This window comes from Rissa tridactyla, chromosome 2, assembly GCF_028500815.1.
Source record: "Rissa tridactyla isolate bRisTri1 chromosome 2, bRisTri1.patW.cur.20221130, whole genome shotgun sequence".
Classification (NCBI taxonomy): domain Eukaryota; kingdom Metazoa; phylum Chordata; class Aves; order Charadriiformes; family Laridae; genus Rissa; species Rissa tridactyla.
The window spans coordinates 28,314,115-28,375,766 of NC_071467.1; the positions used below are offsets into that span (position 1 = coordinate 28,314,115).

Here is a 61,652-nt window from a genome sequence, read left to right on the forward strand (position 1 = left end):
GCCTTCTTCTCCTCTTTGCTGTAAAAGCCATTCATTTCTGCATGGAAGAGGGGAACAAACACTTTCTCTGGCTAGTGGTTGAGGATGCTCAGCCGAGTGCTACTGACTATATGGTTTATATCAAGTAATTTTCAATGAAAGACTACGACAGATAATGTGAGGAGTACATTTTTATAACTGTCTAGGAATGAAAATGGGTTCCCAAAAGGGTTTCACATTTAGTAGCTACTGCAAATGAAACCATTTTGTCTCCGCAGGGCCACGTCAGTGCTCCACACTGGTTGAAGCAGTTTGTCTGGCTTCTGTGGTCCCAGCCGGAGCAGCAGAAACAGTTCAGGGTTCTCCATACGGCACTGAACTGTGTGGCACTGACATGTCCATTACTTCTGTATAAAGGAGACTTGCTCTGAAGAGTTTTGTTTCCCACCTGAGCCATCTCACTGACACTAATAAAGTCCTGCCAGCTGACATCCTGTGCCCTTACAATTAAAAGCAGGTGTGCTTCAGCAGGAATGGGACCTACATGCAGTCTTTTTCTTCTGAGCAAATATTACAAGAATAGTCAGGAGTCTTTTGACTCTGCAGCCTGCAGTCGGACAAGTAACTCCATTACCTTAAATACATAAAATAATTTCCAGAAGAATATAGCACAGTTTTCCAGTGGTCTCAAGAATGATTAGGGACTGCACAGTTTTGAAAACAGCCCAACGAGCTTTCAAATCAGGTTTCTTGTAGCCTTCCATATTACAACCAGACCTAGCTTAGCACGTCATGGAAAAACAAGATGGACTTTAACAAAAAAAGCCTTGTCAGTCCTTCCAGCTTTCCCACTACATTTCTTTATTCCACTTAAAAGAGATTGACCTTTTTTCTTTTGTATTGGTCTTCTATTCTTACCATATTGCACAACTGAAAGATCTGACATCCTTAGCTCCTAAGGTATTCATTTTCACCAAACTGCTCTAAGAAATAAAAATTCATGAGCGGGAAACTGAAGCACCAGAGGTCCGAAGAGCTCCCAGAGCCATTCAGGCAGTCAGTTCAGGGAGCACTGAGCCCAGACCTCCTATGTCTAACAGCAGGACCTCAGCTATTCAATCATCCTTTCTTTCAATAGCACCATTTTACCTGTCTGGAGATCACTTTCGCATGATAAATCTTTTTAATGGTAAAAACACTTATATTCAGTGTATGTTAATTCGTAACAAGAAAATCAGAGTTTTTTTACTGAATTATGTTCATTCTGTATCGCGTATTTATGAATACCAAGGCTGTAAGTCCTTATTCAATGAAACAGGTATGTATTCATTTGAATGAATGCAAATAAGGACCATTGATTCCTTTGACCCCTTTAATTCATTAGCCAGGCAGATTAGTTTTTTAGATAAAGTTGAAAGGAAAAAATATACCCAAGGTGAATTTTGAAACAACTGTGTCAAACTGAAACTGATCCTGGAGCGATCCTTATCTGCCAGCTACAGGATATTTGTTCCATTGAACGTCAGAAGGATAAAATCAGTCTAAAGTCTCATGTTAGCGATTGGCAGCCACTTAAGAGCACTGCACCTGAGAACAGGCTTTACTTTATTGACCATAAAAGTAAAGCATACGTCCTATCATTCTACTACTTAGGCAGCAAAATACTTTGGGATGGTAAATATCTAAGTTTTCCAGTCTATAAGTATGCAATTTTTAATGGGCTAATTAGAAGTCCTCACGACAAACCTTGTAAAACCCAGCCATTGCATCAGTAAATATTCTGGCCATGTATCCTGACCTTTGCTTCTAGAGTTAGGAGCTGGCTGATAGGTAGGGACAGGAGTTTCTTACAACCCAAGTGGAAATTTTCAAGGTGCTCGGTCTGATGGGGACCACGCTGGTCCCAAGGGCTTCACAACACAGCCCCTACAGGCTGGCTGTACAGTACGATGGCAGGGCGCTTTAAAGCATTTCTCCTCGGAATATGTATGGCTCCTTTTACAAGATAAAGAAGAATTAAGAATGGGTCAGCCAAATAAGCCTGCAAAATTTGTCAAGGATTATTGTAACACAAAGACAGCCAGGCACCTGATTCCAGAAAAAGGGAAGCTCCCACGCTCCAGTCTTTACCCCTCAGCTTGTGTGAAGTATTTACTGGGGTGTGGGAGCTAAGACTATACCCTCCTGCTCTGCCCATGAGGATTTGAATCCGTGGTGCTTCACACTTTCCAGGGGAGGAAAGCTCTCACTTTCAGGTTACCACATGTTCTTGGGGGAGGAAGGGGGAGGAAGAAAGCCCACTTGCAATTTTTCTTGTTGGAGCTGCTCGTTTTATAAGTATGATTAAATATTAATTGGCCAGAAGATAAGCATTACTCTCTAGATGCTCGTTTGGGCAAGGGGACACCTATGTTTTTGTCCTGCCTCCTATTGCTACCTGAACAGCAGCGGAGCAGGGACAGGAAAGCAGGTCTCTCTTCTCCTCTCGCTCAGGGGAGTGCCCAGCTTCTGGGATGATGCTCCTTCTCTCTGGATGAAGGAACACGCAGCTACACAATGCAGTGTCAAAGAGCTGCAAGGGGACGATGGAGGAGAGACCCAGCCTGTGGTACCCCACCACCTGCTGCTAGAGCACTTACCCCTGTGGCTGAGTACACGGGCAGAAAGGAGAGGGAGAACCTGCTCTGCCCACTTTTGGTGATGCAGGGAGAGCGCTGGGAGAGGTATAAATCCTGGAGTAAGATAGCTGCTCCACCAGGGTCCTCATCATTTGGAGTTCACTGGAGTCCAGAGCAACTGGAATTCTTCTGGGAATTGTTGTCTTCCCAGCTCAACATGCCCCTCACTAAAGAGAGAGAGACTTGAGGGAGGCAGAAGTAAGGAGCAGCAGCATCTGGGGTTGTGCTATCAGGTTTCCTCAGCCTGTTGAGATTTGGCGTACATCAGGAGACCTGACAGCCTCTGGAGAGGGGGGCTCAGGGCAGAAGACCCATGTGCCCCAGCTTGATGGATGACTTATGGTCCACCCTAGACACCAAGAAAAATATTGCTTTTCTTCCTTGAGTATTTAGCCTTGAATCACCCATGAAAATGGGAAAATAATCCTTGAAAAATTTACCTCTGCTCTTTATAATCTTATTTTCAAACATGAGTCACAGACCCAAGTGACTTCTAGATTCATTGGTTATGCAGAAGAAATGAAAGACAAGAAATTCTGGTGGATAATAAGAATTTGTCACATCAAAGGCATACCTGGCTGTCACCCTGCAAGCCCTGGGAACAGGCATGGCAAGAGCTCTAGTGTCCTTCACCAGGTGCAGAGCACCAGCAAGAAGCTCACTTATAAAATAACAATTGAATTCAACCCTGTATTAAGCAAATATACTGGAACTATTTCTATCTACTATGTAAATTATGAACTTTATGTCATGTATCATAGAAGACTGATTAATCCTTTCCTCCATTTCAAATTATCCAAGTGTACTACGTATGGATGGGTTTAAGAGATACCTTTGGAAACAACGGGACAAATCTGCACGCCACCACCCTCCACAAAAACACATTTCAGACCTTACCCCAAACCCTCTGGAGAAAACAGGATTTGCTGCCAGGTCAGACTCTTGCTCTGCAGGCAACATGCATACTGAAACATGTAAAACAAATTTGCGGCTTTCTAGGCTCTGTCTGCATAAAAATGAGGAAACAGGTTTTGTGGGAAATGGGGTGCACACACCAATTTGTAGGCATAATTTACCACAGGTGCCAAAATCTTGAATATTGATCCTACAGGTCTTGAATCTGTAAATGCCAGGAAATTACAAATAATCACAGCTAACATAGAAGTGACTCCCACTTATTGCTATTTCTGAATTCCCTTCCTTTATTAGATTATTATCTTTGCTCTGCAGAAGCAGTGCCTCCCTCCCAAATCCACACTTTTTTAGCACAAGTGGGGACAAGAAACCGTCCAACCCATTTACAAGCAGGTTAGTCACTGATCCAACAGCAGATGCAAACTACCATGCAATAAACAAATACAGGTTTCATTCCGTTAACACAAATATATAGCTTTAAGTCAGTGATCTCCTGGCACTGCTTGCACTATAATAAGGGGGCACTAAGGTAGCTTTTGTGCCCCCCTGACCTGGGGTTTCACCATTTTCCCAGCCTCCCCTACTTCTCCTAGTGGGCATCAGAGCTGCTGAAGGATTTCTCTAATTAATGAGAGTTTACTCACCTTGCAAAGATATTGAGACTCTGGAGTGTATCCAGAGAAGGGCAATGAAGCTGGTGAGGGGTCTGGAGAACAAGTCTTATGGGGAGCAGATGAGAGAGCTGGGGTTGTTCAGTCTGGAGAAAAGGAGGCTGAGGGGAGACCTTATCACTCTCTACCACTACCTGAAAGGAGGTTGTAGCCAGGTGGGGGTCGGTCTCTTCTCCCAAGTAACAAGTGATAGGACAAGAGGAAATGGCCTCAAGTTACACGAAGGGAGGGTGAGGGTAGATATTAGGAAAAGTTTCTTCAGGGGTTATCAAACATTGGAACAGGCTGCCCAGGGAAGTGATTGAATGACCATCCCTGGAGGTATTTAAAAGACGGGTAGATGTGGTGCTGAGGGACATGGTTTAGTGGTAGTTTTGGCAGTGTTACGTTAATGGTTGGACTCGATGATCTTAAAGGTCCTTTCTAACCTAGACAATTCTATGATTCTATGATTCTAATCCAGCCGCCTTGGTCCACAGAGGTGCCATGACAGTTGTCAAACTGATTTTGCTCAGCCCGTGGATCTCCCCAGCTGGGGGTCATCCGTTGGCCAATTAGGCTGGCATTAGGGCTGCTTTGTGTGGATGGTACGAAGCCAAGCTGGGGGAGTGTTAGAGCACTGGTATTTGTCACCCCTTTCAGTGGTGTGAGATTCCTTGGGCATGGCGACCTGGTATTGGCAACAAGGCAATACCAGGCAATATCAGCCTTACTGAGGCAAGGCTGCAGGAACTGGTCAGACCAGGGTATTGTCTGCTAAAAGCTTAAAGGACCCCTTTCCTTACACATCTCCTAGTTAAAACCCTGAGAAAAAAACCCAGGAGTAATTAATTTTCTTCTTTTCTAACAACCACAGAAACTGACACGTCTTAAGTTTTTTGTTTGCCTTTTTGTTTCCATAAAATAAATAAATAAATAAAATGGTGTCTCCTTCCAAAACTAGAATATTCTGAATCATACACAAACGTTTGCTTAGAAAAGGATCCGGGTCCAAAGGGGGATGAAAAATAATGGAATAACTGATAGCAGAGGCTGAAGCAGAGGTACATCTCCCCTCCCAGCTCTCCCTGACAGCTGCAACCATTGCATGAGCAATGATTGAGCTCATTTTTATGAATGCCACATACTTAAAGGCATTAGAAAGACTTCAGCATTTGTCAAGGAGAGCTACTAAAATGATTGCACCTAATTCCCTCTCGCAGTTTCAAATACTTTTATTTGCCAATTTAAAATACTTCAGTGACCAGTCCCTAACTGCCTTGTCTCTGCTTTAAAGCAATTGACTGTATAAAAATCTTGTGTGCTACCTAGAGGAGGAATGGGAAATTTTACCTGTTAAGGATAACACCTGCTAATAAAAATAGAAACCTATATTTAGGTTATGTTACTTCATGCCTGGTTAATCTGGAGAGCACGTCCGGGAGAGCAACTGGTGTTAACCAGTCTGATAGTGTGATGCCCGCAGCAATACGAACTTGTTAATCTTAAGTTTAAAATAGATCTTCACCAGTAATTCAAGTTAACTATGTCTGATCCGACTAGTTTTATCTTAGACTGCTCACTTCATTTCATCACCTCTCTTTTGGTGCTGGGAAGGCTTGGCCCTAATTTGATATAATGTCTTGATGATTATGTAGCCTGCACCGAACTGTAGAGACAGGGAATTTTGAGACTCTCAAAACTAATTGCTCAAGCTCAATAGAGTTAAATGAAATATCAGACACCTAAATATGAAGACCCTTCAGGCCCAGTTATGTGCATGATCTGGTGGCCCTTGCAGTTGAAATCATAAACTAGCTATGGCCCCGATAAAAAAATTGTTTTATTCCACTTAGGAGGTTTAGGAAAAAGTTCACCTTCTCCCAGCTTGAGCTACAGTCCACACTATAAAAGGCCCTAAAACCAATGATGATGACGATAATCTTTTCTGCCTGCAGCAAAAAGTCTTCATGAAGGGATAGTGAATACCTGCAGCTTCCATTGCTTTAATAGGATTTGTGTGCACTTGAGTTTTACGGTGTGTTCACAGGTGCCTAGATATAGGCTTTGGAGCCTGATATAAATCTCTGAATTGTGTTTTATCAGGCAATCTGATAAAAGAATATATATTATTCTGTTGCCGGACTTTCCTACTTTTAGGTGAAAGAAAGACTCATTTCAAAAACTGAGCTGCAAAGTGTTAAATTTTTACTTGTTTTCTAGCATTTGTTAACTACTTTGGTTCAAAGCACAGAAAATCACATTGGGCATTCATCTAGCTTACATTACTAATAAACCTACTCAAACTCAAGAGACCTTCAAAGATTTCTATATCACAACATCAGCACTCAGAAGCCCGAGACTTCTGCCCTCTAAGAAGTTTCGAACACCAAAGAAATGAGGCTTTTAGTTTGCTGGAATTCAGGCAGAAAATGTAGCTCATCCAGAAGCAATCTTAAGATATTTCCCTATTATAGAAACATGTTTGGCCCCCTTTATTCTTTAAATAAACTTTTAAGAGTTAAGTTCCAGACTCTTCAGTTTCCTTATAAGATACTCGGCAGCAACCCCCCTGCCCAGGATGGGAAGGAGTGAGCGTTACTTGGTCCTTTCAGCTCCTGCCACCAGCGGCCCAGCCTGCTCCTCCCCGGCGCAGGACACAAATGGCCATGTTTATAGGTTGCCACACACACCAGGGGGTATGGGCTGCCTGAGTGTATAAAACCAGCAGACGGACAAATTTGATCAAATGAATCAATCATTCTGCCTCCCAAAAGCATGTTTTTCCTTGTCCACATACATACTTTGTGACCATTTGACAAGGGAAGGATGAATAATGCCCCAGGAGCTATGGGCCCTAGGTACATTACAACAATATTAGTAAATGAAAAAGGCTCTTTCTTAAGGTTTAAAGACCTTCATACAACATTCAAGACTGTCTGCAGACTCCCCCCCCAGACTGAAGCAGTTCTTCCCTGTGCTCTGCACTAAGGATAAGTGCAAAAATGCTGCATAAACTTTGGCTATCTGCTCCCCCAAGGGGGTCACCTCTGGTGGGATTTCCTGGGCCATGTCTTTCACATACAAGTCCCAGATGCTTTTTGGTTGTCAACATTTTAGGAGCATTCTGCCTCTGTGGGCTTGTGCCTTACTGTCTTTGAAATATATGGAGAGAGGAGATCATGAATCTTCATTACTGGTGATCTTCCCTTGAAGAAGTCACCATTAAGAAAGCTTCCGCCGACTTTGGCGCCTAAAGAATCCAGCCTGCCCACTATGCCATCCTGTGAAATCAAAGCCTCCTCCCACTTTCTTGAATAGTATCTGCTTTGCACATTAGTTTCAGGAACAGATGACCTTGAAGATTTATGGGTAGCAAAAGGGAAGAATATGAGTCCTGTGTAAGAAACTAGAGAATTCCTTTGTACTTTATACCAACATGTAAAGCATCAACAATCCAGACATACATATGTTCATTTTCGCACTGAGTTAAAAGAAGCCTTGCCCTGGCATCCAGGGAAGAGATGTGGCTTGCAATATTTAATAATATGTCTTCAGGTTACTTGAAATGTTAATTACAAAGACTAAAGATTAATCCTGCTCAACGAACTTGGCTTGAAAATGGAAAATTTGTATTAAAAAAGATTGTGGTAAGTCTCTAGAAAAGTGCTGGAAAGGCTCACTGAAGTTAGCAAACTTTTCTCAAAGATAAAGACTCTCAGTGTTTCAAAATCTTAAGAGCAGCCATGCAAAACACTCCTAATTCCTCCACTTATCTGTACCCTAGATAACATCAGAGAGAAGAGGGGAAGAGTCAGCCCAAAAGGCACGTAGGATATTCCTGAAATAAGGAGAACAGCACCATTTTGAATGGAAAATCAGAATGAGACTGCTTCAAAGTACGTGGGGTACTCACAGAGAGAGCTTTTGGTTAGTCAAGCATAAGCTTCATAGTGCATCTGCAGGACTTGAATGGAGCTCGGTGCCAGCACGGATATTTACTTTCTGGCATGTCTGTCCTTCAGTCTGCAGAATAACTTCAAGAGCAGTTACTGGAGCTCTGTCTGCACCGAAATGGGAGTAGTTTGTCTTCATATATATGGCTGAAGAAAGTCACCCCCATACAGGTGGAGGGAGAAGGTTAATCTCTTCCTGGGGCCTCCTTCAGGTCTAACACGGGCTCTGTCAGACTGCAGTGTTGCTTGTGTTAAGCTCACATGTTTTACTGTTCCTCAGCTGGATTATTCAGTTCTTTGTGGCTTTCTTGGAGATTTTCCTCTGCACATTCTGGCCACAGATTCACATATTGCTTCAGGCTGCAGGGGACCTCATTTTGAGGGGACAGCTTTTATCTGCCACTTTTGCCTTCCATGCTTTTCCATGGCACAGAGACAAGTTCTTCCTTACCCTCCTCCAGGTTGTGGGAAGAGTAGGGACATGATGAGAAGCAGAGGGACAGACATTTCAAAAGAGTTATTTTGAAACTGAGTGACTGAATATAGCCAGCAAGCCCCTGCTGAAAAGTTGCGGGGAAACCTCTGGCTATTATTCTCATTCCCAGCAAATCTGGGATAGGCTCACGGCAGACAAACTGGCACCTGGCAGCCAGCCCAGGTACCTGAATTGTTGGGATTTGCATGTTCCAGGTGAAGAGCCCTACTGCAGCTAATGGTGGATCACAAGGAAAACCTGTGCAAAAATCCTGCTTGGTGGGACTGTGGAAGAGAAGAGGCTTTCTGGGAGTGTCCCAGTGCTTCTCTCACAAACAGACGGGGGACTAGAAACCTGGAGCTGAGGTCAGTCTTGTGTCGCAATTAGCTGAGACTGAGAGAAAAAAACACCTGGGCAAGTAAGTTTGTGCCCTGAGAGGGCAGCAGTCATTTTAAGTATTCATGACACATCTTTCCTGTGTGGTTGAGTGCAAGACCTGATCAGTTGATATGTCGGCAACATGTACTTTTTCATTTCATTGCTTTGCTTATTTCGCAGCTATTTAAATATAGGATGAACTTTTCCTGATTTACATTGCTTCCCTCTGGTCAGACTGGCAGTGCTGCTGGTAGCCACTTCTAGTTGAGGAGGAGTTAGCTGAGGACGGAAAGCAAGGCCGCCCCAAGAATCTTTTCATGGCAGGTGCTAAATACTCTCTCTCGCTAAAGAGAAATAGTGCAGCAGGTTGGACTGCTCAGCCCTGAAACTTCTGCTGGCTCCCACACCACCGGTGTTGCACAAGGCACGGTGGGAAATAGCCTTGCAATCCAGGTCGATCTCGATCGAGAACTAACAAAGAACTTAGTGAGTTTGGAAAGGGGGCTGTGAGGCTAAAGTTGTAAACTGATAACAAGTTGGACACAACCGCACTGTTGTGTTGTGAAAGCGTAACGTTTAGCTTCTGTTTGCTTTAACTTGCTAACATTTTCCATTCTCTGGCTGTTGTAAATGTCACTTCTTTCCACGATCACGAGGCCAGGCCCTGATCTTTGCTCGGAAAAGGCTCCAGCTCTTATATCAGACCTGCTTATCATAATTTTACTCCAAACCTTGGGCAATTTTGATAAGTGGTTATGTTATGAATTGTTGGAAGGAAAGCTTCTAATCTTGAACACTAGCGCAGACAGGTAGAATGGATAGAATTTTGAAATAAAAAAAAATAAATGCTTTTTAATGTATCATTTACAAGCTTCCAAGAAGCCACTGTGCTTATCAGATGCTGAAATCACTTCCAGGAGCTACTTAGAAGTAGCTGTCAATTCTCTTCAGAAGTCATATGCCTTGGAGAATTAATAAAGAGAACCCTTACTAAATTTCTCTTTTCTGATCTTGAACTCATCTACAAAGTAAATTATTTAAATTCTTAAAGAATGTTAAACTATTTTTTTTTAAATAGATCAGAGAGATGGAAAATACTGTTAGCAAATCTGCCTTCCTTATGAAATCTTCTATTTTATTGATAAAATCACACATATTTTTTAATCTGTGGATAAGAAAGGAGATGAGCCGGTGGAAATATGAAAAGTAAAAAAAAATAAATAGAAGAATATAGCAGTCTATGTAAAAAAGCTCATATTATTTTGGAGATAAATAACATGGAAGAATTATTCTCCCTTTGATATGCAAGATTACCAGCCACTGATCTTCAGTGAGAGCCGTGCATAAGAATGGAGCTTCCAGCTGAACTGCAGCTGTTGGTATTTTGCATGGAAAAAGTAGAGTTACAGGCCTGCTTGTGTAGACTTGCAGTCGCAGTGATCATTGATCTCACAGCTTTCTGTCCATACCAGGAACTCGCATTGCTGTGCAGCAGCATGCAGTGTCTGAGATCTTTATTACAACGGCTCTTACGTCATTTTTGCTGAGCTGGTTTTGAGTTCAGCAGAGTTGAAAGATGAACCTGTTCACCTTATAACACTGTTTGCTTTATTTATTGTTTTTTCCATATTACACTTTGAGACTCTCACCATGTAATTTTATGGCTTTGAAGTTGTGTGGGTTGACCTATAACTGTAATAAAAGAATTTGGAATGAGATAACACAAGTTTTTCCACCATTTACAAAAGGTTGAGGCTACTTATTAAACACCTTCATATTCCACAACTTCACTAAAATGAATACTTTTTCAAGCTACTGTTATGTTGTGGTGGACCCTTGCGGCACACAGATCAGACAGGACAGGGCTGTGCTGTGAGCTCAAACAAGAAAAATCTCCAGTTTTAACTTTTAATTCAACCTCTGTGAAGAACAATGCATTTCCTAGTTACAAATTAACAGTATGTTTTCATCCTGCATAATTACTCTAGGACACAGGCTGTGTTTCTCGTGAATCATGCTCTTCTTAAAGAGCATTAAGTTCAGCTGAGAACATGTACAGGGAAGAGAGGGGAGCTTTTTCCTCCCATTCTGTCCACAGGGGATTGACCCACAACACTATTTCACTTGGATCCCGCCACATCTAACATCCCCCTAAAGTGTAGCCCCAAGTTTTGGTAACACGGTCAGCTTTTCCTCCAAGCAGAATAATGCCCTATGGATGAGCCTGGGCTGCAGAGCAGGTGTGTCCCAGGGTGCACCCCACCGCCCTAGTCCCCCACTCTCCCGGACCGCGGTACCTGTGGGCGTACTCTGCAGTTTCCTTTCAGCTGTCAGCTCAAGTTTCTTTCCAAAAAAAAAAAAAAAAAAAAAAGTCCGTGCTCAGGAAGTGAGGACTCTGGGAACAGGGACCAGTGACACACACCCAGCTCTCCTCCCGTTGTGGAGCTAATGCTCAGCAAAAGCATTCATGCTGCCCTGTAAGCTGGACACAATCTGAGTGGGTAGGGTAAAGCAAAAGTGTCCACCCTCAAAGGGAGCTCTAAAATGCTCCAAAGAGACAGACAGTCCTCCTGAATCAGGATCTTAAAATGCCAGCAGTCTCCCAGTAAGGTGCCTCGCAAGATGGGTCTCTGAAAGCTTTGGTAACTAACCATCACCACCACCAGTAGCACTAACATTCCAGTTAACTATTTGCTAAACTACTAAACTGCTGAATTTCCTTGGAACTGCATGCAAATACACATTATCCAGACTGTAGAAAAATAATAAAAACCTGGTCTAGCATATAGCAAGATAAGCCTCCAAAAATCCCACTGAAACTCATTGAAAATCATAATAAACATCGGATCAGACCCTCAGAGAAATCACTGGGTCCAGCCAGCTGCAGCCCATCCCCACTGTCATGTGTCATGCAGAGAGCTCAAGGCAACAGCAGAAGATTTCCTCATGCCAGGGGTAGCTTTGACAGTAACGGCAACTTCACAGCACCTCAGCCCACCAATGTGAAGGTATTATGGGACCATGGCAGGTGGGTGAGAGGAGCTGCCTTTCCTGGCTTGAGTTAGGTCACACCCAAGCTGCTTTCTCCTGGTATGAGTTAGGTCATCCCTGAGGCTCTTCTAAAACTCATAGTTAGGCAGGTATTTGCCTAACAGTACAAGAAAAAACACAGTTAAGTGTGGTCTCGGAAAAGATGGAGATAAATACACAAATACTGCATGGTTTCACTTTCTTTCTTCTTGGTTTCCTAGTTGGTCTATAGTATTGTAGAGCATCAAACCGACCCCATCCACCTCACGCGCTTTTCCTGGTGGCACTGATCCATTGACACTCCAGTACAGCCTTTCATGCATCTGTAGCACTAACACGTTGTCGGATTCCTTCAAACAAAAAAGCCATTCCCCCGTGCCTGGAGCCACAGGCTGTCACATTCCCTGCCCTTGGGAACTGCTGGGCTGCAGGGAGGTTGCCAGGCCAGTGCCACCCACCAGGGCTGTGGTCCATCCACGTGGTCCTTGAAGGAAGGGAGCAGCAATGTGAAGAATTAAAAGCTCTGATGGCTCCAAGGATCTTACAGGGTGGGAAGACATGGCAAAGCATGGTTGCATGGACTTTGAGCATTCTAATACGGAGAAATCTGGTTTTGAGCACTGCCTTGTCATCATCATGCTGCTCCTTGGAAAGCTACGGATGAGACTGTAAAGGTATAAAGTAGGTAAAAAAGGGATGAATTAGGCCCTGGCTTCACCTGTCAGAAGGTTAAGACTTGGGAAGTACTGTCGTCTGAATTTATAAGCAGCTCACCAATTTGCAGTTTGTATTAAAAGACAATTAATGCCCTTAAATGATTTTGGAGAACTCTGTCTGGTACATGGAACATATATTTCTATATAATGCTGCCTTTGAAAAACGGTGAAGGCTCATGTAAATTACTATTTACATAATGTTTCTGCTTTGCAAATAGTGGTTTACCATAATGACTATATAAGCCTAGGCCAGCTTAAGATAGAGTGTACACTTCAATGCTGCATTTTCTTTTTCATTTTTATAGAATACAAGTACTGATTGATATGTAGATAAATTAAGCAATAAATTATTCTATAGAATTATCCAAATGCTTTGAAAAGACACGTTCCTCCACCCACAGCGAGCCATACTTGCTGGCAGTTGCACACAACTTGAAGCTGCCTTCTAGAGCCCAGTGCTACCTCTGCAAATTTTGCCGCAGCCCAAACTGGGTATCAGCACTGTTCCAGTTTTTCTGGTCTGTTTATGTGTTAGGCAGGAATAAGCTTGGGGATTTTATCTGAGTACCTGGATCAAAGATTTGCCTGAAAAAAGGTCCTCCCAAGGTTTTGGTTTCCTAGAATCCCTTTATAAAGCACCAGCCCTTAGCTATCATCTGGTCTGTGCATCTGTCACAATTAAGAGAGTTATTAGCAGGACTCGGGACAGATACAGGTGTTTGCCCTTGTTCAGAATTAACATTATCTACAACCTTTTTTTTTTATAAAAGACTGTATCTATCGGCTTTCAAGTATTTAATACTTACATGGTTGGGCTAAAGGTGAAGGACGAACCTGCTTTTTGCATTTGCTTAAGACATCCTGAAATCTGAAAATCTGGTTAAAACCTTATCCACCCTTTCAGTTATGATGTTTCTTACATACATGTTTTAATGTGTGACTGTATAAAAGTATAAGAGAGACCTTCTCATGTCATATAATCATTAAAAGGCTAGAATTAAAATCAAGGGAATCCCTTCTACAAGTATATTGGAAGCAAAAGGAAGACTAGAGAAGTTGTGGGCCCACTGTTGAATGAGACAGGAGCCATGGTGATGGAGGATGAGGAGGAGGCAGAGTTACTGAATGCCTTCTTTGCTTTGGTCTTTACTGCTCGGCCCAACCCTCAGGAGTCCCAGGCATTGGGGGAAGTAACGGGGAAAGAAGACTTCCCTTGGGTTGAGGAGGATCGAGTGAGGGATCAATTAGGTCAATTAGATATTCACAAGTCCATGGGCCCCGATGGGATGCACCCAAGAGTGCTGAGGGAGCTGGCAGAAGTCATTGCTGGGCCGCTCTCCATCATCTTTGAAAGGTCCTGGAGAACAAGCGAGGTGCCTGAGGACTGGAGGAAAGCCAACATCACTCCAGTCTTCGAAGAAGGCAAGAAGGAGGAGCCAGGGAACTACAGGCCAGTCAGCCTCACCTCCATCCCTGGAAAGATGATGGAACAGCTCATTCTGGGCGTCATCTCAAGGCATGTGGAGGAAAAGAAAGCTATCAGAAGTACTCAACCTGGATTCACCAAGGGGAAATCATGTCTGACTAATCTGATAGCCTTCTATGATGGCATGACTGGATGGATAGAAGAGGGTTGGGCGGTAGATGTGGTCTACCTTGATGTCAGCAAGGTGTTTGACACAATCTCCCACAGCATCCTCATAGGGAAGCTTAGGAAGAGTGGGTTAGACGAATGGACAGTGGGGTGGATAGAAAACTGGTTGAAAGACAGAGCTCAGAGGGTCGTGATTAGGGGCACAGAGTCTAGTTGGAAGTCAGTGACGAGTGGTGTTCCCCAGGGGTCAGTACTGGGTCCAGAACTCTTCAATATATTCATCAATGACCTGGGTGAGGGGATAGAGTGCACCCTCAGCAGCTTTGCTGATGACATAAAGCTGGGGGGGTGGCTGACACACCAGAAGGCTGTGCCACCATACAGAGAGACCTGGACAGGTTGGAGATCTGGGCAAAGAGGAACCTTATGAAATTCAATAAGGGCAAGTGTAGGGTGCTGCACCTGGGGAGGAATAACCCCATGCACCAGTACAGGTTGGGGGCTGACCTGCTGGAGAGCAGCTCTGTGGAAAGAGACCTGGGAGTCCTGGTGGACAACAGGGTGACCATGAGCCAGCAATGTGCCCTTGTGGCCAAGAAGGCCAGCGGCATCCTGGGGTGCATCAAGAAGAGTGTGGCAAGCAGGTGGAGGGATGTCATCCTCCCCCTCTACTCTGCCTTGGTGAGGCCACACCTGGAGTACTGTGTCCAGTTCTGGGCTCCCCGGTTCAAGAAGGACAGGGAACTGCTGGAGAGGGTACAGCAAAGGGCTACCAAGATGATTAGGGGACTGGAACACCTCTCTTATGAAGAAAGGCTGAGGGATTTGGGTCTCTTCAGTCTGGAAAAAAGATGACTGAGAGGGGATCTTATCAACGCTTATAAATACTTAAAGGGTGGGTGTCAGGAGGATGGGGCCAGGCTCTTTTCAGTGGCGCCCAGAGACAGGACAAGAGGTAATGGGCACAAACTTGAACATTGGAAGTTCCACCTAAACATGAGGAGGAACTTCTTTACTTTGAGGGTGGCAGAGCACTGGAACAGGCTACCCAGAGAGGTGGTGGAGTCTCCTTCTCTGGAAATATTCCAAACCCACCTGGACACATTCCTGTGCCACCTGCCGTAGGTGACCCTGCTCTGGCAGGGGGGTTGGACTAGATGATCTCCAGAGGTCCTTTCCAACCCTGTGATTCTATGATTCATGATTCTTTCAAAATGCTTCTTACTGTGATGAATCTCTATAAGAAGGCAGGACTGCAGCGAGGAATAACTACTGAGGATCAGAATTTCCTTCTACATCTTTCAAGAATGACTGTGCCACTAATTATCACTAAGCATCAAATGGGAAAGAAGAAGGTGATAAAGGAAATCCAGCCACACCTCAAGATCATACATGAATTTGGCTTCTCAGAAGAGAGGTGACACAATGGTCCCTGGCTTTGATGCATCTTTTGATGGTGAACCGAGAATAACTGAGTAATAACTTCTGTTGTCCTTCTGGAGCATTTGTGTTGTTCATGTTTCTCATTTGAAAATTTCTTACTTTGGGTTTCTGTTGGTCTCTGTTCATCAAAATCCAAGTTTGTGATGCTTCACATGATACTGAAATATTTGTGCTTTCTGGATGAGAATTACTTATCCTGTTATTTCTTGCTTTTATTTGGGGGATATTTTAGGTTGGATTGCTATTATAATTGGCGTATTTGATTTCCACACCTCTTGAAAAACCCTTGGAATATTACAGCTAGGCGCTTTTCAGAGAGTGAAGATAGAAGTCTGATAGTCAGCACTAGGAAGCTCAGAAACCCCACATACAAAAAATTATTAATGAAAAGCATTTGAAGAACAGCTATGAACAAAAAATTTTTTCAAAGAAAATCATAGTCACTTAGATTCTGGGTCAAGTTCCCAGCTGGCATCAGTGTAGCATTTCTGACTTCTGCCAGATACGGATCTGGCTCATTTTTTTGTAAGGAGAACTTCAAGTAGCTCTAGCTAAAATGAATGACAAGGCTTGGGCTTCTCAGTGAAGTAATTCATTAATCAATGTGTATATATGCATATCACCATACATATAATTTCTGAGAATATGAAGAACTTTGTCTTGTAGAAACCCCTCTAGAGTCACTAGAAAAATTTGCATGGACTTCATTGGGTTATGGATCACATCCTATGCATATCTGCATTTTTAAATCTTCTCCAGTGCTTCCTCTTTCAATGGAAATTAATAGCTTCATAGAATTGAAATGACCAGCTTCCGATTTAGTTTTGCATAAGAAGCAGAGTCCAGTGGGATTAAATATGAATGGTGGCTTGGTAATTCATTAATCATGAAAATATGGTGTGCGGTTAGTTATATAAGTGATCATTTTTGCAAGGAAATGTCTGCTACTTTTATGCCTGTGCAGGATCATTTGAAGTGCAGCAGTGAGAACATACAAACCCATTCACCTTGATCCACTACTTTACAAAGAACACACAAAGATGCATAAATGCTCTGTAGACAGCGCTGATTTTGTAGATATTAGCATAATGAGTGGTCAGCGTGTCCAAGTATCCTACCTGCACATGATTATACATATTTCTGGTGGGGAGAAGCAGCATATTTTGAAAGTTCCTGTGAGACTTCCTTCAAACCCTCCTGGCTACATATGACCTATGTAAAACATTTTATTCTGAGAACTTCTGAAACTGTAAACATTACAGATGCTGTTCATTTAAAAGTCTGAGCAGTCAGATGAGCAAGGTTGGGCTGGCCCCAAACAACGCGAATTCTTCTATCCCATTCAGCTACAGACTTCTGGGTCAGGGAAAAAAGTAACAAGCACAAGATTTGATGTGCTACTGGAAAATTGTATGCAGCAAGGAGCAAATCAACATAAGATGCAAGTCGGGGGACTGTCAAAACAGGTTTCCATTCATCCATGCTGCTGGAAGCCGAAATTCTGCACTGAATGGAGTAATTCAATACACTTGGCAAATACAAGAAGTTGCCTCACTGGCACAGACCTCTGCTATCTAAAAATGATGGAATTGCCAATTCTACCTTTGTCTCCTTCCAGTGTCCTTGCGTCACTGGCACCTCGTTGTCTTTTCCAAGTACAAAGGATAATCCCAGGCTCGAGCCACTGTGCTGCTGCTCGCTGAGGCCAGGACCATGCCATGTACTTGCTTCTGGTAAAAAAAGCCTCGTGAATCCTCTCTCCTTTTCTCTGTCATCATTGCTACTATATGGAAACACGTTAGTTTCAGATTTGTGTTTTCAAGACAAGACATAGGCAGACTGCAGAAGTTTCAGCATCTGGCTCCCACTACTCTGAGAAAGCCATGACTGAAAAACAGTTCCTAATGGTAAATTGCCCCAGCCATGAATTTTGTTTCTTTTTCACATGGAGAAACACAAAGCCTCATTGTAAGGAAATGTTCAAAATTTCTTCAGTCCTTTTGCAAGTGTATAATGGTATTTGTGGCTGTAAAACTATTCTGAACACTTTTCACTGATACAAACATTTTTAACCGAAGGGATCAATGATCTGATTCCTGTGTCTTTCATCTTAGCTGCTTTATTCAGCAGCTCTCAAAACACAGACCAACATGATGTATCTCTTGAAGAACTCACAGCCAAACAGCAGCAACAGAATGAGAGAAAGCTGCACATAACAGGTGGAGAAACAGGAGAATGGAAAGATGGAGGGAATCAAGTATAAGGTCTCATGATTACTTAATCACTAGGCCCACATCTTGTTCCATAATGCATACAAGATTTCAGCCACCCAATCTACTGAAATCCCTCTCAGGACGTGTCAGCCATTAACTAAGCATCCACCTCTCATCCTGCTGGGTTATCCATCCCCCTTGGCACTTTGCTGTCTTCTGTTCTGCATTATTCCATCTTTTTCATATCCTTGAGCTATATGTGAGTCTTAACACACTATTGTCCTACTGTTGCTCATGTCAATAACTTAACACATGGAGATTCCCAGGTTTCCTGGCTGTTCTGATCTGCCATCCTTACTATACTACCTACTGTATTTGGCAATATCCTATCAGCCGATCATCTCGGCCATCAAACCGTGCTAACTCCATGTGGCATCTGAGGGATATTACTGGAAGGAGAAAGGCAGTTTCAGTGCTTCAGGGTACCCAGGTAACCTAGTACAATACCATGTTACCCTGTGACAAAAGGAAGATCTTTGGTAAGATGCTCTGTCCCCTCCCACCAACCCACTGCTATAGGAGGGCATGTCTCCAAAGCTGATCTACCAAAAAACATTCTTGCCCAGTCAGAAATGACTGTGGTAGTGTCCCTCACACCTCGGCACTGGGAAGAAAAGAGCTTACCAATGAAGCCTTCCATACTTAATTGTTGGGATGAAATTACCTGCTAGGGCACTATATTCAAGTCTACCATGCCTGTTCCTGTGCTATCTCAATATGGATATCTCAATATCCCATGATATCTTAGTGGGAATATCAATTTAAAGGGTTGTAGCTCTTCAAAGATTAAGTCTGTGTGCAGCTATCTGCAAGTTTCCTTTGAGCAGTGAAAAATGGATTCCTTACGCCCCACATGATTGTCCCATACAGATTTTTTGTACCAGGACACCCTGCAGTGCTGTTAGCCATGCCCTGACACCCAAGACCCTTTCCCAGAGGGAAGCCCGATGGCTCCACCGGTAGATTGTGCTTGCCCTCTGCTTTGCCACGTCTCATGGACACACTTTCCCTCAGCAAGGGACCCGCAATAACTCCTGGGTCACCCACCTCTGATCCCTTTGCTCGGGGGCCTCCACCCGGCACTAGCGCACTCCCCACTCCGACCCACGTTTAGGTCGCCACTGTCCCCGGAGCCCTCAGCCGCGGGGTCCGGGGAGGGTGCCGCCGGGCTGGCCCCAGCCACGGTGCCGCCGGCGGAAGACCCCGGCCCCCCCGCGCCGGGCGGGGAGGCCGCGCCGGGCCCCGTGGAGAGGGAGGGCATCGCCGGGGGGAGTGGCCCGGCCGGGACGGCCCCATAAATAGCCCTCAGCGGGGCGGCGGCGGGAGGAGCCGTCGGAGCCGTCGCCGCAGTCGCCGCCGTCGCCGCGCCGGCCGCGGACAGAGTCAGCACCGCGGACAGCGCCCCCTCCGCGCCCCCTCCGCGCCGCCCCGCGCCCCTCCGCGCCCCCACCATGACGGCGGAGACCCACCTGCAGGGCGTGGAGATCTCGGCCGCCCAGTTCTTCGAGATCTGGCACCACTACGACTCCGACGGTGACTCCTTTTCCCCCCCGGGGCGGCGGGGGCGCGGGGGGCGGAGGGGGGCAGGCCCGCGGGAGGCTGGGGGGGACCCCACCGCTCCCCGCCCGAAAGCAGCCCCGGCCCCGCTCCGCGCCCGCCGCCCCGGAGCCGTCAGGGGCTGGGGTCGGTGCCGGGCGAGGGGCGGAGGGAGCCGCTCCGCCGGGAGGGAGCAGACGGGTCGGAGACGTCCCTGCCAGCGCTGAAGAGCGGAGAGAGTTTGGAGGGAGCGGTGGCCGCAACCATAACTCTTTCTGTTGTAGGCAATGGGTACATGGATGGGAAGGAGCTACAAAACTTCATCCAGGAGCTGCAGCAGGCACGGAAGAAGGCAGGCTTGGTAGGTTAACGTTTTGCCCCATTTTTCTGTCTTCTCCGGGAAAGAAGAGTTTTCTTGAGCAAACTCCGGTGCCCCCGTTCCTTCTGTTCTCTGTTGCCATCACACGGTTGCCTCACCAGGCAAAGGGAAGTAGCTTGGTTAGAAATCAGCAGGTTGCAAATGAAATAAATCATCTGCTTTGGAAAGGCGAGGCCAGGGTCCACCTCCCCGGAGAGCAGGTCCCACTCACACCTTGCCAGGCTACGAGCTGATGCTTCTTACAGTGCTTAAAAAAAGAAAAGTCAAGAAATGTATGGACATTACCTTTTAGTCTTGGATGGGAACTTATCCCATTGCAATTAATCTTACCTGAGACAGATATGTACTGATACTAAGAGAAAGAAAAAAAAGAAAGAGAGAAAAAGAAAGAAAGAAAAGAAAAAACATCACTTCAAGTTAGTTGGACTCTGTTTTAGTTTTGTACCTAATGGGCAGTACGGGCTGAAATGCATTTCTGCCCCTTGGTGGTCAGCAAATAGATCTGCAGATGATTGCTAACCACTTTTTGCCCTTCATCAGTTTTAAACACCAGGAGTATGAATACTGAACCCTGGTAGTTAAAATTGTTCCGAGGGACACCAAAGTTTTTGACAATGCCGCCAAAACAATTCTCTGCATGAGTTATTAAAGCACTAGTTATAAATTTCCTCCAAACCAAACCCGCATGGGAAAAAAAAAACAGAAAGAAGGAAATAAAACAGAGAGAGAATGAAAGGAAAGAGAGGAAAGAGAGAAAGCGAGAAAGACAGAAAGAAAGAAAGAAGAAAGAGAAAGAAATGAAAGATTCCATGTAAATATTTGAATTAAAATAGAAGTGAATCTTTTAAAGAAATAAATTTCATTTAAAACGATTGTTTTCTAAAACAGGCCACTTAGCATCAAACTTGAATTTATAACCTAATGAAATCAATTTAAATCAATCTATCTTAAAAAACTTCTGAAGTAACAGAAAATAAAATGATAATTTAACTGGATGGCATGTGTGCATGGGGGAAATAAATTGCTACTTCATATAAGAATACCTCCAAATTGAGCAATAGCTTTTCAATAATTAACTTTGCTTTACAAATTGCTGTATATTTTAGAAGGAAATGAAAAAAAAATCATATGCATATTAATTTGTTTTGTGGACAATTGTATCTTCTTACTAATTCTGAGTGTGAATTTCATGCATCTGAAAATCTGTCATTGTCCCAGCAATGCCTCTAATGTTACTGCAGTATTGGTACCAGTTAATTCTTCTTACAGCCGCTGGTGTAGCCACTCATTTTCATGAGTGTAAGTAAGTTTAAACTAAATTTAAAAAACAAACCAACTCAAAAAAAACCCACAAACCAACCCAAAACAAACAAAAAAAACCCAGAAAATTGGGAAAGGTGTGTGTTTTTTAGAGGGGGGAAAGAAAATCTATTTTTTATTTTCACAGACAAGACTAAACACAACTTTAATACCTTTCAAGTATTGCAACAGAACAAATCTCTCTTCTGTATTGAAGTGCAGGAAACTTAAGCGTGTCCATTAGAATGGAGATATTAAAGCCTGTGTATATTTAGTATGAATGGCATTCTTAGTTGAAATGCTTATATATTATTCAGTAGTTTAAAAAATAATTAGAAGCTCAAGGAAAAAAATATTTATCATTTTAAGATCACATTCTTTTCTCTCTCAAAGTAAGTGTGCATCTCTTCTTAAAAACAGACTGCTCAGTGTAACACAGAAAAGCCTTATTCTTACCTGCTACAAATTTAATCACTTATGTCTTTTTTTAAAAAAAAAAAGAAAAACCTCTGCCTGTATCTCACACTATATTTTAAAAATGCTCGGGTGTTTAATTAATTAATTAATTAATTTCTCTGATTCAAACCTATTTTTGGAGTGTTCTGCTGAAAAGAGCAACCTACAGTAGCAACATCAAATTCAGTACTTGATCCATTGGTATCCGCTTTTGGTAGATGTTACCTTCATCCCTCAAGTTTTTTTCTGGAGTATGGATTTATGTCATCTTAGGCTTCAAATCTAAGCTGATTCTTGGATCTGAAGGCTCATTTGCCAAACAAGCATCTCATTAGTTCATGTCTTGTCTCACGGGACACTAATTCGGTAGCTTCAAATTTCTCTTCTTTTGCCAGAAGGGACACATTGAGAAACTAGTGTAGGTTATATGTCATTTCCTCGTCTGTCCTTCTTTTAACACCCCCAAGCTTCTTTGTCATCATTAACTTCTGCATTTCAGGTCACTCTCCTGCTCACTATTTTTGAAATATTCAATTATGCATTCTTCATAGCTGGATTTTACATCAGTCATGCCATAGGCATTAAAGAATCACATTGATTCTGTCATTGAATAGGGTGGTTTAACATTTCCCAATATTCTTCCCAACTACAGAACTGTTCTAATTATGTTCTAATTCTAATGCCTTTATTAATCCACTCGGCAAGCTTGTACTTTCACAGTTGCTTTTTCTCAGACGGAGCATGCAGCCTGATTCACGTTAGCCTCAAAGGGCGGATGTGTACTTGGAGGCTTTAGGGCTTGGGCTTTTCTTTGGGAACGCTATGTCTTTTCACTTCATGCACTGTGGTAGAGAATGAATTGATCTGATGTACTTTCAGACATGTTGAAAGAACTGCTTTTTTTTTTAAAGATAAAAGCTGTATGAGTATATAAGGATAGCTTCGATAGCTTCCATTTATTGTGCCCCACGTGTATGCGATACCTTCTCTGTTCAGGTATGCCAATTGCCAAAAGAAACTGTGGGGTACAAGTGACTAACACAGGGGTTGACACAGAGTCAATAGGTGGATCTCATCTGAGCTATTCCACATCTGTTTCTCACTTTCTCTGCATATGGAGACGATGACAATATTTCTCCACAGAAATATGTGATTTAATAGATGTTTATGAACACAGTCATGTGTTTTTTGTAGTGCCATCTATCCTTACATTTTCAAATTATATCAAAAAAAGCTGTTTTCTTCTACAGCTCCACTTGGTTGGATAAGCGTCTCTTATGTTTGAAAAGGGGGGGGACTGAGGCGTGAAGCGCTAGTTTCTTAATCAAGTTTAGCACTAGACTTGGTTAAATCTAGGCAAGTTTTTCTTTGATTGAAAACATTTGTTTGAAGAACGTAACTCAAATGTCATAACTTGATGTCTTCGAACATCAAGCAGCTCAAAAGCAGGTGAAGTGGACACCAAAGACACCCTTTTCTGAGTAACGTACCAGAGGATGAGCATCCTGTTTTAACCTGAAATCAGCTGTGCCTCCTTCAACGCTGTCTGGCACTGCGGAGCTGCTACTAGAAAGATTAGTAAAATATTTAACCAGGACTAATTAAAATCCAGGTGTCTAAATTCTCTGTTCTATCTGCTAAGCAAACTTGTCCCCACTTTGGGATCATCAGATGAAAGGTGACATTGAAGTGCATTGTATTAATAACCACATCTCTAATTAAAGCCGTGGCAAATTACTAGCCTGCCATGGATGACTTTGACAGAAATAGGATACTAGGCCATGATTGTATCATCTACAAGGAACTGACATTTTAGTTAGCTGTGGCAGTTGAAATTTGGGACAAACTACAACAGACTTTATACAGCTGAGATTCCCTGTGTCTCCAGTGACAGAATCACTTAGGTCCTGTATAATCAGACCCATTGTAGCACCTAAACCTTTAATTTCCAAGGACTGCTGTGTCTTCACCTATAATATAACCATAGAATTGTCCATTGTTTTGATATAACTGTATGTCCTGATTCTTGCTTGCATGGTTTTACTAGCTCACACCTATAAGAAGTACAAAGAAAGTCAAAAGTTTAATTAGTATTGAAGGTTGATGGTGGCTCATACCAAAGCAAGGCAAGTCAAGTTGAAGTGTGAAATCAAATATTTAGATATTCACCCCCAAGCCTGGCACCTTTGCTGTAGCCTAGGGTGCGAATAGCCTTTAGCGAACAGATGTAGAGCAGGGACCGTAATTTATATGAAGAACAATTATGCCGGCTTTACTCTGTCAGATTTGACGTACTGCTCAAAGTATTCTCCCTCCTAAATCTGCCTCTCTACATTTCAGCAGTGACATTTTGACTCTGTTTCTATGATAACCAAATACTAAACAGGGAAAAATACGATATCGTGATGAGTTCTTTTTGGGCTTAAATAGCATCCATTGTTCAGGAAAAATCAACTCAAAGACGTGGAAAGGCTATTTTGGTGTTCAGATGTATTATACTGAAATGTTCCTTATTTTGAAAGATCTTGCACTGCCTTCAAGTTACTAATTTGAAAGTGAAAACTGAGAAAATTGACTAATAATTACCTATGAACTTCACTGTCATCCTCTTAAACAAAGGACCTGTTATACACATCTTCCAACACATCTCTCTCTATAATTTTTCATCCTGTAAACTAAAATAGGAGTTCTAAGTATTTAGATGCCAATCATTCACACTGACTATAATATAATTCCTTAGGAAGTAAAATCTATCACAATGACATTATTCATGATAAAAAAAATACTCAATTTCATTTAAACTTGAGGAATCTAGCTGCAGTAAGCCTATTTCGTTAAAAGTAGATATTATTTGGCAACTAATATTCACGTAAGTTTACATATGTTTCGCTGTATCTTAAAGTAATGTTTCTCTCATTGTAACTTTATAGGATTTAACACCTGAAATGAAAGCTTTTGTGGACCAATATGGGAAGACTACTGATGGAAAAATAGGAATAGTTGAGGTAAGATGGTTACTTTATAACAAAAGACTGACACGTTTACTTGTAGAAAATACATTTAGCACCGAACAATGTGAGCATAATATGCAAATATTTTGGATTTTTAGTTACACAGAAAATTTCTCCCTCTGTCTTAAGATCTTTAGTATTTTTTTCACTAACAAGATTTTTTCATTAACAAAAAGTAAGGTGTTCCTAACCCCTCTCCAGACATTTCACTACATTTCATTTAACTTTGCACACTTTATTCAGTACAAATGGGCAGCAACAGCAATTTAGTTTTCCTGCAAAGCTGTTAAGAACTGTATTTTAGAAATTTAAATTGTGAAAGGTAAATTTGATATATTTCTACCTATGATTCTGAACCACTCCTACAGTAAGGATAACACAGAAGCGAATGCAATTGGGCGATCACTGCATGCAGTCTGTTCTAAAAAGCACATACATGGTAAGAGAGCAGGTTAATCATGTCGAAGTTAAACAATATTTTAATGTTAATAGTATAATAGTAATTTTAATAGATCCAGCTTGTGAAAGATCAAGATTTCTTATGAATTCCTTTCTTGAACTTTAACAGAACTTCAGGCAGAAAACTCCCCTGTTCCTTACTCCTACTTTCTAAAGAGGGCAAAGATAACCAGCCCCTTCCTACACATACAGCCGCTCAACAATTAGTTACATATATTAGTATTAGTACATACATATTAGTATTAGTACATACGTATTAGTAACTATAATTCAGGCAACTTGCTAGGAAAGGGGGAACCATTGTGTTTTCTCTTGCTTTCACTGTTCAGCGCTGCAAGTCAAAAAGGAGAGTTTGCTGGGTTACAGCTTGAGAAGTCACTTTTTCAAGCCTAAATCTACGACTCATTTATGTCACTCTGAGTGCAGTGAGACTGCGGTTTTATTATTAAATGCTATTATATATCTTTTTCTGATAATAAGAAATCTGACCTAGAGAGCTAATTAAGAAACAGCTGGAAACAAGCCAGGTCTGCAAAATTTCTACAGTGACTAACTTTGGGTCAGTAACTAATTTTAAAACAGAGGACTGAATAGAATCCGTAAAAGTCAATAGGAAGTATCACTGCTGATATAATATATCATTTGAGGGTATCTTTTCTCCTCTGTCATGTGTCTGAATTGCATACACTTGTTTAAATGTGCATGTAATTATGACTAAACTACCATGGAAATATGAACAGTTTGTTTCACTTGCAGTTATAATTGATTTTTAAAAATTCATGTTTTGACAATACTTAGCATTGATCGAATAGTTCTGCATCTAAAAAGAACTAGTGGCTAGTTGGACTAACGGATTGTTTGGTTTTGGACTAACAAATGCTTCTTCATTTGGTACTGAAGAATCCTATTTAATTTAGTATTTTTGCAGATGTGTAATAACAAGCACTGGATGCAAGAAGAATGCGTAGACAGTGCCTGAAAAAGACTTTCTTGGCTTAGGAAAGAGAACTGGAAGTTTTACCTTTCAAATTCTATTTCTGATTCTGCTATTGACTTAATGGGTAAAGGTGAGCAAATCCGATAGGGCCTGATACGGTGCAGTGCTCACCACCCCCAGTGAAGTGCCAAGCGTGCTCAGCATCCACGGAAGCCATTGAATAGTGAATAGCACACAGTTCAGTGACTGAAGGGACTTTCTCCCTTAATATAGCAGTTTCCCAACCCAATAGCTATATTTTATTTCACTTACATCAGCATGAAGCTTGATTTGGAAAGTGCTGATGGGACTCAGACAAAATGTGTTGTACGTGCAGAGCAGTATGATATTAAAGTTGGTATTTGGACTTGATTCTCCTTCCTTATAAATAAAATGTCCAGTAATTCCAGACTTCTCATATTTCCATAGTGCATGAAATAGTTTTTCTGAAAAAGTTTATGAATGTTGTTTAAAAACATTGTATAGCATCTGTTGTGTATAGCCATTCAGACTCCCAGCCATCATAATGAATACCCCGTGATGGAAAACGTCCTAGTGAATAATGAGTTTTCAGGAAAGGTCTGTTGACTGAGATAAGGAGGAGGCCTGGGTGGCTTCACAGAGGAAGGAGTGGATTTCCAACTCAGATTAAGTGTCGTTTCTGTCTTTGCAAACACACTGCAGTTAGTTCGCTAGATTTTATCCAGTGCCCTCCAGCTAAAGGCAGAGTCTGACCTGTCCACTTGCTTGTCATTGCGTAAGGGACCTTTCTTTCACCTTTTGTACTCATTCAGGCCAACGCTTTCACTAAGATGTGGATGTGAAACCCAAGGTTTCGAAACTCAGGACAGCGGTAATTCCACATTCAAATCATTTGAAGCTTACTCATGCCATAAAAATAACTACTTATTAGCATAAAATATTCTCTGTACTCCTATTCCCTATTATAGGATTTTAAAAAGCAAATTCACTGTTATTAGGTGAAAGGAATTTTAAATAGCATTAAATATCAACAGAATTTACTTAGAGAATGCATTATAGAAAATCGTTCTGATATTGTTTTAAGTACCGAGAGTCTTTTTTTCTGCTAGGTAACCTATAAAGACGTACCTCAGCCTGCAGCTGAGCAGAGAGGACTCAAGCCAGTCTCAGGCTTTGTGGTCGTCCTCGATTACTCACGATGCAGAAATAGCCAACATTCTCCATAAAGGCAGCAGACCTCACAGAAATTCTCACTAAACCGCTATTGCTGCCATACACGAACTCGTAGCGGTCCGCACCCTTATTCAAACATGCTCACAGAGTCCCCTGTGCTTATCCTCACAAAGACGTCGCCATTAGAGACGTCATTAGCACCAGGTTTCCATCTTTCCTCTCTTAATGGTATAGCTGGGACTGGGAAGTTGAGCCTGTTTCCACACAATCTCATCCCTTAATAATGCAGAGTTTTCCACAAAAAGCAATTTAATGCTATTTGATGCATGAGCTTGGAGAACTGGCCTGCCCTTTAGCTATATTGTTTCTATTCCGCTAAAGGGTACAAAAGAAAGAAAACACCAAACACATTTTTTGGCAGAAGCCTGAGCTAATATTGGATATTGAACTACTACATCTTTGTAACATAAAAACCTGTGCTTTCTCCTGAGACTTACAGGGGGCGAAGAGGTATAGCTTAAAATAAGGTAATTTTCTTCCACAGGTAATATATTCTGTACCTCAAATACAGTTTGGTGCTGCTAGTAAGCTGTTAGTGATTCTCTGGAATGTTACTGTTTCACATTTACCCTTGCACCTTGTACTATTTTACTATTCACCAGACTTTATAAAAGGTCCCACAAACTAGGTCTTATTTATAATTTCCACACATGTAAAGCCTTCCTGTTGTCATAATCAGTCCCTTCCCCTTATAACTCCGCTTATTATTATAATCAGTTCTTCCATTCCGTGTTTGTTGTTAAGTGGAAATATTGATTTACTCTAAAAATCAAAGCTCCCCTGTGTTGGGAGAAATAAAGAAATTTTTCCCTAAATCAGTACTGAGTTACACACAGTAACAGCTACTACATACATATGAACATGTACTTACCCACACATGTATATGCTATTTATAATGGAGTAGGTTTTGAAAGCTGCTGACAAACACACATTGTTTAAGTTGATTGGGTTTGGTGTTCGGCCATTTAGAAAAAGCGCTCAGAACACTCTGATGGCCCTGACAGTCTGTCATCAGCTGCTCCATCTCCCTGTGGAGAGCGCTCTGATGTGTCTTTTTAGTTGTACCAACACTTAAAGAATATAACTGATTCCTTGCACAGATAATTTCAGAGAAGCAAGAGATCTGTCTCCATCCCCTTGTTGTGCCTGCAGAGTGAGACGGAGAGCTGAAGTCACCTACGGCGCTGTTAGAACCCAAAAAAAACGCCTGAGCAATTAGGCAATAACACTGAAATAGACAGAACAAGAGATTTGAGGGTGTGAAATAAATGCAGAAAACCAAAGATTTGAATCAAAATTTTAAGATGGGGCTCCAGAAAGTCTGCAGATGATATTTTTCACAAAAGAATGCAGCTAAGAAATCCGTCTTTCTCCATTTTCTCTTCCTTGTAAGCACAGCTGGTCTATTCTTCAAGTAGAAAGTTTTCTTTAATCAAAACACATTTCATACATTTTGAGGACAGAAAAAAAATATTGGGCTTTTGTTAAAAACAAATCATGATTTTACATTAAATTATACAGCATACTCTCCATCTTCTACATTTGTCACTTGCCAAAATTGAGTTATAGTAAATGAACGTTTTCAATAATCAGTACAATAATGTCTGATTTTAAAAAAGCCTTTTGTAGAGTTGAGGCACTGGAAGAACCACCCCTGATTTTGCAGGGCTAAAAGCCCTTTTGATTTCTTTCTGATATTTATAGCTCTTCTTGAACACATCTTTGTGCCTGACAAATGCTCACCAGTTGCCATCCCCTTACCCTTCCCACTTTCTTTTTTTTTTTTTTCTCCTGGCTTTTCCATGTATTTTTCTGTTTACCTTACACGTGTTCTTCATGTCAGTGTTCCTCTCTCCTCTTCCTCAGTGTCTGTGAGTAGTCTATTTTCATCACTTTGTTAATTCATGGTCCTTCACATTTATCCTCTAAACATCCTTGCGTTATGCTTTCCCTTCATGCCGATTCCAAGGTTTTCACCACCGATCCTAACTCTGCAGGGGTGAACTTTTTTCCCCTCTCTCACCAGCTATCCCTTCAGTAAAGTGCTGTTTCCCTCCCTTCTCTCGGACCTCAGTTCTGTTTGACCTTGGTGAACGTGGCAAAGCTGCAAGCCAGAAGCCTTTCAGAGGCATCTTCCAAACATTTGAGCTAACAGGATGAAGCTCCTTGTGGGGCCAAAATAGGGCAGTATGAGCACAAAGAATTCCATACTCTTTTAACAAGTTTCACATTCTTTTACAGGCTCAGCTGGCCTAATGAAGAATCAAAATTTAATCTTTCTTAAATTCTGTTACAGCTTGCTCAGATATTACCGACGGAAGAGAATTTCCTGTTGTTCTTCAGGTGCCAGCAGCTAAAGTCAAGTGAAGACTTCATGCAGGTACAGTATGAAAAGTTGCCTTTTGTAAAATCACCCGAGACCCGCTTGCCATAAATATATCATTAAAGCATTCACATTCTGATTGCAGACATGGAGAAAATATGACAGCGACCACAGTGGCTTCATTGATTCTGAGGAGCTCAAGGTAAACCGACACTTATGAGTAGGCATGACATGAGACCAGGCGTTGGATTACAGCCATCTGTTTCTTCAGATACCCACCCGTTCATGTTTTTGCATTTCAAACATGACGGGAAAGCAATATGATTAGCTGATGTTTTTATCGCCAGCAAATTATTTAAAGTGAAACTCTAATCCGATCAATGTTTTTTAAAGCGTGCTTTAATTCAGATCAATGTTTGTCTCAAGTGACTCAAGGTAGTGGGTACTCTAGCTTAGAAGTAAGAAAGATTAAGAAAGCAAGATAGGCCTCTGAAAACTATGTTGTTCTTTTTTTTGGTATATTAGGGACGAGGGATGTTTTGTTGATTTTTTCCCTAAGGGCATCACTACCATTAATCACTATGCTGCAGCACAGATCATGCTCTTTCAAGTATCCTGTAAGCCTACAGTTCCCTGTAATACTGTTAGGCTAACACAACTGGAATTATGTTGCCCCTGCTTGGTTAACTTGGTGGGATTTTGGTATCAGCTTGAATATGCACAAAATAAGAGCATAATCGAGGTTATTCCATTAGCCACCTCAGCCTTGCAGAGTTAACAAACCTTAAAACTAGAGTCAGAAAACTAACAGAAATTTGTAAAGGCTGAATCCCAGCCTTACAGAACCACAGAGGGGTTGGAAGTGACCTCTGGAGGTCTCTGGTCCAACCCCCCTGCTCAAGCAGGGCCACCTACAGCCAGTTGCCCAGGACTATGTCCAGATGGCTTCTGAGTATCTCCAAGGATGGAGACTCCAAAACCTTTCTGGGCAACCTGTGCCAGTGCTCAGTCATTCTTACAGTGAAAAAGTGTTTCCTGATGTTCAGAGGGAACCTCACATGTTTTAGTCTGTGCCTACTGCCTCTTGTGCTGTCACTGGGCATCAGCCTGGCTCCATCCTCTCTGCACCCTCCCTTTAAGTATTTCTAGACATTGATGAGGTCGCCCCAAGCCTTCTCTACTCCAGGCTGAACAGTCCCAGCTCTTTCAGCCCTTCCTTGTAGGAGAGGTGCTCATGTACAGCAGACTCCAAGTACCATTGGACCAAGTACCAAGACTCCAGGTACCATTTTCCACAGTTCAACTGCACTTGATGCCTTACTGTAGCTTTAAATTCAGTTCACAGCAAGAGAAAGACCTAGTGGTGTTTATCCATCTAATTTGGACTATTTTGCCCATATGTGGTATTCTAAAGAAGAACTACATAAGCTTTATTAACTAAAGCACCAGGAGATCAAATTGTCTGAAATCCTTACAGCTCTTCTGTTCAGAACAGGAATCCACAACAGACAGTTCACATCTGTTTTCCTTTTCCCTTCTTTGAGTTTGGTATCTGTGTGACATTTGCCGAGGGTCCTACCTCAAGGTAACCCTCATGCAGATGAGCCCATTCTTCTGCTGTCTGGTGGCAGCAGGTTGGTGTATCTAAAGTTCGTAGCATCAGGAGGAGGCCATGCACGTACCACTTGAGAACTCTCCAGCTGTTAGGCGACGCCTTAAGGACTGTTGCCAGCTGCTATCATTTAAAATAGACTTAAAAAGGCGGGGCTGACTGAGGACCAGCTGAGGAAGGAAGACATTTTAACTGGATCCCTAATGGCCCTATCTCTCTTGTGCTGCGAGATTTTGTCCGCCTCAGAGAAACAGGCCATTTTAACATATTGAAAATAAGACATAAATGTCCAGTTTTATTTTTAGATCAGTATTTCTTGATAAGCCCAAACATTTTAAGTATTTGCTATATGAGGAGGACACCATACACCCACTCACAACTTTGTAAGAGAAATTTAAGCTGGAAATCAGGAAAACTTTCTAACAATAGTAACGGCAGTGGAATACGTTGCCTAAGGGGGAGGCAGACTCTCCATCACTGCCTGTATTTAGGAAAGGTTTGGCAATAGCTCAGATCAGACAGTAACTCAGGAAGTTTAGATGTAGATGCTCCTGTCTTGAGACATGGAGATGGACTGGACAGCCTTTCAATGCCCTTTCCAGTTCTATTTTCCATGAAAGCACACAATATTAAACATGCCTCCATTTGCAACATTTCAGTCATGCTCTTTGTATACAAGCTACCAGGCAGGCCTTCCACCGTGGAGGGGGCCAGACTGGAAGAACTATAGCGGGTATTAGCCATCTGACTATTGACATGGTTGCATTCAAGTTCAAGAATGTCATCTATATACAAATAGATTTTCTTATGAGCTACCCCATTTTCTGTCTTGAAATGTGGCCCAAAATTCCACGAAGACAATGACACCCCAATTGATGACAGTAATTAGGTACCTCATCAAGCATTGACAGGCATATGAACATCTCAGATCTAGTACAGAAATTTAAACCACTCAATGGATGGAAATAATCTTATTTTTTAAAGTACAAATGGCTGGTGTTTAAAGTCATGTGATAACCATATCAAATTCTCATTCAAAAAAGACCCACTGAAACTGGCTGCACACTTTTAAAATAGAAGGTAGGAAGGAGCCACATAAGTTAACATTCACTTCTAGCACCGGGTACTGCCATAGGCAAGGAGAAAACTTGATTAATCATTGATCTTTTCTGTAAAATTGTTCCTATGTTGGAAGAAGTGATTAGGCATCCCAGTTTTCAAGGAGACTCAAGGTTAATTAGTTTAGTTTACTGACAGAGCTGATTAGGAAGCAGTAATACTTGAAAGCCAAACTATTTTTTCCAAAATCACAATACAAAAAACGGCATACAATGCAGAAAGTTTTATGAGTCACTTTTTCCAAATAAAACTTGAATTGATCAAAAGAAACTGTTATGTTCTTAGCTGTTAATCACCACTTCTTTTCATACTTATTTGGAACTTCAGCAGTAAATACTAAAGTGGGAGTAAAATAGTATTTCCCATTACTTTAGTCAGAAGTTAGCAAGTCAAGCATTTTATGCTGTAGATAAAAGCTCACCTATTACTCCTCTTATTTTAACAGAGCTTCTTGAAAGATTTACTACAGAAAGCAAATAAGCAGATTGAAGACTCAAAGCTAACAGAATACACAGAAATAATGGTAAGATTATTCACAGGCATATTTCATCAAGACTGGACTAATCCAAACTCTCTTTATCTTTAGCCACTGGAAGGCTCCAAATGACTTAGAGCTCCACCAGGTCCAAATTAGGCTAACTATGTCATTGCCACAGAGAAACGACTGTGGCATCGAGCACTGCAAGTACTTTGGCAGCTACAGAGCTTTTGATGGGCAGTGTTCAGTGCTGCTTAAAAAAAAAAAGCTCAGGAATTTTCAGTCTTCTTAGTGTTTATATAATATCAGTCCACACCATGCTATTTTCCCCTGTTACGCTTCCCTGTGCCATTAGTTGTAAAATTGAAGTCTTCACAGTTGATAGGAGAAAAATTTTACCTGTCATAATTACGTTATTTGGGGTTACTTTCTCTCTTTTGCCTTCTTTCAGTGCTGTAGTGTCTGTTTAGTGTCTGTCTCTTGTTTTAAAAGCCATCACTGTACAGTGGTCTTTCAGACTTACAAACATCTCATTCTTTCCTTCTCCCCCACTTGAAGGAGAAACAGATGTTTTAGATAAACACTAGGACAAAACTGTCACCTCCCTGGCCTTAAATCAGCCCATCCTTGGGGTGCTCCTCCCACCCCATAGCTATGATGCTCCATGGTATGGACCGGTATTGGCTTCTGAGTGGAGGTTTCAAGAAAAGACAGACTCAGAAGTCTTGTCTTCAGGAAATGTGTAACACTACATTGTTTTGTTTTACCAGCTTGTTTTCATCATAAAATATTTTTAGCAATCAAAAATGTGCTAGTTAAACACACTAGCCCTCAAACGGGCCTGAGAATGGCTCATCCAAACTTGTGTTTCTCCTGGAAAATGCTGGTTTGTTGCACAAGTATAAACCATTTATCTAGAATTGTCACTGTTTATTCACTGGTGAAGATAACATATATCCTTTTAATGCAGGGAGCTTTTTAACCTTCGTCTTAAAGCGTGCTCTAAGTTCTGGGCTCTGCAGAGAGACATAACGACAAAGAATTAACAGCAGTAAGAAATAAAGCATAAGGCCAGCTCTCTCATAATCTCCTCAGAAACTAGAAAAGACGACTAATAGAAAACATATGGTCCTGAGCAGCTGCCGGCAAGCACAGCCAGCCACTAACAACCCATCAAAATACAAAATATGTTGACTTCACAGCTGCTGCTTACCTCCCCCAAATGCAAATCTCCTTTCACGGGAAATGCATCTACAGATGCTTTTATACAAGGAGAGGAAGTGTTAAAAGCAACCAGGGTGTTACGGAGAAATAAATGCTTATAGAATTGGTCTCTTTTCTGGTCTCCTTTGCCATTTATTGTGTATTAACCAAGTGAAATTGGTTCTTTTTTCATGGCACTAATTCTGCCTTTAAAAGGATATACACTTCTCTCAGTACAGGATGCCGCTTTCCCTCTTATCTAAAAATTACATCTAAAATTACTGTGATTGAAAGTGATGGGATGGAGCGTAGGTGGTGGTGTTTTCAGTACAATGTCTAACAATTTTTTGTACAGTTTGCCGCTTTTGTGACTCTTTTATACAGCAAAGGCAAAATAATACTTGAAAGTAGAAAAATGGAGCTATACAGACATAAAAACTGGGAGAGGAAGGCCCACGCAGGTGTAATATCTCCATCGACTTCTAATAGCGAATATAAGCTGCTTGTGCCACTCAAGCAGCAGGAGCTCACGCTTTCAAGGGCTCAAAGGAAAACACTTTAATACAACAGGATGATTAAAAATTATTAGAAAGAGTATTCACATATTTTGTCAAATTACGTTTATAATTAAATTATAGAAATAAATATATTATTATTTGGAGACACTTAATTTCCCATTTTCATACCATCAACAAAATGTGATCATCTACAGCGTCTGTTCACTCTTTTCTCGAAATATATCACAGAAACAGAATGTGATCTTTACTTAAATATTTAGACCTAGCAGCCAATTGAATGAAATGTCTATTATTTTCTAAGGAATTGAATGCCTTGGATTCTATTGAACTTTAGCTTACAGTTGTTTCACCTTTATGAATGGAGAATAGTGATGTTAGTATCAGATCATGACATGAAGTCAAAAGTAAAATGTTATCACGTCAACGCTCCTTTCGTGTATAAATAATTACATGCGGGTGACTCACACAGGACATTCATCACTGTAGGCAGGTTAAGACCTACCTTACAGTAGTTTAATCTGAATTCTTCATCTGGTTTCTTATCAAGCTTTTGCAGTAGAGTTAATTACTATAAATTACTTCTTCAGTACTTTAAATACATGTGTAACACAGCAAACGTGACAGATAAAAACACGGGGGCATCGTTTCAGCGTGAAATAAAGGCTAAATTTCATTGAATTTAAGTTTTCCAAAGACGTGTTTTCTTCGTTATGCTGATTAATTTTGATTAGTAACGTAAAATTATATATTCTTTCAGCTTAGGATGTTTGATGCAAACAATGATGGAAAGTTGGAGCTTACTGAACTGGCCAGGTATGTCTTCTGTTTCTCTTCAGAACAAATATTATGTACCGTTTGCTGTTACGGAAACAGCTAAATATTTTGACCCTGTTTTTTTTCTCTCCAAAGACTACTCCCTGTACAGGAAAATTTTCTTATTAAATTTCAGGTATGAAAATTCACATTGTTAAGGTAACCTGGTACCATCACACATAACTGGTGTCACTAATGGATATTTTTTTTTTCTTCATTTTGGCATTTAGGGTGTCAAAATGTGTGCAAAAGAATTCAATAAAGCCTTTGAGATGTATGATCAAGTAAGTCTTCAAAAAACCTTTTTATTAACTGCTTTGTTTGATGGCACTTATTTTCCGAATTTGTGGAAAACTAGTCATATCCTCTGAAACGAAAAATAAATGTTTAAAATTATCTTCAATGTTTTTTTTCAGGATGGCAATGGCTATATAGATGAAAATGAACTCGATGCACTACTGAAGGATCTCTGTGAAAAGAACAAAAAGGTAATCCTAGAGGGCTTTTTTCCCCTTAGAGATTAGATTTAATTTGGATTTTAAGGACACTTTAATCCACCCAATTAAGATAAATATAGAGCTTCTAAGTCATGGCTCCCGAAGTCACAGTACAGCTAAAAATGCTGGCAGAAGTCATAGCAGTGTAAATCCTGAACTAGGGGAGTTGTGATTACATAGTGACACTGTCAAAAGCTCGCTTCTGAGACATCAGCTTTCGGCAATCTAACATACGGCTACAATATGGATAAAATGCAAATACATAAACAACATTTGCAATGTGTTACTGTTGGACGAGCTGAGAATACCCATTTTATTTTTTTTTTTGCCCCTCGTTTTTTGCCGTTTGAAGCAGACTTGTTCATGCTGGTAACTAAACAGGATTATAAAGCATTATCTGTTCTTTAAACAGGAATTAGACATTAACAACCTTGCGACATACAAGAAAAGCATCATGGCCTTGTCCGATGGAGGAAAGCTTTACCGAGCAGAACTGGCTCTTATTCTCTGTGCTGAGGAAAACTAGAACTCTCCTGTCATGTCCACTTAACTAGTGATGTACTCTATCTACACAATAACTGTGCACTATAAGGGAGTAGGCTGTATTTTTAAACTGCATATAGAAAATTAGCCAGGATGTGTGGCACATTCCTTTCAGTTTGTTTCTATACTGTTTGTAATGTACAGTTTTTGTAACAATAAGATTGATAAAGAGAATGTCTATGTTTGGGCCAGTCTGTATATTCAAAAAGAAACTAAAATATGTCGGGGTTTATTTTGGTTTTGGTTTTTTTTTTTTTTTTTGGCTTTCATAAACACGGCTGGAAAAAAATTAAACCTGCTGACATTGCTGTGGTCATCATATCCTTTGACACTCGCAACATTTCTTGTTGAACTACACAACAAAAAGGCCTACAGATATTTTTCCCCATTACAGCTAAATGTTTTTTTTTTAAATGAAAAACATGAATTCACATTAAATATGATCTAGGTCTGAAATAGGAAAGAGATGTTGGCATGTTTGATTTCCAAAATTTAACAAGCCACTAAGAAATATTTTCAGTTGTCAAACCAAGCACTTACAGGTCTGTGCTCTCTGCAGTTTTTCAATTACTCTTCTCATTACGAACTCATAGCGTATAGACAAAGCATTTATCCAGGATAGATCTCCACGCAGTAGTTGACAAAAATGTAGCGTTTTCACTCTAGCTGTTTAACTTTACTGAATTTAAACACAGGCACTTCAGAAATAAATGCCTTTAATCTGTCTTGGAATCCTGGCTAAATGACAGGTAGTATAGGTAATACACAGATTAACATATGATATTGTAAGTGTACCTTTCATGATTATTGCTGTGTCAGAGAATATGACAATCCATTTTCTAAACTATTTTCACATTTTGCAGGTTATAATTATTCTAGTAAATTGCTGTTTTTACATCATATTCTGTGTAATCTATAATTAAATTTAATATCCTAAGATTGTTGGTGTCTAGTTTGTCTATCTCCTGGATTCTTTTTTCTGTACCATGTAAAGGAAAAAAATATTCAAAAAAAATGTGCCTCCTTGGATCTTACGCTGAATTACTAACCTATAATAATAGTATTAAAATTTAACGCTAAATGAAGCAAAAGACGTAGTACAGATTTTATACCAATTTAGTAATTTATTTTACATGGTGGGCTCTGCTTGTTACTATGCTAGAGAGGTATTTTTTAAACGGGAAACTGTAATATGGATACAGCCCTGTCTTCTTGCATCTTAATGTTTTTTGGCCTGGCTCCCTTTTTACTTTACCCCGATTTTATGCCAGACAACTCCATGAATGTCCAGGCCGTTGCTCCCAGTACGTACTGGTGTACGAAGGAAACTGGGCTGTCTTAAAGCCAATAAACCCATGTTGCCTCCATATACAGCTGTTTCAGAAGCAATTCCAGGTTAGCAGATTAGCTATACACAACTTCTCAAATGCATCTCCGTGTCCTATTTAGCAAGCAGAAGCAAATGCATTTTATTTGAAATGTGTCTCAAACAATGAGGCTCGGATCCTTCAAGATTACAGTCACCGAACTCCCACTGAAATGAATCCTTGAACTCCTCAGGTGAACTCAGGCAACTAAATACCATTTTAGGAATGGTCTAATGGCCTTGGGCTCCCTCCAGTCTGAGCCTCGGGAAGTTAAGGAGCAGGTGGTGCAGGATGGGGCCTTGCTGAAAAAAGCCGCAAAAAAACGAAAGTAAGATTAGCTCCTTCTCTCCGCTTTACTCTCACTCCACGCACAGTGATTTGACTACTCATCGGCTTGTTCTCCTCTTTTCTCTATGCAATGTGAAATACAACTGTGTATGTTAAGTGAAGAAACAGTGAACCTGCCTATCAGTACAATAAATGATTGACATTGTTCATACTGTGCACTTGAACCCCTGGATTTTGATTTATTTTAACATTTTTAAAGTGTAAAGAAAAAAAAACCGCAAACTTGCATGTAAAAATATGATGTGACTGTTTGCCAAAATCATTACAGCGGAAGAAAAAAGTGTTTAAAGCGTTTTGACAAGAAGTCGTCACAGAAACCGCAATCTGTCTTCCTGAACATGAGTAAAGTTACCTGTCACAGGTCTGTCCTGAAGCCACCCCTCCACCACTGCTGCTGCCCACCAGCTGGCTCTGCCGCCGAGCGCCACACCGAAAGCACGCCTCAGTCCCCCACAGGCAGAATGTTTCCTGCAGTAATTTCTCATAAATAAAACTTGGATTAAAAGACGGCAACTTAAAAACCCATTTCTAGCAAAGGTGGCTACTACGTCAGCGCAAAGTAAATACGGGTAAGTCAAAACTTGCTGTAAAAACTTCAGGTTTTAAAATCTCTAAACCACTCCTGGGCAGAGCTCTTAAAAATGCCAGGTTTGGGGCAGAACGACGCATGGAATAATGAGAGAGGTGACAATAAGGAAGTTTCTGCGAGCTTCTTCCTTCTAGTAAACCTTTAGTGACCAAAAAAAAAAAAAAGTTGAAAGTAAAATAGTAGCATGCACAAAAAATTAATAACATGAGGTCGTGCAGGTGTGCCATGTTCCTGCTAAACAGAGAAACTGCCTGACAGGTAGCTACACGGGAGCTACTTTACTGAAGTTGTTAACAATTTCACTGTCTAAAAATAGGCATTTTATTTAATTAAGTAGTCAAATTAAATAAGCACTCAAGCTAGTAAATAGTCTCACACAGCCCTACAAATTTTGCAAGCTGTGCAAAATTTTAGCCCATTCTAGTGTGAATGCGTAGAGCTGAAAACTTAACAAAATGTTTCCTATTCCAATCAAGTGGGGTGATTTCCTATTGATTTTAAAGCACAAAGCAGCACACTTTTACTAACGCTCGAAGAAAAAAAAAATAAAAATCCAGTAACTATTAGGCGCTTTAAAAACCTTTGGCATTATAAATGCAGTATTTGCTGAGAGATGTAAACCTTAAGGGTATCAAGCCGGGCACAGCGAGTGCCCGCTTCCAGCTTTGCCCACAGCACACAGTCCATCAGCGCATCTCAGGAGCCTCACCTCGTCCCAAGCCACCGCCACCACCCAGCTGGCAGCTGTGACACAAACCACCGCCCGTTACGGACAAACGTCATGCTAATTTTCACCGACGATGTAACCGGGATTGAACACAGGCCTCGAAACGAGCGATTCGGCTTTCGTTCATGGCTGCGCTGTTCTACCCTGAAGGTGCGCGGTATCGCAGCACCGGTCTAATTCCCACCCCCCGTTTACAACTTCGTTATTGCATCTTTGAGAAGATTACCCACACAAGCTCACGAAATTTCTGAACAGCATATTCCATGTGCAAATGTCAAATACAGATCAGGACGCTGGGACCCGGCAGCGCTTTTGTGTAAAAAGAACCTCGTCTCGCGAAACACGCGCATGCTGCTGCTCAACTCCACTTAAACTAGGATTAAGCCTTTGTTTCATTAGACAGCATTAGCTTTCTCTGAATAACTTCCATTCAACATTTTGTGCATTTATACTAAGCCCTCATCATAACCATGGATATAATCACTGGTTGTGGAGGCAAACCGAAATCCACACCTACCTGCTGTGCCTACAAGGAGGCTCAGAATCCATATTTAGGCACCCAAATATATGTGGCCTGATTTGCTGAAGTGCTGAGCACCTCCAAATCCCTCTGAAATCAACTGAAGTTGTTCTGCACCAATTAAAAGCAGGGCAATGCACCAAAATCCCAAAGATCATTTTATTTTACTGCGTAATAAATTAGCACATAAAAGACTGGGGATTTTACCTCAGTTTAGCAGCTACAACACAAGATGCTCCCTGGAGTTAGATAAAGGTACAAATTTCCTTGCAATTCAGCGTCTTTACTTGTGTGTTATCAGCATGCGAAAAAAAGGAAAGATAAATGAGCAGTTCAAGTGCCAATGAACTTAGAAGCCAGTACAGACAGGTAGGAATCCATAGGTCCCTCAAATAGTGCCATCTTCTGCTTGTAAAGCAGACTCTCGAATTGGTAAATAATAGCAATATTCTCAACAGTAGTTGAAATATTCCAGAGGAGGGAATTCCCAGAAAGAGGAGAACCAAAGACTGACAGTGGTTCTGGTATCATAGCAAAGAGGTAATGCAACTAATCTCTTTCATTTGCAACCTCAAATGATTTTTCATAACTTGTTTATAAGCCTCTACTATAATACAATACCACTTTTACAGCACAGAATTAATCTAAGAAATTGTAACAGACAGGTTCAAAGACAGTAAATCATCAACTGAAATAAAAAGGGTAATTTCAAGGTTTATTCAAGCAGACAAGATGTACTTTTCAGTTGAAAACAGACAATTAATCCTCCTTTGAAAGTGTCTCTCATCTGAGTTCATGGAAGCGTTAACACCTTTGACTGACGGGTCATGCAAAAGTCATTTTAAAAAAGGTATTTGGATACCAGGAAAGTTTTCCTTGTGATCCATGAAAATTAAACTGCCTCTGCTACCCTACTGATTCCTTCCACCATCCCCAATGTATGCCATTACCTTTTCCCACTCATTCCTCCACTTTCTTGTCCCTCCAACTTCCTCTCCACAAAATTATTACGCCGCAAAGCAGTACCTTTTTCATACTCCCCTTTAAGTTTTGGCTGACTGGCAACCAGAGGTAGGGTGGGGAATGCAACAGCTCCAGGGCTGCGTGCTCAGGTTGGATACCATCTCCCCCCACCTGCACTATGTTTGGATTAAAGGAGCTGTGAGGACTATGCCTTTATGTCGGTCTGCGGTAAGTGTGCGCAACACACAGCTGTGCAGCACGTGTAGGGACTGGGCACCTCTTAAGATTTAACGATCTTTTATGCCTCTTTCCGGACAGTCTCATCGTCGTGGGCATTTAGGAACAGGTTCTTTTGGAATTTCCAAGCCCAGCCAGACACCGCCTGGGTTACGTAGTCGCTCTAAAGCCACTTTCTCTTGTCCTCTTACTGAGTTCAAATGTCACATGCTGCTACTTTAGTAACAAATAATGAAATTGTATTTAGGTAAAACATACACTCGAGATGTTCAAGATTCATCTCTTCATAGTAACATCCCTCTCCTGTCCCTAACCAGTCTCACAGCCCTTTTAATGAAGGAAATGAACCCAAGCCAGACTATGCCATTCTCCTGCAGAAGTGGACAGCTAGATCAGAGTTAAGTTTTTTCACTTAACTACGCCTAAGTATCAGGAAACATTTTATAAACTATCCAGTGACATGTAACTCTTTAAAACATTATATGTCATTTCTAAAACCTGCATCAATGCATCGTATACACCTTGTGAAGGCAGATTGTTCAGAATGTAAAAGCAACTAACTTGCATGGTTTGAAATGGATGTCATTGGTATAGGTAAGATAAAATAAACTCCATTCTTGTTATAGATGCTCATTAAAATTTAAATTTTGCTTAATTAATAAATTAATTGTCACTTTACAATTAATAATTCATTCATCTGTGGACAGTGAACAGATAGAAGAAGATACTTCAGAAGCAATACCTGTTTCTGCAAGTGATAAATGTTCTGTTATTGAATAAATACCCAGTATCTATTTACACGCCAGGCTTTAAGAGGCCTCCCTTTAATATTCTGACCTTATCAAATAAAGAAAAAAACCACTTCCCTTAAAGGACATGTTCCAGTAACTCTGACAGTTCAGAAAAGAGCTTCAGTCCCTGAAATGTTCACTATGAATTAAAGTGAGTTCCTCCTAGATGCAAAGTTGGCCTGAATCTCTCTGATGAGTAAAGCAACAAAGACCAAGAACTTTTTCATTTTTTAATTTTAGGTCAAGAAGCAGTATTGATTTTAAACTGCGAAAGCACTTGAAATTCTTTAAGTACTATTGCATAGGAACCCACAGACTTTTGCTGTGGAAGAGAAACATTTCTGAACTGAGCTCCAAAACGTTTCTTTCTAAACAAAAGACATACACAGGCAAAGTAATGTTATAGTGGTGGCTGAGCAGAAGAATAGTGGGTCTGTATTTTTAAAGCTGCATAATGGATTTATGGCATTTACTACATCAGCAGGCATTACATCTAAGCAGGTACCTATTGCCGAAATATACGGAAAAAAATAATTGTATCTGGGCTAGGCTTAGCCCCCTTTTCGCCTCTGCCCTCCTTTTCCATCTCACCCTACCCCCAACCAAAAAAATGCCTCTGCTTTCAATACCTAAGAAATACATTAAATAGTACACAGGATTATAACAAAAAGTATGCAAGATTAAAAAGACCATGAACATGGTTATCTTCAATCTCAGTCCAGTACTTCAATGACATGACAAACTTTCCTATTGTAAAAGTCATAAACATCCATGGATGCAAGAGACCAGTGGGAAAATATTTTTATTGTTAGCCCATCTCCAGAGGATACCCTATTAAATACCACAGAGAAATACCTGGTCACACCACAGCTCACATGCATACCTTCCAATTTTTTTCTGAAACACTTTTTTTTCCAAGCGTCAAAGCCTTATATGCAACTGTGCGCCATACAAAATGAAAATGTAAGTATATGCAAAGGACAACAAGCAAAGAACAGTATACATGGGCCAAACTTCTCAACTAAATCACTTTTTGGGGAAAAGACATGGATACCATGTCAGAATTTGATCTTGACAGTAGACCTACCACAACCCAAGATGCTATAAAAAAAACTTTACATTATGTTCAAGAGACTTCCTGAAGGCTGCTACGATAAACACATTTGCTTTGTTTCATTATCAGTGTCACAGATGCTATTCAATCCCCCTCATCATCACTCTCAGGAGAAAGCTGGCACGTGGAAGCCTGCGCTAGTATTGTCCACCCTTTCAGTAGAACATAGAATAGCTTGCTTCAGCTTTGTATTAAGGTGATCAAATAATATCTATGTTAGATGCTGGCATATGTAAGTGTGGCCTGAAGTGTGGGTAAAGGGACAAAACAGCTGTCAGCACTTGAAGGATGACATCCTTTAATGGTTTCTATATTCCTGACTCTTAAAGCACGGTATCAATTTCCAAGCACATACAGCTATGTCCATGCCCGTATGTGTGGATGACCTGGAGCTTGGGTTAAACAATTTAAACAAAAAAAAAAAAATAATAAAAAAGCACGGATTTCAGGCTGTAAAGGCCAGAGTCTGTTACTTTTTTTTTTTTTTAATACTTCCATCCATTGCTTGAAGTAAGGTGGGGGGACAAACAACTGGCAACTCCCTAATCTGAAAAAAGTAATAATACTAAAAGACGGACAGCAATAAACATGGTTTGTTGGGTTTTGCTTGGTTGGTTTCTAATCACTTGCTTATTTGGGATGGATAAACTGAAGTAGATATGAAGGTAATGCCATCTTAAAGCTTCTTTAGTACCAGTCTGCGAATGCAAATGAAACCTAGGGATTTCTGTAAAACTCAACCAATGACGTTTCAAGGCTTTCAGTCCTGATTTTCTGATGTCCTATACTAGTCTTAAGTAAACCATTTTTTATGGAAAGACTCCCTTAGTCACACACACGCTAATAGCAAATGATGTTTAGTTTCTCATTTTCAAGAACATTAACTTAATCATTGCAAAGAGCAAACTCCTCAGAAAGGCATTGCTAGTCCTTAAATGCCATTTTTAAAGTTCAGCATAATTATCAGACTGGAAATGTCAGCAGATGATGAGACCTAGATGGTTATGTATTTCAAGATTTTGTAAGTAACCACAGGAGTTACATCCTATCTCAGTATATGTAGTCCTGCTGATAAATTGAAACTTTGTTATTTACAAGTTTCAGATCCATTATTCAAGTGGGAAGATTAGGACTTAATTTCTTAGTTTTTCCTGAGATTAACAATTACATTCTGTTATGGTAGTTCTGAAATGCTTGGAATTACAATACTAAGAGACAACTCCACATATCTGAGAAACAAAAAAAATCCTTTGAAATATTAAAAAAAAAAAAGCTAATTGTAGACCACGGCATGGCTATATAAAACATAATCTAAAGAACAATAAAGTTTCAGTGAACAACTGTTCTTCACTATTGGCAACAGATTAGATTGTAGATGGAAAAAGATATACATGCTATATTCAAAATATGACACTTTCAAAATATTTTTATTCAAATTAGCATACAAAAGATTCTGAAGGCTATTTCTCAATTGGTCATTTCTAAACATTCATGAAAAAGTAGTGGTTCATTTCCAAAAATCTCCACCATAGTTATGTACTTTAAGAGCCTTTTGTTTTTCTAATCATTGCTTCCATCATATCCCACTGCTCTTTGGTAACCTAATAAAAGAAAAGAGTGTTTTATTTGAATTCCATATAATAATTACACATCTAAGTATTTGTTTGAATGTAAAATGGCAAGCAAGGAATTTAATACCTTCTTCAAATCATTGAATTCTCCTGCCATAGAAACATATTCTCCACCATCCATTCTAATAACCTAGAAAAAGCATAAACAATGTTTTTAATAATACTGGGTTTTCTGTAGCATTCCCTTGTTAGGAACTGTGAAAGTAACTTTTATTGATTTGGATCAGAAAAACCCATGCTCAAAATAATGTAGTTCAATCACTTTTAAAAGTTCTTTTTAAAGGTACGAACTACCATGCTACTAACTAAAGGTTAATAATGCTTGTGAAGAACTTCAAAGTAACAGTTTTTTGTTTCAATTCTGAAACCAGGGCTTTAAAAAGTATCAGCAAAACCAAGACCATCATCAGGTTAGTTGTATAAACAAGATCAACCAAAACTTACTGCTCCGTTAACCCAGGTTGCATAGTCACTGCAGAGATAGGCAGCAAGGTTTGCAATTTCTTCTACAGTTCCCAGACGACCACAGGGAATCCTATCAATAATTTTCTTCTCAAATGAGCCTGTTGGGTCAAGGCGGCTAAAAGCACCCTGAGAATTAAGAGAAATATTTTTAAAATATGTAAAACTACATCAGTAATTAAAATCCAGAGATCTGAGTCTGCATAAACAACATGGAAGTTAACATTTGTGAGTAAAATGTTTATACCCTCTTTGTCAGTAGGATGAAAAAGAAAGTAGGAAAAAGAAAACAATTTATCCCTGTTGTACTGATTTGCATCTACTGAGGATGGCAAGCTGGTAAAAGGTTTTCTGGAAAAAGAAAAAAAAGAAAAAAGAAAAAAAGCAGCAACCCTGCACCCCTACCCCCAAAACAACAGCAAAACCAATTGTGAAACATTTTACAGGTAGTAGTAATACCACTATTAGCTGTTACTGCTCATAATTGCAATATTTTGATTCAATGTGAAACGAATCCTCCTCTCTTCTCTCGTAGGACTGCTTTCTTTTTTCTTCCTGTTCCAGCTGGTCTGGATTACTTCCTTCAAACCCTCCAGTCCTCCTTTTCACTCATATCAAAGCTTCGTATTTCCTGCTGACTTAGTTTCTCTTTCTAGTTTTGTCATTTTCAACAAAACTAGTGAGATTCTGTTCTCACATAAATAAATAAAAGAGATTCTGAAATTTTGGAATTGATGAGCTGTTTTGTTTAAAAATTAGGAGTTCAGGCAGAAATAGGTACTTCTACTCCACCAAGCGTAAGAATTCACTTCACTTGAGATACCTGGTACGTATAGCTGATAAGAATCAACATTAAATATGTTGATATATTTCTTTGAAACAATTACAATTTTTTAAGGTTTCATTTATATTAGTGTAGCAGAAGGAGCAGTGGCAGGTTTCAAAAGTTCAAGAAATTCAATTTTACAAAAGAATTATTGAGAGGTAGTGTGTTCAATATTCCAGCACAGTCTTGATTACCAAGGAAATCATACTTGAATTTAACAGTTACACAAAAGGTTAGGCTATCTTAAAGTTAAATCTTTACTACAAAATATATTCAAGGCTATGTTTCACTTCATGATATGTACCTTTGTTTTTATTGGACCTGGTTGAATCACATTGAATCTCATGCCATATTTACCCCATTCAGCCGCAAGAGACCTAAAAATTCATTAATAGAATGCATCAATACTTTAAAAACAATATACTAATAATACTATTCAGCAAAAAAAAAATAATATTTGAAACTGAATCAATTGTGTAAATACTAGAATCTTCCTGAAACAGGCATTTCTACTGAAGGGATTTTTTTGTTTTTAACAAAAACATTTAAAAGAAAAAAAAAAAAGAAATCATATTCACAGACAGAGCAATATTGATTTAATAGATGCATCATAGATAAAGCAACATGAAGGAGCAATTCTTTCTCCCGTATAAATCATACAAATGACTTTGGACCTGAACTCCTTGACAAACAACTGTTAGGCCACCATCTTTCTCTGGTAATTTAGACTATCCCACAAGTATGCGTTTCTAATATCTTCAACATAGCTCTCACATTAGATGCTTTGAAATGACACAAAACAGAGGTTACATTCTAAAACGGGACCAGTAGAATAATTTTGCTTTATAGCAATATTTTCTCTGCATAAGCAGTACTTCAGACAGATCACCTACTACGGTGAATGAATTAACTGGGTCATAAAGTCTCTGAGAAGTACACGCTTCAGTTACAGCTCCACAGAACAGAAATCAAGACCATCAATCATTCCCTCATTTTCTTCTGGATAAAGAATTCTAGTTATTAAGAGACTGCAAAACTATTCAATTCCTTCTGCCCAAGTGCAGCGGAAGATCTATTTGCTATGAAGGACTGCCCTATAGTTAATAATGGTAGAAATCCTTTTGTTTGCTGAGTAATGCGGATATGTCGCATTATACTGTTCTGAATTAAGTATAACTGAAGACCTTACCTTAAAATACTGATAGGAAACACATTTCTTTATGAAACTAGATAGTTGAAGCAACAGTATACTCCACCCAAATACAAGCAGATCTTTTCTTGGGACAAAACAAAGAGGAAAGCACTATAGACCTTGAACAGTTTCCCTAATAATTGTCTTTACGTGCCTATTTGTCAAAGAGAATGCAAGACAATCTGATTATCAAAACTCTGTAATTGAAATTTTAGAACTTGCTATTGCCAAAAAAATAGTTCCATTGTCCTTATCTTGTCCTTGTGATAGAATACATCCACTCGTCCTTGTGATAAAAATCATCATAATAATAGCAGTTAATGGTTCCTTCTGTAAGAAGTGTCAGCATGCTATTTTCTTGCTAGGATACCAGAGGCTGGAAGGTTCTCTTACAATACAATGGAATAGGAGGATATACCAACCAGAGTTGATCTTTATAGATCAATTACAGTATCTCAGAGATGTGAAAAGCAGAACACGTGTTTTGCTGCATTACTCACTTGCTCATTGCTTCTACACCAGCTTTGGCAGAGGCACTCGGCAACACAAATCCTGAACCACTCTCTGCATAAATTGTTGTAATAGCCAGGAATGCTGCTCCTGGAAGTTGCAAAACCATTTAAAAAAAAAATAAAAACAAAACCACAACAAACAAACACAAAATGCATGAAGATCAAACTCTGAACTTAAGGTAAAAAGCAGCTTCAGTGGTACAGAAGTCTGCAGCTCAAGTTAGTGATACCATTTCACTCTGGGTTGTAAAAAGATATATTAAAAATCTAGTCTTGGAAGCTTTGCTTTCAAGTCTTTTTATTTCAGTTCCCTCTTCTCCATTAATGTTAAGAGTTATTCCATGTAAGTGTAAATAGATATTGATTAGGCTCCAAAGGTCTAGACCCTCAGAATTCTACTGAAGTGGAGGCCTAAGATATTACAGTGTCTTTTTAAAAGCTGCCCTACCCTAGTAGTCACTAATCAGGTAATTTGACCTAATTTCATCAATTCCTGACATACCAAAAAAAAAAAATAAAATATCAGCATTAACAATTAGGTTTGGCATAATCTTTAAATGATGCAGTTTAGGCTTGAGTTAAAGTTTATGCAGAAATAAATAAGAGTTTTTAAAAGAAATTTTCAGAAGCTTTTTCTGCAGTAGAGCTTATGACAAAGTTAACCTGCATAGCTTTTTTTTTCATTATTATCACAACAAACTGTATTATAAAAAGACCACTTTCTTTTATATATTACATTTTATACCAGATTTGGCAAAAAAAATATGGAAAATAATGGAAACTGCAACTGTTCATTTAATCTTTCTTTTATAGAAGCCTGCAAATTTTAATTGTCTGATCAATGACTAGCATGAACTTCTGTCACTGGAGGACGAGGGACGACAGTTCACTACTTACGCCACAGTAACTAAAATAACTGTTCTACTTACTGTATTTTAAAAATAATTTAATTAGAATAGCTACCCAAGGGATATTTCTAAAACAATATAAGTTACTGATAGAACGTATGTGATGATGAAGTAGAGACTCAGTTAAAGGATTAATGTTACACAAGAGAAACTAAAGAGAACCCTAAACAAGCATTGACAGAAACACCAGCAGATACCCATAAACCATGGACCCTATTTATAAAAAAGGGAGAGACTTTGAAAAGAAAAAGCAACACAGGCAAAAAATACATAACAACTTTGAAGTTATCTAAAGTTGGTTGCTAATTATACATTTTGCAGAATTAAATCATAGAATTTTTAAATTACAGGTTAAATAGAGGTGACGTGGGTGAACCTAACACAGAAGCAAGAACGACTAACAAATTTACAGCTCTGAAGTTTAAACTACACTTCTGTTCATACAAAATTTTTATTTCTAAAGCCTATATTCATAAAATGAACAATATCTAACCAATTAACTCCTCTCATTTTGTACAACTTTAGTGCATAAATAAATAATGCACTAGCAGATTACAAATCCCTTTTAAATACCCATACAAATTTACGAGATTAAAAGCAGAGCACTTTTATTATTTACTAAATTAGGTTTAATGTAGGTCACCCTGCAGACTTAAAAGGATGTGCCAGTGTTCTAGTAACTGTCAGACTGTTGTAAAAATATTTGCATTGGGCAGCATCTCCATCACTTCAGAAACTAAGGTCTCAAAAAAACAAGCAAGTAAAAATGGGGGTGGAGGATGAGAGGACAAACAGGCACACTTGATTTACTTGCAAAAACATATCTTAAAGAAAGCCTTAAATAAAAAGGTCTTACTTACAGTTAGAATCCCCTAGAAAGAAGGCATGCAAGTAATAGCAAAAGAAATTCAGGTCTTTCGGAAGCTTAGAAGTGAAAGACAGAGAGACAACATGAAGGCTGACTTCTGGATTTTGCCAAGTTTGAGGGCAGAAGCAAAGAAAGTAGTTTTTCCTTCAACAGCAGCAGAGAAAAAAGGCATTTTTAAAGCCATATTTCACGTTACTATAGGGAGACACTGCATGCATCTGGAAGGCCACAAATGATATAATGATGTAGTAAGTCAGAGTTGGGGATGTGTTTTTAACGTGGGAATATTAGCACTAGAACAGTGGACATATGCTGCTAAAATATATGTGGGAAATACCTTGTCAACTGACCAAAACCATTACAGACTTATCGAAACAACATTAACTTTATTATTGTTCTCATTAAATAGTATAAACCCAGTGAGTACTTTTTGGAGAGGAGTTTTGAAGAAATTCCACTAATTCAGGAGATAGAGAATACTGTGCAAATGCAAAGGGATTATTTCAACATAGTGGCTGTACCTAGAAAAAAGGATTCAGAAGTGAGGGCACATGGAAAGCCATAATATAGCTCACTGGTTTTAAATGCTATTTGAGATGATATCATTCTGATAAAAAAAAAAAGCTCGATGTTTTTAAATTCATAACTAGAAGATAACGTAAAAAGAAAACAATTTTCATTTTACATTGCAAAAAAGCAAGTACATACTCTATGATACAACATAGAAGGGTATACATTATCTTTCCGTTAAAGACAATTATCAGTTAAGTAAATCTTTCGCTAAATAGTATATCAAAGAACTATCATATTTTTAATGTAAAGACAACATATTGGATTAAAATCCTAGGTAGTCTAGAACTAAGAATTATACCAGGGAAAATAAAACCTAATACTGATTTCAATTTTTAATTTCTTTTACAAGTTATCTCAAAGGTAAAACTCTCTAGTGCTATTAGTCAAATACCACAGTTGTGAATTTTACTTATTTAAGCGCAGCAGGAAAATTCAAAGCGATATCCTGACTTGCTGTTCATTTAAATAAATGCCACAGTTCAGTTGCTCAATGAAACCAACACGGACATAGAAGACTAAAAAGAAATAACAGCTTGTGACTTAAACAAAGCCTTATTTTTTTAATTTTAAAAATGTTTTACAACTAATACAAACTCTGCAGTCAGATTTTTATATTGAACCTCATGGCCTCTGAGTCCAATTTTAAGGGCAGATTCTACAGTGAATTAATTCCTAGCCAGTTCTACTGTGTGATACTGAAGTACAGCTTTATTCAAAATGAAGGTTCTTTCTAGAAAAGGTGTAGATTGTTAAAAATTGTGTTTCTTTTCAAACTCTCAAAACTGTCTATAGTAATAGCAAGGCAAGGAAAGCAAGTAATAATATTATGTCACCATGTTTAGTTACCATTTATCTTTAACTTAAGATACCTTTTTGTACTTTAATGAGCTCCTTTCCGATTTCCAGAGTTACAAAAGCAGTACCATTAAGCACAATATCAGTTATTGTTTTCCATGCATTAGCAGAAAGTCGTTCAGAAGGGGAAATAAAGTTTCCAGCTGCATTGTTTATCACAACCTGAAACACATGAAGAAAAACTTGAGAGTTAAATGAAAATAACTCTTCCTGAGACAAAAGCAAAGAATTTACAAGGAACATCTTAGTGTTTCCAGGCAGAAAAGTAAAAAATCCTCATCAACTGAGGGACAGGGTGGGGAGGAAGAAAGAGAGGGAAAACAATCCATCAGAAATTTCAACATCCGCAGCATAGATACATATCAGTAACAGAAAATGAGTTGTATTTCCAAACTACTGTAGTTACTAATCTAGCACTAAGGAACTGTAAATACAGAGGGTGACTTAAGTCACTATTTTCCGTAGTATCTCAAGCACATCCTAACAGAAAAATTTGTCCCCATCAAGCTCCAAGGTCACATATCATATTTAATGTAATGGATGCATGGGAACAAAAGCAAAAGAAGTTCAGGTAACCTGATGACTAAAGTCTGGATTAGCTGACTGTTGCATAACAGGAAGTCTCATCAGTCGTGACAGAGAATATTATGATTTAGTCAACTGCAAGCAACTACTACAAAATTTTTTTCAAATAGGTGTATAATTGTCACTTTTTATAATTGTGCCTTTCTACAAACAATAATTAGGCAGAGGATACTTTCAATATATTACTTGCTTAGCTAGCTTCAAGCTAGCAAGGTAGATACATTTTTTTTTAAGGGGACTAAGCATCACATTAGCAGTTTTTAATCCAAAACTTATATGGCCAAATCTTGTGTATTTAATAATAATATAATGTGTTGAAGCAATAAGATGGTGTATTACTTATGGAATGGCACCTAGATTAATGTAGGTTTGCAAATAAAACAGTCTTTGTCCTGAAGAACTTCTGTGCCAAATTAAGACACTAGAATTTTCAATAACAAAACAGAGCACAGCCCATACTGCATGAATATAAAACAAATAAAGTACAACAGCCATAAATTATACATATAGATGGCAAATACAATTTAAAGGCTTCCCTACAATTTGAAGAAAAAAAAAAATCCAAACACCTCAAGATACTGAGGAGGTTACTTGAATCACAGAACATGTCAAGAGCATAGACTACTATCCATTGCTACTGTTTCATATGGGCACGAATGACACCGCAAGTCAGAACCTGGGCAGAATCAAGGAAGACTACAAAACCCTGGGGGTGCAAGCAAAAGATACTGGTGGCCAAGTTATCTTTTCTTCCATTTTACCAGTTAGAGGAATGGGTGCAGCCAGAAACAGACCTATAATGCAAATCAACCTCTGGCTTTGTAGCTGGTCCCATCGAGAGGGTTTTGGCTTTTTTGACAATGGGACATTCTTCAATGACTATAGCCTGCTAGGGAGGGATGGGATGCACCTGTCTAGAAGGGACAAGAGAATCTTTGGCAGCAGGTTGGTCAACTTGGTGAGGTGGGCTTTAAACTGAAGGACTCAGGGTCCAAAGTGGGAATGCTCATACCACTGCAACCAACTGGGGAGTAAGCCAGGCCAACCAGAGCAGTGACAAATGTTCCTTAGCTGCCTCTCAAGATGAGAGCCAGAAGAACAACCACCTCAAGTGTACGTATAACAATGCATGCAGCCTGGGGAACAGACAGGAGGAACTGGAGCTCTGTACTCAGTCAGAAAGTTATGATATCATAGGAGTAGCTGAAACATGGTGGGACAATTCACGTGACTGGAGGACTGCGATGGACAGCTATCAGATGTTTCGTAAAGACAGTCAGGGAAGAAGAGGAGGAGGAGTTGCGCTCTATGTTAAGGAGAACCTTGAATGTATAGAAGTCAACTATGGCAATTGGGGAAGCCCTATCAAATGCCTCCGGGTCAAGATCAGAGGGGTCATCTCCAAGGGGGACCTTACAGTAGGCATCTGCTACTGACCTCCAAACCAAGATGAAAAGGCAAACAAAGCAATATTTGGGTCACTTAAGCAGGCTTCGGGTCAACAGAACCTGGTTCTTATGGGTGACTTCAACTACCCAGACATTTGTTGAAAGAACAATGCAGCATCTCACATGTCATCCATCAAGTTCCTGGAGTACACAGAGGACTGCTTCCTCATACAGATGTTAGATGGGCCAACCAGGAATGAGACACACTGCTGGACTTGCTACTCACAAACCAAGAAAACCTGTTCTGTAACACCTCAGTTAGCGATAGCCTTGGCTGCAGTGATTGCAATACTGTGGAGTTTGGATCCTGCTGAGCACGCTGAAGGTCAGTACAAAGACAAAGGTTTTAGATTTCAGAAGAGCAAACTTCAGCTTGCTCAAAGCTCAGCTGGGAAGGATTCTGTGGGAAGCTTCCATGGAGGATAAAGGAGCCAGTTTTTCAAGAATTCTCTCCTGCAAACACAAAACCAATTCATCTTCTTTAAAGGTAAGGGAAGTAGGAGGAGCAAGAGACCCCCTTGGCTTAACTGCGAGCTTCTGAGTCTGCAAAAAAACAAAAGAGAAGCATAACAGAGACGGAAAAGCAGTTGAATACCTGTTGAGAACTACAAGGGCATTGGCAGGGCATGTAGAGATGCAGTTAGAAAAGCAAAAGCTCAGCTCGAATTGAAATTGCCCAGAGATGTCAAAAACTACAAGAAAGGGTTCTTCAGGTACCTAAATAACAAGCAGAAACAGAACGAAAATATTGGCCTGCTGTTAAACAGGAGAGGTGAATTAGTCACTAACAACACTGAAAAGGCACAGGTTCTCAACACCTTCTTCTCTGTCTTTACCAGCACTGTTGGGCCCCAGGCCTTGGGAACAACAATCCAGGTTGATGCAAACAAAGACCCACCACCAGCAAAAGAAGAGTTGATATGCAAACTATTACAGGAGTTTGACCCCCTACAAATGGATGGACCCTGATGCTATCTACCTGAAGGTGTTAAGAGAGAGCTGGCTGATGTCACTGTGACACCGCTCTCCATAATCTTTGAGAAGCTGTGGAGATCATGGAGATCATCCCAGAAGACTGGAAGAAGGCTAATGTCTCCCCCATCTACAAAAAGGGCTTAACGGAGGACCCAGGAAATTGGAAGCCCATCAGTCTTACTTCAGTCCCTAGGAAAGTTACGGAATGAATCCTCCTGGGGACTACCACAAGTCAAATGAAGTATGTGATTGGGAAAAGCCCGCACGGATTCACCAAGAGCAAATCATGCTTGAGAAACCTGATCACCTTCTACAACGAAGTAACCTGCTCGGTTGATGAGGGGAGATCAGTGGACATCGTCTACGTGGATTTCTCCAAGGCTTTTGACTTCTGTCTTTGAGACCTCACCTCACATGCACAGTGGCAGTGACACCCAGGCTTGCAGTATTCATAAACATACGTGTCATGTCTGTCACTAAGAGAAAAACTAGTCAAAAAGAACTGAATATTGAATTTACTCTGCAGTCTCTCTTAAACACGCATAACATATGAAATTAAAGAGAAATGAAGTATTTATTCAGAAAATTGCTTGTGTACTAAAAATGTTACGTATAGGGAGAAGTCTCCTCCCTCTCTGCACACACTTAAAACCTGGAGATTGTGATGTGAAGATTTGGCCAAAAACTACAGTAACTAGTAGCCAAAATAACATCCAGAGTATCTTGTCTACAAATCAGAACAGTGAGCTGCCTTATTTTATAGCACTGCTACAGCACACAGCTGTAAGAAACAGTTTCTCCACTTCTTACCACATTTAGAAGTGGGTTCTCTTCCATGTCTATAGGAAGCTATTGGTGAGCACAAACTGTCTACAATACACATATGATAGTTCAATCTACAGTAAACCGTTTTAAATCTCACTGACTACCCTTTACATCAATGTTAACAACCTCATCACACTTTCTATCAGCTAGCAGAATCTGAGTTGTTTCTCTCATGATCAAATCAGAATTTGGTGCCTATCATTGTTCAAACTCCACCAAATCACCCTTCTCATAGCAACAGTCTGATGTAAAGAGCTCTGTGTTTTGTGCCAAACTATTAAAAAACACACACTTAGCTTGACTGAAGCGATTTTACGAGAACTTAGTCTTCAAATTGGAACCTTCTTTGTATATATTAATAAGCTAAGCAAGGACCAATAAAGACACTTATGATCACTTCAATTTCTAATTTGTGAGACATTCTGTTAATAAGCAACAGGTGTAATTCAGTATCAACACAGGTAAGTCACCTTTTCAGGAGGACTTAAGGACAATATTCTGTTAATTAATTAATGCAAAGAATCCCATCATAATTGTCCAACTGTTTACAAAGATAATGTTAGTCCTTAGAGTAAGGACAACGTTTTGTCTATTCACCACTAAATATTTTAAGAACCACAAGAATACAGTAACCAGTCTAACTGTGAATGTTAGCTGTGTCTTGAAGTACTACCACACTCTAGCATTTCTTTGGATTCCATTAACTTTCTATCATAGTCATTTTCTTTATACCTACTATGCAAATAATCACCAGTAATGAAGACTGAAGTTCTTTCGTTTCACTAGAACACTTACATTAGGATGTCCTGCCACTTGGATTATTTCAGCAACAGCATTCTTAACTGACGCTGGATCTCTCACATCACACTGGATGGCATGAACCTATATAATAATGAAAAGGCATCTGTAAGAATTCAAAACTATCACCCAAATTAAACAAGCCCACAGAAGCACATAAATACATAAAAATCCTATAACCATTTAAAGTATAATACATATTCACAAATTTACCTTATTCCCAGTTTTAGAAGAAATTTCTTCTGCTGCTCCTTTCAAAACATCAAGCTTCCTAGAAGTAAGTACACGTCACTAAATTTCAATTAAATGCAATTACAATTCAGATTAATAATAAAATCTGATTTTTTTTTCTGAGCAAATATGAGCTAAAACTTAAAATATGCGTGTAGCTGATTTTCATTAAAATTGAGCTTTAAGATAAAAGCTACGTTTAATCACTTTCTGAAAGAAAATTTTAAAACTAAGTAATTTCTGGTTAGTGCTACTTCAAAGCAACTCACAAGTGACTACAGTAAGAGATTATCTTAAGCTAATCAAACATAATAAACTAGAAAAAATACTTTATTCTGAGTACATAATCATAACGAACTTCATTTTAGCTACTACTCTACCGGTATTTTTGAAGGGACATATGTATTCAGATTTAAAACTAAATATCTAAACCACTTTTTGGATGAATGTCATAACACTACTCTTTAATTGGATTAAAAATGAGGTTGTTTTTCTAGTCTGTACTGTTGTGCTACTTAACTGCAGAAAGATCATTACCAAGGGAAAATCAACGCTGTTTGTAAAGTTGTAAGAATTAAGAGCAATGGCTTTAATTCTTTACTGCAATTCAAATCTGTATCAAGAACACCTGCAATAATACATTCAAAATGTTCAATAATGGCCATTTCAATTTTTTGTTCTTTTACGCTTTAGTTGAATTTATGTCTAATATTCTGGGTTGTTTATTTTGTTGCTGCATTTCATGGAAATGTGTTTAGTTTATTTCTTCCTACTGCTGGTTATACCTTTAGATATTTGTTGATGTATCTGCAAGTTCCTGGTATTTACAATATGACATTATAATTTAAAAGTGTACTGAGAAAGAGTATATAGAATAAATTTATCCAGTTTATGAAGAAAGCAAGATCCATTATGAAGAAGAAAACAGATTCATTCAGCATTCAGTACTAAGTTAAAGTTCTAAAACGTCTTCATTAATATTTACCGGCTCGCTATAACACACGTGGCACCTAAACTGGACAAAGTTGTTGTCATCCCTTTGCCAATCCCAGTACCTCCACCGGTTATAAAGGCCACTTTCCCTTGAAAGGTATTTGGTGGCAACATCACTTTTTGAAGAGGTGAAAAGAATGCAGCCTGAGGTGCACTGCTGTCTTGATGCAGCACATTTGGCCCACGGCTGAAAAACTGAAAGAAAAAAAAGAGGAAACTTAGCTTTTTCTCATTTCTGTATACATGACTGTTACGCAAGATTAGATTTTCTTATCACATGGAAGTAACATAACTGCCTTATTATAAACTGAATGTAAGAATGATTAGATTGTATTACACTGAAACACACACAGACCTTCACATAAATGCTAACACTAGACTAGGAAAGCACCCCAGGTATTTTTAGATGTTCCACTCCAACTGGAGAACTACTGAAAAAAAGTATTTTAATCGTGATTTTTGGTATTTGGAAAGTCAGTTATTCTTATGTCTGACACTTTTACTAAAGTGTGTGGAAAACCATTACCAACTAACTACAGACTCCTAGCAGGGCTTGGGTTTCAGATTCACGTATGTACTGTGCTTTATGTATAAATTTAGCCCTAATAAATCCATGTGATTTTGAGATTACACATGTAAATATTTACAAATTCAAAAGCTTCAGTAGTAGCTTCAAGGCTTTATTCCTTTACTCTTGTAGTCAACGAAACATTCTTCTTTACTGGAAAATGAGGCAGAATCAAACTCCATAAGCTCCAAATCACTCCTGGAGCTGCTAAGCAAACCAATGCTATCTCCCACACAAAATTGTGCAAGGTCAAGTTATCAGCATTATACTCTACCCCAGCAGAAATACCATTTACAGCAAATTGGCCCTCGATGAACTGGTCCTTGCAAAAAGGCATATGGTTGGTATTTGTTTAAAAACATACTTGGAAAGAGAATAAAATTCAGTATTACATCTAGTGATCCATGTTAATAGAAAAACATTCCATTAATGCAATGAGAAATTTGTAGCATCCCAAAACACTAAACTAACTCAAGCCCTAAACTAAACACTGAATTAAATGCTTCGGGACAGCAGTATTACACTAATAATTCAGAAATTCCCAAATTATTTAGAATACAAAAGTCACCTTAACCTGAAGCTGCAAACACTTCTAAGTATGACAAGACTATCTTTATTTTTGATGTGCAAAAAATTAGAAGAACATGAGTTATGTTTATTTTTTCTAATACTGATTTGTACTTGAGCCTTTTAGTATGTTTACTTGAATACAAAAAAAAATCTAGTATAATTTTAGGAAAGAAGACTGAATGGTTCCTTGCATATGGTGGCGTTAATAAAAACATGCAACTGTTCAATAGGTTGGCACAAAGAATCAAGGTTATTTTAAAACAGTTGTTCTCTTTACTAACTCACATTTTCAACACTAAAATTAAGAGACAACATTTTATAGTGGTAGCTGAATAATCTATACATGTCTTAGCTATAATGCACAGGGATGGGGGTTTCGGAGCTTAAAGTTGGCCTGAGAGACTGTGAATCCGTCTGAGTGATAATACACTTCCATATGAGTAACACAGGTGAAAACAGACAGAATAATCATGGAATTACACTGACAATTTGATATAGTACAGGTTCCAAAGAAATGATGAAACAAAAATGAAGAGTGAAGAAGAGTTGTGGGCACTATGTAGAAAAAAAATTAAGAAAGTAAAGCTCAAACTAAAGCTAGAATTATCACAAAAGCAAAGCAGTGCAGCAAGTCCTACAGCATTTATATTAAATGTGTACTTTAGGGATTCTTCCTGAAACTCACGACTCTATGTGCAACGGCTTCTCACAAAGATAAAAATAAACCAAAGGGCGTTCTAAGGAACACAAGCAGACCAAGTGGAAAATCCAAAGAATATCACAACACTTTTCTCAATAACAAAGTTCTACAGATTAGATCTGTCATATGTCTCTAAAATACTGATGATTTTTTTTTTTTTAATTCTCGCAACAAAAATAAAATTTGCTTATTTTCACAGAGTAATAGAATACTATTAAGCATCCAGGAAAGGGAAATGTGAAGATTCTCTTTTGGGTCTTTCTGAGTAGCCCACCCCTCATCTCATCTCTCTTCAGGTACACAGGCAGAGAGAAGGGCTCCCTCTGGAGAACTTCGGCTCATGGCAGAGACTGCAAATCAAGACAGCATTTGGACTCCCTCTTCCTCCAGTATAAGGAGACAACCGGACATAATCCCTACACAGTACTGAGTGTCCTTAATCAGGTGCTCCGTTAGTGATGGACACAGCCCACTCCTCTTGCTCCCCACTACAGAAACCATGCGAGTAGCTTTCCTCCCGCTGGGAGGAAGATGAGGGAGCAGGCCACAAAAGGGGCAGGCAGGAAGACTACAAGACGACTAACAAATGACTGTAATAACATCAAGCAGCCAGTAAAGTTGGTATAATTCAGCAATCTTTTCATAAGACCGCTATTGTCTCATTTACTAGCTTGCACAAGGGGCTTCCATTACAGGATCCACCCAATTTAATCACTCCACTATTTAAGGTCATTTTAAAGGAAACCTCCGGTGTAACCAGAGGTATAAGGAAGCCAAGAAACAACAAACCCAAAATGTGAACAAACCAAAAACACAAACATCACCCAGGGGGTGGATGCGAACCATGAATTACCGCAGAAGGCCCTGCTGGAAGCACAGAGTCAGTCAGTCACTGGTAAGAAGGACTGTAGGACTGTGCCTGGGCAAGAACGCACTGGAAATGTCCTCCAGCAACACCCACGCAGATCAGCTATGGCACTGCTGGGACGGCAACGTTCAAACCTCTCCACTTAAATGGTCCTGCATAACTTTGCTATTGGGACTCAAGAGCGACAGCAATGCCTCCACAGCAATGGGAGAGAAACGGGAACTGCCCTGCGGTGGAGCAGGGACCACGGCCCGCGGAGCACCGGCCGCTCCTCTGACGGGGCTCCGCGCCGGGCGCTGAGGAGACGCGGTGGGTGTCCCATCCCTCGGGGGTGTCCCATCCCTCGGGGGGTTGCTCGGCTGTTTCCCCAAGCCCCAGCAGCCGCAGCTCGACTCCCGCCCGCCGACACCGCGAAGGCTTTCCCGGCGGCTGCGGGGGGAGGGGAGCCCGTGAGACGGCCGGGAGGCATCGGTCAGGCGAGCGGCACCGTCCGCAGAGACCCGCCGTGCCCTCTGAAGGGACAAGGGCGCCCGGACAGCCCCGGGGGAGCGGGGAACGAGGTCGCGGAGCACCCCCGAGGCGCCGGCCGACCGCCTTCGGCCTCACCAGGGCAGGGAGCCCCTTACCCGCCCGCTGCAGGAGAGGCAGGCCGCGGCACCGCCGCGGACGCTGCGCCGGCCCAGCCGCACTGCCGCCGCCATCTTTCCCCGACGAGGGGCCAGGGCTGCCGGGCGCTGGGCTGTGCGCCTGCTCCGTGACCGGGGCCAGCGCCCGCCCCGGGGCGGGAGGCGGTCGGGCCGCCCCGCGGTCCCCGGGCAGCAAGGGTCGGGGGAGGAGGGGGGTTGGTCTGCAGTCGGTCGCGGTGCGCTGCCGCCGCCGCTAGTCCCGGCTGAGCTGCTGAGGTCGGGAAACCAGCGAGGCCGTCGCTGCAGCACGTAACCGGGGCCCCGCCGGCCGCCTCGTCCGGCCACTGCCGCCGCCCCGGGGCCTCGGCTTCCAGCTGCGAGGGACAAACTGCACTAGGTTCAGTTTATATGCTTTACTGGATTGTTTGGATTTTTTATTGCAAATCATCTATTCAGTGCTACTTGAAGGACACTAAATAAAAGTATCTTCTTTTTTTTTTTCCCGTGTGGGGTCTAAAACCAGGAGTTGACCTGCCCTGTGTACCCTGGCATGGTTCCTCTCAGGCCGTCTTGCCAGTTCTTGGCACGCGTTTTCAGGGGAAAGGGTTTAAGAAATACGGGAAAAGTGGTGGGAGGGCAATCTGCTGATTGGGATTCTGAAGCGGGGTGGGCAACACGCAGCCTCATTTGGGGTGAGATTGTGCGGAATGCGTTCACAGGCTGGGCCCGGACAGCAGCAGTGCAGAGGCTCCACCGCACATACCGACAGTCCACACCGCGCTCACTGCTGCCAAACCCGAGATTCCTCGTTTCAAATTCAGCACTGAGTTGCGAAAAGGCCTGAGCAGTCTTGAGAACATCAAACCACGTTAATCTACAGGGGATTACGTTGAGATTTGATTTCTCTGTGTTGAGCATGTAGGCTGGCTGACTGGAACGATAACGAGTGGCTGATGCCCTCCCTTTTGCGCAGCCTGGGTAACAAGGCAGAGAAGCCTGCAGAGCCCTATCTGGCCAGAAGGAATGGCAGGGTAAGGGGGTGGGAGGTAGCACCAGTAGCTGTCAGAACCTATGGATTTGAGAAAACTGCAGATTCTGAGGAGAAGAGACCATACCAACGAATCTACGCAGTTACAAAACTCTGCATGAGACAACAAACCTATCAGTGGGTCTGTACTATCAACTTCTGAATTAGGGAATTCAGGGCAAACTTAATATAGACTGCTGTGGGAGTTCAGAGGCATCAAAATTAAAATCCTAAGGCTTAGTCATCATCATCCTGTATATAAAAATAGTCAAACAACTCAATGTTAAAATTTTAGAGAAAAATATTTTTGATGCTCTTGTTTGCTGGTACCGTAAGTTCTAGAACGCATAAAATAATTATTGGTCCTGCATACTGTCTGGCAGCCACTGAAGCAATAGTGCCACACCACTAAGCCGTAGTTCCCCACAGTA

The 61,652-nt window shown here is 40.4% G+C and overlaps 2 protein-coding genes across 2 annotated transcripts; one reads left to right on the top strand and one right to left on the bottom strand.

The window, feature by feature from the left end:
* Positions 1-19,427: 19,427 nt before the first annotated feature.
* On the top strand, positions 19,428-37,615 carry CALB1 (calbindin 1). Its single transcript, XM_054191607.1, has 11 exons — positions 19,428-19,620; positions 19,908-19,984; positions 24,688-24,762; positions 29,715-29,798; positions 29,887-29,943; positions 32,918-32,995; positions 35,429-35,484; positions 35,581-35,620; positions 35,715-35,768; positions 35,901-35,972; positions 36,394-37,615. The coding sequence occupies exons 1-11, from the start codon at positions 19,539-19,541 to the stop codon at positions 36,505-36,507; spliced, it is 789 nt and encodes a 262-aa protein (XP_054047582.1). The 5' UTR covers positions 19,428-19,538; the 3' UTR covers positions 36,508-37,615.
* Positions 37,616-44,588: 6,973 nt separating this feature from the next.
* On the bottom strand, positions 44,589-60,308 carry DECR1 (2,4-dienoyl-CoA reductase 1). The gene is made up of 10 exons (XM_054191606.1): positions 60,195-60,308; positions 56,855-57,057; positions 55,852-55,909; positions 55,636-55,722; positions 51,022-51,169; positions 47,792-47,891; positions 46,404-46,476; positions 45,256-45,402; positions 44,879-44,941; positions 44,589-44,781 (listed from the first exon to the last, which is right to left on the bottom strand). Exons 1-10 carry the CDS (start codon positions 60,267-60,269, stop codon positions 44,722-44,724), a joined length of 1,014 nt encoding a protein of 337 aa, XP_054047581.1. The 5' UTR covers positions 60,270-60,308; the 3' UTR covers positions 44,589-44,721.
* Between the last annotated feature and the right edge of the window lie 1,344 nt (positions 60,309-61,652).

What these genes read in the sequence shown, in the direction of transcription:
- DECR1 (XM_054191606.1), bottom strand. Translation starts at nt 60,269, where the DNA reads ATGGCGGCGGCAGTGCGGCTGGGCCGGCGCAGCGTCCGCGGCGGTGCC. An exon ending in ACGTGTGTTATAGCGAGCCG is followed by an intron (nt 55,910 to 56,854) that starts GTAAATATTAAT and finishes ACTTACTTCTAG; the next exon opens with GAAGCTTGATGTTTTGAAAG. An exon ending in AATTCAATGATTTGAAGAAG is followed by an intron (nt 44,782 to 44,878) that starts GTATTAAATTCC and finishes TTCTTTTATTAG; the next exon opens with GTTACCAAAGAGCAGTGGGA.
- CALB1 (XM_054191607.1), top strand. Translation starts at nt 19,539, where the DNA reads ATGACGGCGGAGACCCACCTGCAGGGCGTGGAGATCTCGGCCGCCCAG. An exon ending in CACGGAAGAAGGCAGGCTTG is followed by an intron (nt 19,985 to 24,687) that starts GTAGGTTAACGT and finishes GTAACTTTATAG; the next exon opens with GATTTAACACCTGAAATGAA. An exon ending in CAGAATACACAGAAATAATG is followed by an intron (nt 32,996 to 35,428) that starts GTAAGATTATTC and finishes ATATTCTTTCAG; the next exon opens with CTTAGGATGTTTGATGCAAA.